The sequence below is a fragment of the Megalops cyprinoides genome, chromosome 2 (assembly GCF_013368585.1).
Source record: "Megalops cyprinoides isolate fMegCyp1 chromosome 2, fMegCyp1.pri, whole genome shotgun sequence".
NCBI lineage: Eukaryota > Metazoa > Chordata > Actinopteri > Elopiformes > Megalopidae > Megalops > Megalops cyprinoides.
In genome coordinates this window covers 54,789,499-54,848,418 of record NC_050584.1, presented here as the reverse complement: position 1 = coordinate 54,848,418, position 58,920 = coordinate 54,789,499, and the positions used below count along the sequence as shown (strand labels likewise).

General features: G+C 41.7%; 1 protein-coding gene across 2 annotated transcripts; it reads right to left on the bottom strand.

The window, feature by feature from the left end:
- Positions 1-395: 395 nt before the first annotated feature.
- On the bottom strand, positions 396-58,073 carry nek7 (NIMA-related kinase 7). 2 transcript variants are annotated; one of them, XM_036521221.1, is made up of 11 exons: positions 57,814-58,073; positions 39,579-39,630; positions 38,613-38,694; positions 33,624-33,764; positions 27,978-28,040; positions 25,647-25,757; positions 21,139-21,247; positions 19,540-19,647; positions 14,594-14,688; positions 5,174-5,287; positions 396-1,348 (listed from the first exon to the last, which is right to left on the bottom strand). In XM_036521221.1, exons 3-11 carry the CDS (start codon positions 38,664-38,666, stop codon positions 1,238-1,240), a joined length of 906 nt encoding a protein of 301 aa, XP_036377114.1. In that variant the 5' UTR covers positions 38,667-38,694; positions 39,579-39,630; positions 57,814-58,073; the 3' UTR covers positions 396-1,237. The 2 variants fall into 2 exon arrangements, with proteins under 2 accessions (XP_036377114.1, XP_036377115.1); XM_036521222.1 differs by lacking the exon at positions 39,579-39,630.
- Positions 58,074-58,920: the final 847 nt, after the last annotated feature.

Sequence of the window (58,920 nt, the reverse complement as noted above, 5' to 3'; positions counted from 1 at the left end):
GGGGAGAGGAATACTGTGTAGGTGAAAAGGCTTAAAGATAGATTGCTTGCTTTATCAGGGTTGGAACCCCTGGGTGCATGAACCAGGACCAAATAACAGGCTTCCTTTACTTAATAACTAAAGGTGAAAATGTTAGCGCCTGTCTATTCCTCCATTTTAAGTCAGAAGTTGGGGATATCCAGATTTTCTGCACCATATGAAACAGAAATAGTTTCCCATAAGTGTCTGACAGATTTTATCAGTAACAGGCATGCTGCCAACACATACATTCTTGGTATTGTTAGATTGCATTGTTATGCACAGAAAAAGGTAAACACATACAAGTAAATTTAGACACCTTCAGAAATAGGTATCTTGTTGTCAGGTGTATTATATTGAAAATAATTTCACACATCTTTCTTCAGTTTTCACCATCTGAGTTTTGGAAATGGTGAGACATGGTTTAAGAGCAAGATGGACTCATTTCAATGTATAAATCAAGATTCAGAGCAATTTCATTTAGAAGCTGAACTGGTCAAACTGTTTCCAACAACATCATTTGTATGTGACTTTTCAATAATTCCTGTTGCGTGGCTTACTGTCACAGATGGAGCAAATAAAATGATGTTTTCAAACTACAATCTACACCAGACCACAATTGTACATTCTTTCTGTGCCAATAAAAATGCAATCAAAGCAAAGTGATACTAAATACTTGATTTGTCTTTATTTCAGTATGTAAAGTGTAACAATGCCACTGCTGATCTGTATGTTTGTATGCTCCTGATATGGGTGTGTGTGTGCATGTGTTTCTATGTCTGTGTGTGGGTATATTAGCCAATATGATTAACATGGTGTGCCATCAATAAAGTGATATTGTATAAAGCATACTCGTAATAATGGGGAATAAAATGTTTTTAAAAACCACTCAAGCACTGAGGCACTTGTGCTCAGGCCAGGCTGTGTTCCTGCATGACTGGGCAATCAGGCTGCTAGAACTCAACACTAATGTCGTTCCAACTCCGGATAACTCCAAACATCTGAACAGACTGTGTCAGTTTAAAAAACGGCTGGAATTCATGTAAAACCCAACACACAGCTTGAAGAGCTGCACCATTTTCTTTTACTTCATTTAAGTAACATGGGGCTCACCGGAAGTGAGAAATCAATTATATCGTCAAACTACGTGGGAGATCTCCACCAGTCCTCCTCCTTTGGAGAGCAGAAAAATAGTCTCTCTCTCTCTTACTCTGTGGATTTAGCTGCCAAGTGTCATGGCATGCATCTGTTTGGCAATGTCATACACATAGGTGATATCAGGCCTCTTCTCTGGATCAGGGTTGATGCACATATCTACTAACTTCCTCAGCTGGAATAGAATGGAGAGAGGGAGGGAGAGAAAAGAAAAAAAGAGAGAAAAAAAGATCAGCATTGACATTGCATTAACTACAGCAAATTATACTCACACACCTACAAAAAACACACAAAATACTTTCCTAAAATCAGCTTGCTACTGAGGAGACTTAAAATAATGTTTGGTGGAACTTGATATGCTATGCACCAGTGTATAAATCGTACCATGATTTTTGAAAGACACCAGTTATAAAAAGAAAAAAATGTGTACTTCTGTGTTGTCACTCAAGGGATGTGTCCATGAAATGTTGTGTGCTGTGGATTACTACCCAGTGCATAGCTACAACTTATTGCAGTTCACAGATGCCTGGGGAAAAAAATCACATCACAAAGAACATAACAAATATTCTCCTAAAATGTGTTTCTCCTAGTTATATATCAGGTGAGCTACTGGCACTTCACACACTGAGCTGTCTATTTCTACACAGGTCCAGGTCCTCTGTGTTCCACAGGTCACGTGGCCCTTTTCCATTTGGATGCTGTTTCGCTACCAACTTGGAATTCTCGGAAGCTGGGTAGGGTTTCACGGAAATTTATAACATTGTATTTTTAAACTACACTATATTTTTCATATGTATGATTTTTGTTTCAAGGTGATAATGCATGCCACTATATTATTTGCTTTCTTTGGGGAGACTTTGGACCATAAATCTGAGTAATAACAAGGAAATTACCCTGTACATGAGTAAATCGGCACCACCGTGCCTCCTGCCCCCCACCTTTCTCGTGCATCCCCCGCACCCCTTTTACAAGTCACACTTAAACGTGACTGAGAGCCTGACTGGAGCATCGCTGCAGGTAGACCGGCTTAAAACCCACTACTGCTGGCATCATCATTAAAATCCCGCGCAGGGTCGCCATGGCAACCGCCTGCCGAGGCTTCGCCGCTGCGCACGGCTTCTCCTAATCAGCTGGCATGTGAAATGCAAATGCAGGCAAGCCTGAAAATTAGTCAAGAAGAATAGGGGATGAAGATGCAGATATGTGAAATATTCATGCGCTTCACGGACAGGGGAAGACTGGGCGGGGTGGGGTTGGGGGGGGGGGGGGGGGGGGGGATACGGGGAGATGGTAAATGACACAACAAAGATCAGCATCTGACATTTTTTGCCATCCTTCAGAGACAATGTTTACACCCAGACTGCGGCTGCGGGCCTCACAAACAGAGGGGGTATACTGGAAACCTTCTGGTGAGGTGCTGGAGAAGGATGCCACGTTAACAAAAGGAAGCATGATTAGCTTTTTAAAGGCGTATGATTGGAACTGTCCCATTATCATCGGGTTAGTAGGCCTTTTTTCAGAGGGTGTTTCATGTTTCAGAGGATTGCTTGTACATTCCCAAATGACTAATGTATAAATGCAGCCCCTGTGATAAGCACATACCATTTAGTTTTGCCTGCACTGAGCCATAATTTGGCTATAAATGTCTGACTTTACTCTAAATGTAAAAAAGAAAAAAATAGTTATATATTGCAGAGTGGCATTTTTAAATTCCAAGTGAAGCTTTCCACACTAACTGTGATAGTGACTGGGTACACCACACATGCTGCACAGCAGTAGCCCAAATAGATGGTTGGGAGCCACATTAGTCCCACCATTTGCTTTATGGCTCATGCAGTGTCCAGACACATATGCAGGCACTTAATGATGATCATGAGCTTTTTCTTCAGGTTTTTTTTTTAATAAATGTTACACAACTCATTCCTTAGGACATGATAACTCCATCTTGGTGTTATATGTGAAGTATGCCCGAATCATCACGACTCATCTTTCTGAAGAGCCACCTTGCTCCATGTCAACATGAAGAAGTAACAGGGTTGGTATCAAGAGATGCAAATGCCCTTGCCAAAATAAACACGTAAGAATTAATGTCTGTGTTACAACGCTTCAAATTTCAAGCGTGTGGACTTTGAGTTACACTAACACACATTACAATCAGGTTTCTGCAGAACTGAGGAAGCTGGGACTCATGTACCATGGGATTTTTGAAATCTGTGAATGGTGCGCTGCATCACCACCTTACAACTCTGCAAAGCTTTCTAAGCCATACAGCAGACCACTAGCAACTGACACTGCCCTACAACAAAATGCAGATACCATAACTCCATGACACACAAAGTCACTGTTTATATGAAGCTACTTGTCTGTTTTCTCCAACTTTTCATGTCTCCACTGTGATAGTCATCTGTGTAAGGATTAACTGAAGCACAATTACCTAAATGGCTGTATTTATCCTCACATCCACATCCTCATATCCAAAAATCCACACAGGAGTGTTTTTTTTTTACAAAGCAATAAAACTAATCTGGATTTTTTGTGGCTCGATACACAACTGCATCACAGTCAAAGTCTATATAAAACCCTATATAAAACCCAGAATGCATTTCGCCCTTTACCTCTTTTTGGCTTGAAGAGCCAACAGAGCTCATATATTCATATTTTCAAGGCACTACACTGTGAAATATGGCCATTGACATTGACCCATTTTAGTGATAATTATGAATGTTATATGATACACAACTTTCACTAACTCTTTATAGGTAACTCGTCAGTAAACTTGTAAATTTAAGTTATTTACAAACTGTTTCTACACTGAACGAAATTGATGCCATTGGCCAAATAAAAACTAACTCTTTGAGTTTGAGGCTTTGAGTTACATTTTCCATTATATAGTACAGACCTGTAGGCAGTTTTGTGTGATAGAACATGGTAGTCACATGGTATAGAGGTCATAAGGAAGTGCTGTCTGGCCTCATACTCATCGTTTGAAGCTACATTTCTACTTATATTTTAAAATTTGTGTTAGACGGTTTTGTTGAAAATTCTCTACTGGCCTGCAGCTTCACTTCTAAAGTGGCTCACAGTGGAAAGTAATCCGGGACCTCTGCTAAGCAACTTCAGAGACGCGCACTTTAAAAATGTATGATACAACTATTTTTGGCAACTGGAGGCTGGCATTATACTGAATGTGACCCAGGTCCCTGTGAAGCTTTACTAAATGGAGTGAAAACACAACAGAATTGCAAGCAAGCTGACAATTTAACCTTTGCCATATGACTAGCAAACCATGTATGACAGACATACATTGCCTTCTGCCTACATGCACTAAACACTTTCAACTGAGCATTCAAAGAATGTTTCTGGCAAACCCCTGCGTTAAGTACTGCTCTAATTTGGTGAGTGTATTTTTATGTTAAAATACAGCGGAATGTCTCACACACAAAAGAATCCATCCACGACTTTCTACTGTAAGGAAGTGTGTCAGTTTCAAGGCCACACAGACATGAATAAATGAGCACAGAGGAAAACAAAACACCAGATATAGTGGGGTCATTTATAACTTCATATTGTTTGTTTCTAGTCATGTCTATGCAGTGGAAAACTACAGCCAGTGACTGAAGACAAACTGTGACCAGAGATGTGACAGTCAGCCCCCAGCAATGGTCAGAGGCTTAACTCAGTAATTTAAAGAGAAATTTTATGGACCCCATTTATTAAAAACTGCTCTGTGATGACATGATAAATATATTCAAATTCTGCCATCATAAATGGCTGCTTCATCCAATTTAACATCTTTGAGGTTATGTGGGGGCAGAGTGGACCTAACATTATGGAAATCAATCATGTGGGCAGGCAGTACAAGAGCAATTTGGTAGAGAGGACCAGTGTGCTTAAGGTAGTGACCAGCCGCTCAGAAAGGCCTGTTGTATATGGATCTGCTGGCTGGCCTTACCACTCATCTGAGGATTACAGGCCGAGGGAAGCAAATGTCAAACAGTACCTCTTCAGAGTAGTGATCGGATGGGAGAGGTGGGTAGTCGCACTGCTCGATCTTCTTACACAGTGAGTACAGGTTCATTTTGTCTCCGTAGAAGGGGCTCTGGAGAGCAGCCATCTATAAACAGAGAAGAAGAAACACACGTAACAGGAAAGTCAATATTAACAGCATGTGGCGTTAGCAGTGGAGGCAACGGCTAACTGCAACTGGATTCAGTTACTACAGGCTTTGATTACAACTGAGAGTGAATAAAAGCAAGACGCCACCAAGTCTTCCCCATTGTATAAAACCAAACAAAATGTTTGTCTGCTCTCTAAAATCTGCCGAGGCTCGACACATACAGAAGAGTGAAGGGAATGAGAAGTTATCTGGGAACGGAATATACACACGGCCTGTTTGTCAGTGCATTTGCTCATGCTCTGGCAAAAAGCCTCCATCCTGATCCGGGGCTTAGCTCGCTTGCAGCCCGTGCTGAATCACAGCAAGCCTGACAGGCCCCTTACCTGGAGTCAGCTTAAACCATGTGTTCAAAGAGGAGCTTTGCCAAAGACAGCTTTGAGTATCTCCAGTTTTGTTCACACCTTAATCATAATGTTGTTTACTATACTCTACACTAGCGATCAAAAAAATAAGATAGACAAAACCTTACTAAAACCTGCTGAAACATTTTGTGAGCTCTTCCCTGGCAACAGTGACTGCCAGAAGAATGTATTCAGCACAATATACTTTCCTAAGACACAACATTGGGCTTTTTGGATTCCCCCCCCCCGCCCACATTTAAAATTTGCAAATGGGAAAAGCAAACAACAATTATACCTGTACTGAAAAGTACTCAAAAACACTTGTAAAACTAGAGCGATGTAGTGTCTCACTTCCCAGAGCCTGAGATGCAGTCTTGTCTCATTGATTTTCCTTTAAGGTGTGGACATTCAATGTTTTCTCATGCATCAGGTGACTTTCACGCAGAATGCGTGAAGGCATTGGCATGCAGAGGAAAGTCTCATGAACCATTTGAGTAAACGCCAGTGAAACATGCATTAACAGAGGCAGGCATTATGCCAGATGTCAGTTTCATTCCAGATGTTCCTCTTTCGCACACCATCTTTGTAATTTGTCAGTGTTAAATGAAGTGGCTGAAGTTCCCTAGCAACCCAGTCAATCAGTAACGCTGAAATCCAAAAACCATACGTTCACCAACTGATAACATGTGTCCACGCATTAGAGATTGGAATAATGAAATTATGCCTTGTTTGGTACTGACTGCCCATTTAAAATAATGGGAAGACATCTTGTTATGATGACAATAAAGGTGACAATAATAATAATGGATTACATTTACATAGTGCCTTTCAGCATGTCAGGTTTTTCCAATGGCTTTACAGAAGGGGGAGATTCGCCTCCACCACCACTAAGAGTGTGTTTGAACTAATGGAGGGAGAGGCTGTTGCCTATTCCAATTCATGATGTCCAATTTCACCTTAATACAAAAGTGTGTGCTTCCACTACAGTAACAAAAAAAGCCCCAAATGGAAACTTAAGGCTCAGGTTACTCATTGAAGACCGCATAGCTACAAAGTGCAGTACATAACTATGCTGATATCCTATGCCCATATAACTAATATTTAAGGAAAAAGACAAGGCAGCACAGTATAGAGGTGAGGGAGAAGAGACACAAGTGTTCAGTGAGATTTCTGCCTTACCACGGTTTTGACCGCAGTGATCACAGTACTTGTGGATATATTCAATCTTCATCAAACTACAGCTGACTGATTGTGCAAGCTGTGGAACTGACAACATAGCCGCCTTCAACCCTGTCTGGTGAGATGTCTGTCTCGTTGAAAGCCAGTAGATGCTAGAATCATCTTCTCCTTCCCTAAGGGCTAATTCTTAAGACAAAACAGGGTCTGTGACCAATACAGAGAGGAAGGGCAGTGCTTCCCCTATGCATTTCCCTGTTCTGTATCAAACATTGTATCAGTAAACCAGCTGTTACTGCATGGTAATAATACACCACCAGCTACTGCTCTCTATAACCTCCATTATTGCTACTGCAGTTATTCCACAGATAGAGCATCAGCTGAGTGGGGATATAGATTACAAAAACTTGTTTAAATCACTATATTAACCCAAGCTCCAACAAGTGCTGTGTTTGTAAATTATGCTATACATAGATGGTACCCCTGGAATATGAAGTTAGTCTATCAATGACCTCACTTCCCAGCATCTAAGAAAAATATACAAAGGTAACGGATAATTTTTTTTTTTTTTTTTTGAGGTTGGCTTTAACCAAAGACAATCAAGGTTTTTCAAAATTGATGTTAATTAAGCGCTCACTATGCAAAATCAGAACTTGAGCAACAAATCTGAAATGTGAAAACCGGACCAAAACAGCAAACTCACATTATCAGTCCCAATAAGTAATACTAATGGACACATCTGATAAAATATTCCGGCCAGCACTGAAATGTGCTCTGTGATGTGCTGCGCAAACAGCCTCCATAGTCATCAGCAGCATCATTAAAATGTGCGGGTACTGCTCAATGTCAACGTGATGAAGCTGAGGGAAAATGCGGCATTAATTTAATGTCAGCTCGCAATGCCTTTCTTGGGGAATGCGGAATGCAGATCCCAATTAGCTGCATGCATCTGGCCTAAGACGCTTGTCACAATGGTGCCGTCTTATGCTGATGGGACAAAAAAGGGGGACAGAACGAGAAAATACTATAGATGTCACCCGTCTGGGGACGACAAGAACAAAGCTTTCAAGCATTTCAAAAAAATGATGGTGACACATCGCTGTCTGTATTCAAATGATCATTTTAGCCATCAAGACACTACTAGCACTATTCGGTGGGGGGCGGGGGGGTCATTACGTATGCCATTTTAGCGGGTTAATTATTACGAAGCAGACAAGATGCGAGGCAAAAACAAGTGCGATATACCCCACACAGTCCTGCCTTGGAGCAGCCTCTTCAAAAGAGAAGAGAGCACCGTATTCAAAAGCCTTCTGACACAGAACCCATGCAAAGTCCTCAGATAATTGCACTGAATGTATGGAACAACCTCAATTATAGGAATAATTGTTTTTGGGCGCATACAAAATAAGGCGTTCTGTTATAAATAAATAAACGTCCATTAACATCCGAATACGGGAGGACTGTTTGTTAGTCGGTGAGAGTTAAGACTCTCACCAGCAGCATGCAAACACACATTCACACACAGACACACACACACACACACACACACACTCAAACCCAAGAACTCAATTAAAATGAACAGGGGGGAGGACCGCGAAGCGAGGCGAGCAGCCTGTGTGTCAGAGCGAGACGGAGTGGCGGCCTTGTTGTCAGGGCTCGGTCCGGGAGCGGCGGAGCCCCTGGAGCGGATCAGTGTTTCTCAGCGGCTGGCCTGGAGTCAGTCACCCTGCTCTACGTCTGCTAATAATGCTGATTCCGGAAGGAGCGCAGGGCAAGGAGCGGGCCAGCACCCACCACATCCCCCCCCCCCCCCCCCCCCCCACCTCACCCCTCCTAGTGCTGTTCACCAGGCCTCACAGGGAACGGAACAGCCTGAAATCTCAGCTGAGAGCACCACGCTGTCCCCAGCACCCCCCTCCCACCCTCAAACCCCCTGCTTTAGGTGCACTCTGTCCCAGCACAACTCCAGCGGGGGTCTGTCTTTAAGAGAAAGCATATTTGGAAGCATGCGGCAAGCTGAGGGAGAAGCACATCATTTGCCGATCCGTACGTGGGAGACGGGAAGACTCCCATTAGGACAATGTGCTTGCCACTTCATTCTGGGCGGCTTCTTTAAATAAAACAGGCATGGGTAACAGCTTGCTTTAAAAGGCATCTCAGGAATTATTATACAGCCTTGTCAAACCTACAAAAAAAAAATTCCTCCCCGTTCCCAACTCAGAGCTCATAATGAAATGCCAATCAGGGCGGCTGTACTGAGCAGGAACAGTGTAGGCTTTACCGGGTGGATAAATAAGTAAATGGAGAAAGAGAGAGAGAGAATACATAGCTATAACGTGCCTCTGAGAATGCTTTGTTGGACACAAATCGAATTGATTACAGATAAACCACAGATATTGTCACATTAAAGGAAAAAGAGAAAGCGGAGATGACGGCACCTCGGTGTGATCTTTCCTGACAGATTTAACTCTCTTTCGCAGAATCCTGGACATTTTCATTATTCCCCGATCAGTTACTGAGCTGCCGCTGGGTGTGACAGTAATTGTGTGTGTGAGGGATGCATTAGAGTCATTGCGCCTGACAGCGGAGGAGACAGACACTCATCACACTGTAAGAAAATGAAGACGGGAGGAAGCACAGCAGGCCTACAGGAATCCTGGCCAGAGAGGACCGGTATTATCCCCATTCTGGGAAGGAAACACAGCAACGATTTCTAAAATGATTTATAAAGCATATTTCTGCCTTGCAAGTTGAAATCTTGGTATTTACAGCAACATCTGGCTATGTTCAAACTTTCTCGTCTTCTTGCACATAGTTATTCAGAATAATTACAGTACACAGAACCACATACATACTTTAGCAAAATGTAAATATATCTGGTGTGTGGAAGCGTGTGTGTGTGTTCCCGCACTCGCAAGTACGGGGGTGGTGGCAGCGGGGGGGGGGGGGGGGGGGGGGGGGGGTTAAGCCGTGTATTTTCAGAAAGAGAGAGCTGCACGCACCCAGCAAAGGGTTAAACAAGGACCATTGTATTTTCATGCATCTTCTGTTTTGACAGATGAAAAATGTCAACTGTCCTGTTTTTATTTTGGAGTTTTTGCACTATTCATCTGGTTCATTAGTGCCTGGCGCTCCTGCCCCTGACAGCTGCTCGCCCTCCGCTCCCAGCAGCTGAATTTTTCAGGCTAATTTGATCCTCCACGCCGAGGCGATGGGCGAAATGATTGACTTGCTCCCTGACCTCTGGGGCCTGACTCCCCCCTCATTAATATTCCGGGGGCGTCCCCTGCAGCGGGAGCCTGCTGTCTGTGCGCGGGGCCGGCGGTGCCACGCTCTCCTCTGCAACGTACGCCACCAACCTACAACCCCGCGCCTGGCAACCACTGCTCCCGACAACGCAGCCCGCGTGTAGCTCCGGCTCTGCCCGTGTAAAGGTCCCGCGCAGCAGAAAGGAGGCTGCCATTAACTTAATTAATATTGATCTTTTCTCCTTTTTTTGTTGCTCTCTTCGCATGCCAATTAAAAAAAAAAAAAAAAAAAAAGCTGCTCGCCTCCAACTCCTATCCTTTCCTCTCCAGTGAACACAGGTCATTATCATGTGCAAAGAAGAAATTCAAATACTTATGTGAAAAACCATCATTATTTTATCCTGCATGCCTTCATGTTACACTTTAATGATATATTAATCAAGGAGAAGACTCCAGCGCAAGAGGGACCACAATTAAAAATACATCCCAATTCTGCGACTTAAGTCTCTGTTTGAGGACACGCACACAAAAAGGGACCGGCTTGTGAGGATACTTGAAGTACTTGGATTGTTATGAAGTTCAAACTTTTATGCTCTGGAGAAAGAAAAAGGGGGCAAAGCCAAGTGGGAAGTGGGGGAAAACTCCAAGACATATTAAGGGAACAATGGAAATTGTTAGCAATATGTTATGTTCATAAATTTCCTCCATAAATGCAGCATCTTTGATATTGTGCATCATTAGTCAAACCCTACAAAGCAGTCTAACAGAGTACAGAACCTTCCACAAAGATTGTAGCATTATCTCATTGAATTTGCATTATCTTAGAGAATATGTACTCTGTAGCTGTTGATGCAGAACAAAAATGTTTCTACAAGCTACCAAATTCAATCCCCAAAAGCACTGCATGTAAAAAAAGTCGAAGGGTTTGAATGTGATGTGTGAATTTAGTATGAGCAGTGAATGAAGCAGAGGTGTACTGCCATTTGCTAGAGCACATCTCCAACACACTGTTAATAATGCGTAGCATAGGACAGGGAGACAACAGGCAGATCACTTTACAATTCAATAGTTTAGCAGGTGCTGCAGGACATTGATGATGCCACGCAGACATAATTCATTTTTAAAATTAGAATTCTGACTTTACATGCTGTGAACACTGGTTGCAATAAAGCAGCTGCCAAACTCTTACAGGTCTATGAAGAGAACATAAAGCTACAAGAACCACCCTTAGATTTCTGCTGCTGGATTATGAGAATAAGCAAGCAAAGCAAACGGAGTGGAACTTCAGAAAAACATTGCATAAAAGTGAGTACAGAATGCTCCATTAACGTTGAGAGGAAAACTCGTCCACTGAAAACATGTGGCTGTAAAAAAGAGAGCATGACCACATACGCCTGTTCATTTTAATTGAGAACTTTTACGTGGAATCCGGGTTCTTCTTTGGGATGGAGGAAAAACCTGCGAGTGCTGGAAGGGGATGTCATGATTTACAACAATGTAAACCCAAACATCCACCGCCCCCCCCCAAATGCAGCTATTAGAATGACTTTAAAGGGACATCAAAGACCATAATATCCTTATGAATGGAAATGCATGAATCTGCTCACCGCCTGTCTTTAATATAGGCTGTAGACAGAGAGCTATGAGAAGAGGTCTCGTGAACTGCACATCACACTGGCTGCCATCTGGCCACTGCGTCATGACCCTTTGTGTCAGGGGTAATAAAACCAACACTTTTGGGAGTGAAAACACTTTGTGCTGCAGAAGAGCTGGCTATTACTACCTACTTGCATTTATAAATACCAGTGTTTTGAACTCCTAACTCACCAGTGTCCATTACTAAAAATTAAGAAGAGAGATACTAATGATTAAAAACATTCATTATTTCTGAGAATTTTTAAATCTCAATGAGCACCTTACATTATATCACTAGACCCAATTCACTGCACACAGCACGCTGAGGAGCAGGATGCTCTTTTGTATAACAGCTTCTAAAAACAAGATGTGAATCTCCAGATCTCCAAGATAACATTACATTACCTGCAATTAGCAGACGCTCTTATCGAGAGTGACTTCCATCACAACACAGTGTATGCAGTCAGTTTAAACGAGCAACAGTGTCAGACCAGGCTCACACCACTCCCAGAGCAGCGAGTGTGAACATAATGGATTTCCAAGATTTTGAAGGTATACTGATTCAGAACAATCAAATTATTAGTGCTGAAACAAACACAGAACCTGAAACAAGCAAACAAAAAATGTGACTATGTGAGAGGATGCTATGGTGCAAGGGTCTCTCTTGTGTTAAAAAATTACATTGTGTCTTCAGGAAAAAGTGACCACTCCCTAATCAGGTATGAAGGCTACTATTTTCTGTTTTACTATCAAGATCCCGGGGGGGGGGGGGGGGGGGGGGCAGCAATGGAAGCAATCCTCTGGAGAGAAAGACAAAGGCTGAAAGAATAAGACAGTAAGAAAGAGAGACAGAGCAAGAGAGCTCCTGGATTACCAGGAGAAAAAAAAAAACACAGGTAACCTTCACCTTTGCTCATTTTACCCCATAACCCCCACCACCACCACCACCTGAAAACCCCACGGTTCAGTTTCACTGGAGCTCCCCACGTTGAAATAAAGCTGTTTGGAGCCAAGACGCCTCACCATATTAACCCCCACTCCCCTTCTTTTGAGATGAGAGGGGGTCAATAATGTAAATGTGAGGTGTTGAAAGGCAGAGGATGAGTAACAGGCAGTCGGATCCTGCAGTATTGACTGAAGTGTGAAGAGGAAGAGGCAGTCTGCGCACTGAAGCCGCCGCAGGGGATAAAGCCGACATGTACAACCTCCTGTTATCATGCGCCAGAAGACACCGGGGTCAGACCAACTAATTAAGTTTAACTGAGGGGCCTCCATCAAACAGAATAAAAGATGCAGATACAAGGACACAATGTACGAGTATTGATATTGCTGAGGCCTTACGACCCCTCCATCCCCCAAATGGATCCGCTGAAATGCTCGTGCACTCCGATTCTCAAGAAGCAGCACTTTTGCAGGCAAGTTAACATTTACAGAAATGAAATCAATTCATAAATCGTGAATTAGACAAAATGATGCAAATTGATTCCAGGCAACGACACAGCATTTGGAAAAGGGGAAATACTTGTCATCTGTATGGACACAGAGAGGGAAAGCATCTAATTTACAGGATCTCTATCCTAGACCTCTATCATGTTCACATTAATGCCATGCAAATCTCTCTTTTTAACAAGTAGGAACATTGACTTGCTTTACATTAGTTCATGTTCAACGAGCCATAGTGAGAGGTCTGAAATCAAGATTAAACTTCACTTCCATCAGTCGCCACTTGAAATGAATCCAGGGCTGCTGGCAGGTCACATGACCTGCCAGACCCGGCCCCATCCCTCCACAGCTAAAAGGTGATTCTGAGTGTTAATTCACGGAAGACGTTCTGCTCATTTCCACAGACCTCAGAGATCACACAACCAGTCCCCGTTTATCTCCCAAACACATTTGCCCGACCTGTGCCCACTGCCGGACCAGTGCATTGTGGGAGACTAATTAGCACTGAGAACTATAGTCTCTGAGCAGCAATGAACTCGGATCATTGTTTTTCAGCCTGAGGCACTTTGGGAGGTGTAGTTACTGGTGAGATGCCCAAAAAGAAAAGAAGTTCACTCTGGGGAATTTAAAGGAAAGTGGGTGCTGGACTAACAATGTGTCTATTTTTGTGCTTGTTTTTGTGCTGATAGCTGGTGATCAGCTTTCCACGGGGGATTTGAATTGAGTTGAACATTGTGATATTACACAGCATGTTAGTCTTACTTCAATTACCTGAGCAGGGGAAGAAGAAACACAGCCCGACAAAAGCTCTGATTCTTCAAAGGGCACATGCATGTTCCACGAGTATCACAGTTCAATACCTTAAGTTTGAAGGTCGGGTGCCCCAAAAGAGTAATTCGTTTCAGTGAGTAAAATGTTAGACGGGTCAGCATCACACTGGGTTTAAATGCGCTTCTTCCCAGACTACAGATTATACTCCTTGCCAAAATACTGATAAGACATTGTTTTTCCTAGAAAGAAAATAGTTTACCTTCTTCGATTTCAAATTCACTTCTCGTTATAACCAAAAGGAAAACAGTAATCCTTTTCTTCCTTCCAAGTTAGATTTTACTGTGCTCTGGTAAGGTGCAACGTGAAATATATCATTTCTCAAATATCAAATATCATTTCTCACCAAAACTATGCCAGTTATCTGAAACACATGTAAATGTCAATTTAATTATCCTGCAACCTTCAAATATACTACAGGTTTCTCATACAGAATGCTTCACAAAAAAAAAAAAAGTAAAACGACAGTGTAATTTAACAATAAAAGCTGTCACTCTGTGGGGGTAGTATTGCATGCCATAAAGGGAACAAACATCAGTGCATCAGGTTGGTGGTGTTTTTCTTTCCTTTACCTCATAGAGCAAGCAGCCTAGCGACCAGATGTCAGATTTGAAGTTATATCCGTTTTCATGTATCCTCTCGGGAGACATGTAATAAGGGGTACCCACTGGAACAGAGAGGAAAACACAAGTTAGTCAATCTCTCCGCTACCCAAGGCATTCTTGAAATGTGAAATTCATCCATGGACGCTTCATTGGAACGGCGACGAGAGGGAGAAGAGTGGGAGGCAGTGAAGCTACCCAGTCATGCATTGGTCCTCTCATGTATTTGGTGTAGATATGACTACAAAAAAAATCACCAAAGAAAAGAGGTGTGATTCTGTGGTGCATACAGAAAGTGTCATACAGTAGGTGGAATGCACTGAGGTTCTCGACCTATATGGTGGAAGACACTAATTTTGTCAGACGTCAACGAAATGTATGCAGCAAAGTAAAGAGGAGTGTCAGCACAGCTAAAGGATTAATTAATCAAGCTAACCATTATGACTTCATACCCTTTTAAAGAAGTTTGAGTGAAACTGTGTGAGGTTAACACTTGAACAAAAAAACGTGTTCTGTGAGTACCAAAGAATTTAACATTTTCTTAAACTTGTTACTCAAATTGAATGACAAAACGCCACTGCATTTAGACTGAATGCCCTCTAAGGTCTGGTTTATCTAACCAGCACAGCTTTTAGTTTCTCACACAACATTTTTCATTCATTCAGTTAGAAGAAACATAAAAATACATATATATTTTATATAAATTTTATAATAATGTATATAAATGTAATAATAATGTATGTATTTTATATAAAATAAAATACATACATTATAACACACACACACACACACACACACACATACATACATACATACATACATACACACACACATACACACTCACACAAAATTATACGTAAATACAAAAAGGACATTTACTCTTTCTACTCTAGTTTAAAGACAAAACCCATTGTGGTCGGACTGGATAGAGACTTAAACCTCTTAAACGATAACAATAAATGACTTGTCCTTTAATTCAGTAAGCAGAGAAGAATGATCATGACATTCCTGCAACAATGTCACTTTCCGGAGCAAACCCAACGAGATGCAGTGGCATATTTCTGCCACACGAAGGTGTAGCGAGCTTCAAAAAAAAAAAAAAAAAAAGTACACTGTGATCATGTCATCATTAATGACTTCAATATATCTCTCACTAATGCTACCGGAGCACTGAACAAAAGAGGAGCAATAAGGGAATGATATAAGTATTAGTGTATTCTTTCTTGGAGGAAACCTGTGAGACATAAATTCTGGAACTGACATTCAAACCTTAATAGATTTCCCCATGATTCCCATAGCATATGCACTTTCAGGGAAACACAATACACTTGATTTACAGTAAGACTGCATAAGCAAAGCAAGAGAAAGCAAGACAAGCTAAAGTCAAGGCGGCAATGTAAATTAAAATGGTGAAGGACGTACTGCTAGTTATAAACTTAAAGCATAACACTGGCCCAACTGGCATTCCAAAGCTCCACCCCAACCCCTCCTCACACACACACACACACACACACACACACACACACACACACACACACACACACACACACACACACACACACACATGCGCATGCATACGAAAAAACCTAACAACTAAATATTAAATAAGGCCTTATAATAAGATGCAAGTATGTACAATTCACCAAAAGGTGGCATGAAAGTGAAGTATGGAATGAGAGGGGAGTGGAGATTCCCCCACTTCATGGCCCAAAGAGAAGTGCTGGTAATTGGCAGTGAGTAATGGGTAGCAGGCAGCTGCATTGAAGCCACAGGGACAGGTAAAAGACTCGGGTCTGAAGGCTCCTTCTTTACCCAAAGCAAAAGTAATTCCTATCAGCGGCTGATGGAAGCCTTCAGGTACATTGGGGGGCAGGCAGGAGCCTGAAAGATTGATGATAGGAAAAACACAGACAAATGCTCACAGTTTAGCCCGGCTACAAAACCTTACATTCAATACGTGTGAAAATCTAGGTGGAGGGGGGCAAAGGAGAGAGATACACTCCAAGACAAACAGAATCAGGACAGCAGGAGCAGCACCGAACGAATCAGGAACACCATTCAGACAAATACACCTCCCATACGTGTTGACGTAGTCCTTTGTGCCAAATGATACATTGTGAGTCAACAACAAGCTTTTTTACAAGGGACTCTGGTAATACTAATGGGTGGTACAAATATCTACTTAACCACTTTCCATTAAAGGTTTCTTTGTACACATATTTAAGAAATACTTACCAGTGCCACAAGAGTGCACAAACTACTTTTTATAATGCTTTTAATTGCACCATGGAAATCTTTCAAAAACTTGACTATGAGTTTTTAAATTATGGAGTGTGACCTATAATTCAAAACTAACAATTAAGTCGCTCATCAGTTGTACAGCTAAGGAGCTATTTTTAATTGGTCATCACGCTTGCGGTTTCCGCAAAAGCTGAGGTCTCCTGGTACTGTTCAAACAACGTCCCATAACATCCATTACTAGATGATTAAAAAGAATCATCTTCCCTTATGCTAATAGTTGCATAAAAAGCCAAAGCTACAGTAACACATTCCATCAGCATACCAAATTAAAACCACATTATTTATTCATGCCAATAAATTGAAAGTCATGTTGGGATTGATTTTCATTATTATTACTCGTTATGACAACGAAGCATTCTTAGAAATGGAAAATGTTGTCACAGCGATGGCTTTCTAATGCGATGCAACGCATTCTCTGTGGTGCACTAATTAAGAAAGAAAGATGTATAAAAGATGTGTAAAAAGCAAAATCCCACAACGAAGATCAGAAAGGCACCTTCATAGGTGCAAAGGATTAAAGGATGGACCTACAACCACCCCTTTTTTTTTTCCTGTACTCAGGAAGACCCTCAGCCATAATGGTAATCTCACCCCAGACTTTGTATGCAGCAAAGGTGCTGGAACAGAATTAGAAACATTCTGATTTTTTGGTGTTAATTGCAGAGACATGGGCCCTGGATTACAGGTGCTTTTTAAACTGTTTTAATCACCTCTTTCACTGATGTGTTTTTTTCCCCTGGTTTTCTTTTGTTCTTTTCCCCCAACCACCCCCCCCCCCACCCCACCCCTCCCTCCCTCTTAATTTAAAGGGGAAGAAGCCCCTGGCTCAAAATGCAAAGATAAGTAAGATTTTTATGTTTGTATCTGCAGGCGGCTGAGCCAGTGAAATACAGAGTTAAAAGGGTAAGACTCAGCTTCTGAGGCGGAGAATTGACAGGCGCGTAGCAGCGCTTCCTGGACCTCCATCCAGCGCACACCCCAGTGTTCTACTGCGGAGGTTTGTCTCATTACAGCCCAAACTGTCAACCCAGCTCCCCCCGCAGAGAGAGGCTTTGGTCTCCTCGCCCGAAGGGGAAGGCAGATGCAGGGTCTCTATGCCCCTGGGTGAATTTAACCTGCCATGTAGAAACTCATGAAATTCATACTCTGCCACAGTTCAGGCTTAGCAGGAGCAGACAGAGCCCTGGCTGAGGGGTACAGGACAGCCAGGCGCATCTTGTACCAAATCATACACACATGCAAACCGCTGCGAGATTCCCTAATGAACCCCGGTGAACGCTACGCTCCTTTCCATTTCATCAGAAAGGTTAGGATTAGAGAAATGCTGTTTCAAAACAGGCACTTTTTAATACTACCTCAAGTATGACCCCCCCTGAGGTACTTCCAATGCCATCATACAATTATGTAAGTGCAGTTTCATTCAGCATATATTGATAAGGTGCAGTTTAATCCCCCATTGTTCAGAATTCACTGAAAATTACCTGCCTGATATAAAAAAAAATACCTCACGCTTTATAGCAACCCTATTCACAGTGGGTGACAACTCTGATGTAGTACGGTAGTGTAGCTGAGCGGTAGCAACGTACGAACGCTTGATATATTATATGGTGATGCAATATTACAGAGCCATTCATTCCTGTGCACCTCCAATCCCCTGGCGATTACGTTGCCATTAAGATGTTATTAATGGAGCACCTGATTAAGCCTTCAAAAGAAACTCATTCCTGCCTCAGGTTATAAGCGCTGAGTGAACTGAATAACTGGGTCTGTGTTAACCACGTTTAACTCAGACTGCCTGTAGAGGGCACTGTGTTCTCAACTATTAATGCACCATCAAATTAATTTCCTTCTGTTCCTTTTTTTTTTTTTTTTTTTAATTTCCCTGCGTTGTACATTTCTCAAGCGTAATATTAACACATTGTCAAGAGCTGGCCACAATCAATACTCTTCTACTTTTTTCTGCATTTAGCATAGTGTGGCTACGTAAATGCTTACAAACCTGAAGCCTGACCTTCAAGCAGAATTTTTACAATACAAACACTCATAAAAGGAAGAAAAGGACAGGTTGTTAACAAATTGTAAAAATCTGAAATACTTTTTAAACAACAGGTCATCTCAAATATAAAAGGTGTTAGAATGGCACGCACATCGCGATTCACACAGAATCTTGCACGGGTGACGGATCGCAGGATTAAGACCTTGGAAAACCGCTCCGATGCCTCTCAAATTCAGGAAAAAAAAATTCTTTTATTTCTTTTGTAATTCCTTCTGTGATGAGTGGTGTCAGCCCAGCATGGGCCCTGGGTGCAGCCACTCATGAGCGTCCGCTCTGGCTTTTATGGGACTGCGGCGCAATAAGATTGGTAAAGCAGTAGCGGGGGCTAGACTTGTTATATCCAGACATCATCTGTGAGCGGGTCAGAGGTCAAGGCAACAGGAAAGCCCTAACTGCTCAATGAAATGGATACACCCAGCACCGCTTTGTAGGGTTTGCCCAGGGGCTGCAGGAGCTTTTTATAACGGACACATGGTTCTGCTCTGAGTGATATAATGAAACACATCCAGCTGGTGTAATTAAAGGACTTTCCGCGACATTTCTTCTTTAAAAGGCTTACCTAAAGAATGAGCCGCTGTGGTTTTGGAGCTGAAGAACCGGCCCAGGCCGAGGTCCCCCAGTTTTACTACCCCAGTGGCAGTAATGAACACATTAGCCGGTTTTATATCTGCAGAGAGAATAAAATGTTTTATATTCAAAGTGCACACCTCTCAGACACTTTAACTACAGGTAAACAGGCATGGTAATTCAATAGATGCATGTGATTATAATCTTAAAATTCTTCAAAAACTTATTAAAACAAATTAATAAAATAACACAGCTCATAAGAGGTCCTTCACAGTCTTGCTCTCTAGGAAGTGAAAATCTCTGAGACAAACACATTATTTTAAGGAATCTGTCAATGCATGTGTTATTGGAGGCATGCACTACCACAAAAACACCCCCATAGCTGCTTTGCATTCAACACCTTGAAATACAGAATATTCAAAAGGTGATGTCACTCAAGAGTATCAACATGAGGCTCTGAACTGCATTCTACTGGCGTGTTCTGACACATTTAAACCAATGAACAATGGCATGTGCAGCACGGAAAGTGAGAAACCTACAGCCAACAGCAGGGTCATGTATTAAAATGACAAAAAAGCCATTTCCTCACCACACTGTACCTGAGAAACACATTATTACCGCCTAAGAGCCCAATGTTGAATGAAGTCTCATTGGGAGCTGGATGAGTCAAGAGGGACCTGTACCGGGGCGCGGTCCTTCACCATTAGCAGACCTCATCCCAAGGCCCCATCAGGGAATGGGAGCCGACGTCTGGCAGCGTTGATTGTGGACCGGTGTTTCACGCCTTGTTAACACGGTTTACGTTGCCGCAGACGTTAAACTAGGGAGGACGCAGGGGTGACTTGGACAGGAAGTGATCCACACGTACACTCACTATTAATAAGCCGTGAGCGATCACAACCATGATCCTAAGTGAAAGGGATCCCTGCACTGGATGAGGGTGTTGCAGCGGCAGCAGCTGGATTTCGCTGAGGTGGCACACAGATGTCACCAGACATCGGGCTGGCAAGGAACACCCAGCACTACAGTCTATACCTCATGGAGCTGCCACATTCAGCCTGCCCTGAATGTGCATCGCTCTGCACACTCACTAACCTCTATCTGTAGACCATGGACATATATGTACACATATCAAAATACTATTAAATTACATTATTATTACACATGCATTGAATCAATAATTGCATATACATGTTTTATCATGCTCAATGTGATCTCTGAATCAGATTTCACAAATGCATACTGAATATTCATTAAACCAAGGAGTGAGAGAGGAAATGTATCTACTTCAGCAGCAAGAAATATGCAAATCAATATCTGGTAGAAACAGTATAAGGGACATAATCTGAAACATGAAGGGCAGCGTTTTTCAAGGCCCTGTGTTGTATGTAAAACACGATACAATCCCACCATGACATAACCACAACACTATGGCATGCAAATGTCCTCTCAATGACTGATTACATGAGAATCTCATGATACTGTGGGTTGGCGAGTGCCTGTTCAGGTAAACCAGTGTGTTTGAGCCAGTGGGGAAGAGGGATAAACCCATTGGAGCTCCAGTGTATTTGAGTCATTTGGGAAGGGGTACCTCTGTGCATGACGCGTCGGGAGTGCATATGTTCCAGAGCACTGCATAGCTGCACAAAGTACTTCCACACAGTCCTCTCAGGGATCAGCCTCCTCTGTTTCTTGAAGTGCTGTTGGGAAGAAAGCAACTCTGTGCTATGAGACACCCCCCTAACATGCCAAACACCCAAAAACCCAACACTTAACCATTAATAACAGCTTTTTTTTCATTTTTCATAAACCATTTTTTGTAACCTAATACTGACCTTTGCTGTAACAAACCCCCAGTTACAACTACCACTTTCCCACATACAGAACCTGTGCCCAGGGGAATCTTAACCACAAACTATGGAGCAAAATGCTTGCAGGGTTACTTCATGTCTCTATTGTATTTGCTTTCATTCTGCGCCGATACTGTCTGCCCCCACCCACCAACAGGGCCAGCCAATCAGGGCAGATTGAGAGATATCGAATTTCTTTAACAAGAAAAAAACAGTACAATACAGAAGAAATGTATTTACTCACTTTTTAATTTATTCTTGGATAAATATTTGACCTTGATACAAATATGAGCTACTTGTTTCTGATAATGAACTTTTGAACAAGCAGCTATTTACAGAATGGAGCAATTCTCTGAAATGGTTCATTAAACGATAAATGAAAGATTGAAAGAAGTATGATGTTTAATTTAAGTGCAAATATCTCCAGAAATGTTAGTTATCTTTTTTGGTTAAAATGTCTGAACAGTCCATTTTGAAGCAATATATAGCTTATGATACATTTTTGCATTAAAGTTAAAAGAAAGCCTTTCTAAAATCTGCCTACTTGTAACATTAGCCCTCAGTGCAATGACGTTTGAAATCAAGATGTCATTTGAGCACTTAAATACTAATTAGTTAAGGCGGATTTACAGGTGCTTTCTAATCCTTGAGATCACCTCACCAAGAAAGCTACAGTAACCAGGAGTGATGCCAGTTTGCAGATTGAAGATCTGAGGATTACACACTGCTGTGTGCTCATTCACTGAGTGAAGATGGATGCGCACACCAGCGACAAATTCAACCACATTTGTTTGAACTCTGACACTGAACTCTGACTTGCACTATGACAAAATGTAAAGCCACTTGTGAATCGGGCCGATTTCAGCATTTTTCTAGCTAAACGAAACAAACTGAAACTCGAAGTCAGGTAAAGATGGCTTTTTGACTGCTACAGTATAAGGCCATCAAACTTTAATGTCTCACTGTTTAAAGACTACTACTGGCTATAACCTAGACACCAGCAACTTAGTAAAGTAAAAATTGCACAGGAAATATGTGAAGGTATATCGTACAGAGTGTGAGAAACTGTTTTGCTGCTAGGTTTAGGATTTCACCTTGGACAGCACTCCCTTCAGTTAAGCTTGGCTAGGTATTACACAGCTCAAAGGGAAATCTTAATGTCCATTTTGCAGATATATTTTAGTAACTGACGTTGAGCGGGTGGCTCTTGTGGAAAATGCTGAAAAAGATTTCCAGCAGCACAACTGAAGATGATGCATTTCTAGCAGGGAGAAGACATGATGCCCTGCTGAGAGCACAGATGTTGTCACATTACCGGAAAAGGGGCCGTGGCCTCGCCTCGAGAGGTGTTCTTTCACACCTTGAGAAGAACATCGACGCCCCAATCAAAGTGTGACGTCAAGATTCTTACATTACATTCATTTATTTCTTATTCTTTGAGATCCCGTTTGAACCACCCTCTGAAACTTTTACATCTAAAACCATTTATACCCATATACCAAAAAATAAAGACATACTAATTCGGCAGTTTTCTTACATCGATAAACCCAAACTGTGTACAAAATGAAAATGTACTATTTTCATCAGAGCTTGTTTTTAACTATGACAAGTAAAGAGAATGTGCATTGCAGTGCACTTAAATCAAGTCAGAAACAATTCAGATAATGACTAACTAATCGCAAAAACAGTTGAGTGTGTGCAAGTCACTGTTACTGCAGTGTATGAGCAGCCCAGGTGTACAAGACACAGCTTCATCCCAGTGTAGAAGACACAGCTTCAACCCTGCTTCCCTCTAAGCAAACGTCTCTTTCACTTTAATCTGATGCAGACCCCTCACTTCATGACCTTTAGCTGAATCCGTTCTCATTTTGAAAATGCTTCAATGGAAAGCACATGAATTCTCAGAAGGAGAAAAAAAAACACATTTTGTGGTCATTTTTGAATGCACACATCTGGCATATAGCTCTTCAAACATAAACGCGCTTACTGCATTTATAAGTCGTACACTTACTCACTGGGATCTGGCTTAGTTTCCTGCATTTTCAAAGTCAGAGAAAAATACAGTAAGAGTAATCAAAGGCCATGTAGGCCACAGAAAAACAGATCTCTCTCAGCAGGATGATTCAGTATAACATGACTTCATGTTAAAAGAATGCTTAATAATAGATTATAAAAAATGTGCTTCACTGTGCACATTTAGACAGTGAGTCTAAGGCTGCATAACCTTTGTGATTGTGGACGATCATTAACTAGGTATCATCATCAACAACCGTTTGACTATTACATTTACCTGTATTATGAGAGCAAGATATGGCATAAATATGAAGTAAATATGGATGAAAAGCATCTAATTCATCGCATTGAGGAGACGTGGTCCGTTTCCTGATTATACTGGGCTACTTGAGATAAAATTGCGCTCTTTTAATCTAAAGATGATAATTACTGCATCATGGCTACATAGCAAGATAAAATATGTCTTTGCACAGGTAAATGGGGAAATCGATCCACACATTCTCCATGACGCCTTATTATACTATTGTGCTACGCCGCACTTTGTCCATTTTAACCCCCTTTCATGGGAATAATTCAAGCGATTCTGAATGTAATATTCAGCTGAAGAAACCTTGGCCCACATCCAAACAAAGCCTGTGGATCTATTCTTCCCCAACCCTCCATTAGCATATCAGAGGGTTGTTTGATGTCAATGGGGTGCATATCGCCCCTCTATGCCTTTAAAAGCAAACAGTGCACATGCAATATTCTGTAAGTGCATGCAAATGAAGGACCATTTGATTTAATTTGAATTCTGAAATGGTCAGAAATCAAAAAGAATAAAAATGTTAAATTCATGCATTTACGCTGCTGTTTTACATATGCCACACTGTACGGTCATATTTATTTCATATTGTGGAGCTTAATCCTTATTTGTACGGTTAGAATGACATGGTTTAATGAAAAACAAATAAATTAATGAGAGCGGCTGGCTCACCTAAGCTCCTTAGCGCTCACCAGAGCAGACAGATAAGTAATTCACAGGTTGAATATTCACTGTGTCCACACTGGCGTGTTGAACATGCTATTGTTTGTTATGATGCCTCAAGTCTACAATGGGAATTCTACAACAACTAATTCTTTCTGCTTTTTACTAAGCAGTGCCAGCAAACCACCTGGCTGCAGAATGGTAGCGAAACAACTTGGAGAGTCTCACTGTGCAAGGCACCCCTCATGTAAACCTACCTTTTTATTTCTACATACAAACCAAACATTTCATACTTTCATGCATTCAATCCAGGGCCAACATATAAGTCTTAAAGTTTCATGAAAAGCATATGTACAGCATGTATTAGCATTTTGCCCTGTTCAGCCTTGAGCTCAAAAGAATACGTATTCTAACTGAGCAGTCTTTACCAATTTAATTTAATTTTTTTTTCTTTTTTTTCGTGCCCTCACGAATTTCAACAGATCTACACCAGGTATACTTACATGATTGAACTTCGTCAATATTTCATCAAACCTGATTACCATTCCAGTTGTTACAGATTTCTGGAGGCGGTAGGTAGGCGAGTATGAAACTGCTTAGAAAAGCAAACTTAGTATGTATCACACCGCACTGGTGAAAGCTACAGTAAATTATACTTTGTTAAACCAAGGGGTTAAATACAGAAAAAATATCTTTCTCTATAATGTTGTTTTCAGAATTAAATTAACATTTGATTAAGCGTTTATTGTACAATTGCTGAAAAATCTTCCCACTACTTTCGCAATCCTTGATATCATAAATTCTTCCCTGTGGAGAAATATTTTAGTCTGAGAGACTAGTCGATGTTGTAAACCTGTTGAGTTAAGATCCTTATTAGATATTAGGTTAAATGGTTGAAGTCAGCATATATCACTTGAAGTATGAGAGAGTCAGTTAATAAATCCTAAATATCTTATGACTGAGACAGATAACTCTCTTAATTAGCAACAAAATGACAGGAAGGTGGGCATCCCTATGGGTTAGTTAAAACAACATAAAATCGATTGTCACTGTTGATTGCAATGCAGTTTAGAATTGTTTTTATGAACAGATCCCTACAGAGAAATCATACTGTCCTACTAGACTACATGCAAAGGTATATATTAGAGTGTGTCATGCAGCATTGAGCTTGCATATTCACACAGTTACTGTCACCTTGTGTGACTGCTTCTGTAATTAATCTGAAAATATCTGCTACTGGCACAAAACTGAACAGAAATTGATTCTTACCTTAATCATCCGTGAGAGGTCCCCAGCATCGGCAAGCTCCAGAACTATATTTAGCTCATTCTCTTCAATGAAGGATGCATGGTATTTGATTACATTGGGGTGGTTCAGTTGCTGCAGAACAATACAGGAAGTATCACTGACTGTTTAAATATTAACATGGTCTTGGTCAACAAAACTCAGGACTGAAAATCAGAGGAACTGCTTGTTTCAGAGTAAGACCAGCACTAATGTGTTGTGCCCCATTCCAAAGCAAAAGAGCTTAATCTGTCAACCAAGGATATCCCGAAGTCACAAATTTTAACAATTTAATCATAACATATGATGCAGGTTTTGTATTAACTTATGAATGGAAAAAGGTCAAAATCTGTACAGTAATATCTCTGTAATATGAAAGCTTTGCTTTTTCTGTGGCAGTCTAACGTAAAATGGGCAGTCATACATGTTGGCTTATTTTTTTCCTGTTGGCTGGTTAATGAGTTACAACACCCAGCACAGCAAACACAAAAACGTATATCAATCGAAATGAGACGAGAGAAGCCTCCACGTCAGATGTCATAAGCCAAGGAGAAAGAGCCAGGCTTTCACATCAGGCATGACATGTTGGGAGCATTATTAAAGAAATTTTCATGCTCAAGCCTGATATGAAAAGCCATGCATACATTAAACTCCCGTGAAAATGTATTTTTGGCTCACAAGTACAGAGTGACAACAGACATTTTTTAAAATGTTACACAAACCCACATTCACACTGCTAAACAAGGGCATAAATGGTAATATGGTGGATTGTGCCTTAAATCAGGCCACTGCTTTTCCAAAGAGCACGGCAACTACACACTGACTTTGCCATATTCTTGGTATAATAGTTTCTGGTTTTAGGAATACGCCGTTCAAACACACTTGAGTAAAACTGCAGACTGAACATTTATTTTCTCTGTAAAATTCAATGATAAATTCACCTCATCGGGCAACGATGCAGAGGAATAAAAAAAATTCATCAAGACATTGGTTAACTGCATAGTCATATTCATGCAGCAAGACAATGTGGTGAGAAATGAACAAAGACATTCCTGCCTGACTCAAAAGGCTGATTAATAAAGACTGCAGTTCCACATTTTCAGGGATCCCAGTGTTAATGCTCAAAAATAGATGCGGGGGTAACTAAAGGGAGGGGGGATAGCCCAGCAGAAAACAACGGCTCCCAATACGGCAAATAAAAATAAAGAGGCCCACAGACCCTGATGTGATTCTACCACGTCTGTGTCTCTCATTATTTTGATTTCAGCCCTTTTTTTGCCATGTTCGCTGGAGTAGAACACATGATTTCCTCTTTCACACAGCAGCTTGTTAGTTGTTTGAGGTGGGCTGGTACGATGACCAAATTCATTAGCAGTCAGCTAGAAGTCATTGTTGGAGAGAAAGAAGGGGGGGGGGCGGGGGGGCAGACTGCAGTGACATGACTAGTGCATCGGCCTTCTGACCCTGATGAGGGAGCTTGCCTCATTGTTGAGAACGAAGCAGACCGGCTAAGTGTTGCTAAGGCGTGTGACAGCACACCCGCCCACACTGTGACCTGCTCCTGGGGGCGGCGGTCTCCAGGGCCCCGCAATCCTCACCTTCTTGTGCACCGCCGCCCAGACACAATACCCGCACGCGAGGAGGGGAAAAAAAAAAAAAAAAAACACACCCACCAATTAGCCAGTCTCGGAGGGGACACCTCAGTGAGAACTGAAGGCTGGTTTTATTGGTGAAGGCACAGGCAGGACAATCAAGAGCTCAGGAACCACTGAGCAGTGATCTGGGTCAAAGCAATTAACATGACAATCTGAGCATGCTGTATACCCGGGAAAGAGAAATGCATCTGATGAAGACGGTGAGGCGCTACAAAAGGAAACCTCTGATCAAGGAGACGCTGTGATTTATTGAACCTGTCACTAATTTGTTAGTTAGAGTTTGTGAGCGTGTGTGCCTGTTTAAGGCAGTTTGATAAATGAAAACGGTTGATTTAAAAAAAAAATAAAAAGGAAGGATGAGGGTGAGAAAACATCAAAAGACACATAAGGGAGTCTGCTAAATTTCCACTGCGATGCACTGTGCCCCCCTACTAAATATTACTGAGACAGATAAAAACTATAGTTTTTGGCATTAAAAAAAGAGTCAATCTCAGCCTCAAGGAATGACACATAGAAGCTAGTGATCTGCACTCGCCTCACAAGAAACGGTTCGTCTGGTACAGATCAATTGTTTTTCTCTTGTATTAGGTCTCTGCTGAGGCACCTTTAGAAAACATAATACAACACATGATGCCGCTTTCTCACTCCTCTGGTTTTTTACCTTAAGGAGATCTATCTCTTTGATGCAATCTTGCCGAGCTTTGGCATCCATCAAGTCGAATATCTGTCAAGAGATCAAAGGGGGAGTGGTGTTATGGCATTTCAGATAGCACAGCAGCATCCAAAGCGTCGTCATGAGAGAGAGAGAAGGGGAGGGGGGTGGCTGAGCGGCACACCTTGATGGGGCAGGAGAGCACATCATCGCCACCGTGCAATTCTGCAAGTCACAGGGCTCAGCAAACCTCTCCGACTCTCTACCTGGACCCGACCATACTCACCAGCATCATCAACATTAGTGTTAGCATTAGCAATGACACCGAGACACTTAGGACAGCTCCTGCTCGCTGATAGAGCATCGGGAGACAAATTTCAAATCATTTAATTTTAAAAAGATCTAAACATAATTCACCAATTAAAACCTTATTTCCGTAGTGCACTGCAGCTGATTCTGCAAAGTACTTCTGAACATTAATGCATTCGAAGGATTGCTTACAAACACAGAAGAAAACAGGATAAAGAAAAAATTCAAAGAGTGGAAGGGAATAATTATTCCTAGGAAGCTGCTGGACTAGTGCTGTGCCACTACTGGTGATGTGGACTGTGAGAGGAACATGTGGAACCTGTCACAGGCAGACGTACGTTACAAGGGTGAGTTCTTCAGCATTAAGATGTTAGCCAGAGACTGGCGACAGTTAAGGCCAGCTCCTCTGTCAAATAATTCAATATGAATTCATATTTGGACATTTTTCTTATTTTGCAGGACTCAAACAGGGGGTTTGTTCATCAATGGCACATAATATTACAGTAATCAATACGCACAATAGTCTTAATGTCATTGACACTTTAATGAATCATCTGCTCTGCATTTTGCGTTCTGAGAAAAGGGAAGGGAAGGCAAAAACAGTGAAGCATTCATTTTTCTGCTGTTTCTGAGTTTCTGCTGGCTTCCCCTCTACTGCTTAGGCCCTGCACCTTTTCAAGGATTTGGCAGTCCTTGTGTCAGAAGCATTAACACTGAGTTGTATCTTTGTAGAGACATTTGAAGAGAACTGTCTGCTGTAGACACCTGCCTCAACACCTGGTACCCAGTAATGTTCCTCTCCCATTGCACTGTAGGAGATCTCAATAAACCAACAAAGCTGTTCCAACTCAAGCTGACGCACGCGCAATCAAACTAGAAGTGACAATTTTATAAAACAAACCATCCCTCTCGTTCTCACAGGTTCATTAAGCCATAAGGTGCACCTAATCCTGAAACCCAGAGAGTGGAACAGAAAATAAGAAACAAGAAAACACTGGCAACCCGGTATGTAAAAACCTAATAAAGTCTAGACGTTTTTTAGGTAATATGCTTCCGTTTTGTGTCTCTGTTGAAAACTATTAATTTACCACAATCCTGTCTTCAGCTCCCGTTTTCACTGCTTTTATCAACCCTATCCTTTACAGAATGAACAACACACGGAGTAACTACATACACATCCCCCAATGCCCAATATTTCTGCTTTACATCATATGTTTTGAGGACACTGGTGGTTTTACATCAAAAGCCTTCCTACAGTTTCATCATCTCTCAGTCTATTTACTGCATACACCTTCAAACTCACAAACTTGCTGTAGGCACAGAGAACACAGAGCTGATCGATACTTTCTGCCACTGAAATATGTAGTCAGTGACATGGTTTATTTTCACAAGTTCACATGGAATTACACAACATATATATATGTGTGTGTGTGTGTGTGTGTGTGTGTAAACAGTAAGATGTTATTGTTTTAATTTACATTTAAACATTTAAAGTAAGAACCTTTACACCACCCTATACACCCTACCCAACACTACCAGTTTATGGTGAGTCTTTGACAGGTACCATTGTGTGTGTGTGTGTGTGTGTTTTACATTCATATGTCCTGGCTTCAACTACAAAGCACAGTAAGGACCTTCACATTATACGGTGGAGTTTCCCTTTAACGATATTATCCAGTTAAAAAAAAAAGTTGACTGTCACCCTTCACTGACATCCATGAGGTTTCATGTCTCTATGTAAAACACCAAAAAAGAATCTTTGTTTATGAGAAGGTTTAATGGCACTTTTACATTTGGCAGTCTATCACCTTCTGATACACCACCTCACTACTAAACAAGATGTTAAAAATTTGTTCCTTTTCACACTGGTTAAAAGCTGCACTAGACAAACATTACATTATCTTCCTCAGAATCCCTTTTAAGGTCACAGCTACTGATAAAATGCAAATTTATGGAGGGAAGTCTGAAATCAACAAATGAGTGCAGGTTACTTCCTGCCCAGACTGCAGTTACAACACACCCTCTAAGGATAGACCCAACAACTGAATGCCTCTAATTTCCTCAGTTTTCACATTAACCCCTGTAGTTCAACTGCAAACTGAGTGCAAACAGATGTGCAATTGATTATTCTAGGCAGGCCTATATGTGAAAATGTGCTTCAGAGATGTAGCTGGTATCCTTTGAGGTGTGAACCCTTCATCCCAAAGATGAGGACACACTTCTTCCCTGCAAAACGCACCTTATAACAACAGAAAAACAAACCAAGTACTGCTCAAACTGGGGAGACTTGCTTCAGTCAAAATGAAAGGCCCTATAAATTGATTTATTTAAATTATTAATGAAAGGATCATGGTCTTGTCTTCTATATTTTTGAAATATATAAAGGACCCTTTAAAACACAGACGTCTTCACATTGATGCAACTGATCTCAGCCAGTAAGTGTAATAATGTCCAAAAACATCAGCCAACCAGCCAACCTTGTCAGAAAGCTGGACTATTATTGTGAAATTTAGATTCAGCCATTATACAGACCCCTGTTTATGACACTTGGGGGTGCAGCAGACTAACACATGATAAATTCTGCTACATAGTGTTAAATTTGTAGATTTAAACTAGGAGAAATTCCTTCCTTCCAGCAGGGCCACAAGGGCTTCAAAATGACAGGAGAGACCACATGATCTTTTGCTTCATACAGGCACACTTACAACTTTTGGGTCAAAGCCACCAGTGAATAAACATTTTCACAGGTTATTTTGTAAATACAGACATTACTGCAAAATTTGACAATCAATATATATTAACCTCATACTGTTGTCACATCTTGCACCACTTCGGTGGTCAGTGAATATATACTCAGGCATGGACCTACTTTCATTTTACATTTTACATCCTTGCACAACTCGCCCATGGACATCTCTAGCCAAGTCAGTAACCTGTGCACACTCACAGCTAAGCCAGGTTAATAAGCTACACCATATTATTCAGTATTCAGTTGGTGTTCTGAGCAGGAATAATTTAGACACAGACACAGACACATTTAGACAATTTAGACACAGCATGTACCACTCCTAAAAGAGGTGTGAAAAGACATATGTAATCCAATTTGAATGCAAGTGTGTTTGCAGCCTTTGAGTGCCTATGAGGGGGAACAAGAGAATCAGAGAAAAACATGCATGGCTCCTCATAATATAAGTCCCATTTTTGTTTGACCTCATTTATGGTATGAGTCATATTTCAGCTGGCTAATGAAAAAAATGTAAGTATGGTTTAATCTGCTTTCTCATTTAGTTAAATAACTGAATAGCCTAGTCAGAATGATGTAACAGAGCTATGTGCTTTTTCATCTGCTGCTGGACTAAAGTGGCAAATATACAGTGTTATAAAATGCATATCTGGCTATAATGACAATCTGTAAGTACAGAACATTTATTACAAGGCATATGGATAATCTGTATTATAATTTAACTCCTAAGGATAACTAAGAGTTGACTGCCATTTCAGACACAGCTGTACTGTGATACATTTAAGGAACACAGCATGACTGGGTATCTAGCCATTTAAACATATGATTGAGAGGGAGGTAGTGTGTTTTCAGGGGGCCATGACACCCAGACAAGTCTACTACAGTGATTATTCCTGAGGCGCGTGCCCCATTTCCATGTGTGCTGCTCATGGTGTCACCAATCTTGCTGCCATCCTACCAAGATATTTGAATGGTTTCAAATTTTATATAAAATAATAAAGCTGTCTGTAGGCTTAAAGTGAGAAAATTGCACCTTTCACTACATTACAATAAAAGAATACACCACCACTGTAGGTTCATTACTTCATCTGTAGTGTTTCCACAATCACAAAATTGATCCAGTCGCTTGGCCATTGCCAGAGCCTACCAATTCATTATGTGACTTCCTTAAAGATACACAGGATCTAGATTCACAAGGTAGTGAGATACTGTTTGTGGATGGCCTTTGTGCAGCTGCCACAGTTCTACGCGGGCAACTGTGATTTACGACTGGCTGATTTGGACAACCAAACCTGCATCTACGGGTTTCATCACACATGTTTTCTGCAGCGATAACACGGCCCAAAATGGTGATGTACAGAATCCTGTGAAAAACAAGGACAGCACTGCCTGAAAGTTCATGGTGCAAGTTAAAGCTTGATATTTGCCTGCCGTTAATGGCGTCTACCTGGAAACGGCACCTCTGTGTCAGGGCCATCATTAATGGTAATGAACCCCCCGCGATGACAGGCGCAGCCTCCGAGAGCTTAGGGTAAAGGATTATTCTGAGCGCCCCGGCGCGGCACTCGGCTGAGGCAAGCGCTGGCAACTTCTAATCTGCTGCGTGCCAATTATTTCTTACACACATGCCTGGTTTTTACAAATCCATGGGAAACGGAGCCGCTGTTTGTGTTTGCCGAGAATCTCCAAACATTTTCAAAAGGCAAAGGGTGGGATTACGAGAGGAGAGAGACTCGACGGCCAGATACCGAGAATGAGAACAGCATCGTTTTCCGGTGTGTGCCGTTTGAATCAAGACCATCGGCGGAAAAATGTTTACTCAAAATTCTGCACGGCAAAGGCAGAGATCGTGTTTGCGATCACAAAGCGTGTGTGGGTGTGGTGGCGGGGTGGGAGGGGGGAGTAGTTAGGGTGTTGGAGGCGATTCCATTACATTAAATGAAGTATCTTGCAATATTCATTTCATAAACCATAACAAAGCATGCATCTTTTAGGGGGTTTAGTTGTGTTATTAGTTGTGTGCGTAACTTAAGTGTGCCAAATTTTTTGTGTTCAATTAAATCTAGCATCATGTAATACAAGCTGGTAATAAATGCAAGGTTATTCCTACCCTTAAATAAAAAAGAAATGGCAAAAGCAATCTCCTTTTTTAACCCTTTGCATTAACAGGATGCAGTCTGATCAAATAAAATTTCCTGATGAATTTCAATATTGCCAATGGAATTACTTGAAAGATATGGACTGGTGATAATTGACTTTCATACATCTTTGGCTACAAATGAGAAAGGGTTGCACATGCAGATGACAAAGCTGACACATGAGCTGCAGAAAGAAGTAATAAATTCAAACAAATAGATGAATACAGTAAATAAACAGTACAACTAACTAAAGGATTAACGTCAAATACCTTTTGTGCGCTTTTCCTGACCTCTATTGCTACATACAATTACAAGAGACACTTATAATCTGAAAATGAAGAGTCATTTATTATTAATGACTAATATGAACTGACTACACTTGGGACTTGTTAAATCTGTATCAATTACATCTGCCACTACTCTATGTATTAGCAAAATGTAGAACCCATTTGCCTTTTCTCTTACCTGAACTTTTTTCAAAGCTACTGATGTGTTGTCTAGCAAGTATCTGGCCCGGTAGACCTCGCTGAACTGTCCTCTTCCGATCTTCTTTTCAATTTGAAAATTGGCTAAGGAATTGTGACCCATATCTGGCTGTAGAGGCTTCTGCAATCACAAAGAAGGACAAAAAGAAAACACTTCTGTATAAAATGCCGAATACATTTTCATTTTTTGAACGATTTTCCCTTTTAAAATAAAGCATTGGTCGAACATTTATTTAGAACATTTGATGTCATTTCATGTATAGCCAGCTATAATGTTCTCCTCTGCTCACTGAGCTTCCCTTGTGGATACATGGGTGGCACTGGTTGAATCATCATGAAGAGTGCTGGTGAAATTAGCTTTATTGGTGCAGAGTGGATAAAAAATATTATAATAATAGCTTTTGTTTCCACTGTGTGTTGCAACATATCAAAAGAGCATATAATATCAGTACCTTTGAAGTTACTTATGTCAAACCAGTTAGTGGTGACAACCTCCCCCCCCCCCCCCCCCCCCACACGCCACAGTCCTTTCAAAATGACTCCCATGGCACGCTGCCACATGAGATCTAAAATTAAAAGCTAAGCAATATCCTGAATTAGCCCCTTGGATATGATTTATGGAAAAAAAGATTTAAAAAATATCATGTGACCTTTTAGAGGTTTTTGTAAACTTTAATCGCTCAGAACCACAGAAACAAAAGGTGACAGATATCAGAATGCCACATGTCAGGGGTGACTTTGCAAAAATGGCCACGGGACTCCCTTGAAGGCAGTTAACTCTGGAAGGAATAAAAAAAAAAATAGCATCCTTGCAAAAATCCAAGAACAGTGTTAGATCTATTCTGTTCTATTATAGTCACAGTTAAACAAAGCCAGTGTGAAAACAGACCCAAGGGAACGTGTGAGGCCCACACATAGCCAGCACCGATCCCATTTGAACCCATACTACTTTCCTACTGAAATTAAAATAAGTCCCCTTCCACATCGTCACCCCATTCAGGAAGCATATCCTGTATTGACAGAATCTGTACACATGGTATGGATCTGCTCATATCAATGCAGATGATACAAGCCCAACTATTTTACAATTTGAACATGACAGGATGCTGAGCTAGGAAGAGACAATGACGGTAAGTTATATCCAAACAGAATCACGCAGTGCGGATTACAGCCACAACAGCATCATCTGGGGGAGCCGTTACATGTGATTTAAGTGTTTGGGAAAGGAGGGGGGGTGAAGATCAGAGGGCAGGCAATTTAAGTATTTCATTGATTTCAATTTGACAGCTGCACAGAAAGTGAGGAAAAGAACTGTATCATTCATTTAACACGACAGAGGAGTGTGTTGTGCTGTTGGGGACCAAGACTGATGATTCCCTATTCCCAAGCCTCCATATGACTGGTTGGGCCGCGCGTTGAGAAATGTTTTGCTTACAACTGCAAATCCCCCTTCCTATTCGAATACAATAATTCAATAAGCAGATGTGCTCCAATTTGCAGGTGTTGAGAGATGCAAATTTAACTTGATTAAAGACAATTTATTTTCACTGCATGTTGTTATTCGTAACAGGCATGAAATGAAGTTGTCCTTTTTGACAGGAGGCACACATCCATCTACCAGAGACCCGTCTCATTCTCACACTTCTCCCATCACTAACAATGTCATTTTCAGGCATTTTGATTAGCAGCGGAGGGGGCGGCGGCGGCGGCAGAGAGGCCCGCAGACTGGAAGCAGACGGGGCGAGGCGGTCAGCGGCGCATCCGGCGCAGCCAAACGGGGGACTCCGCTGAATTAAGACCCAGGAATTACTTTCACTCACCGAACGGTAAGTTGACAAATGTTAGCATGAGCCTCTAAAGCAGTGTGACAACCGCATGCTGAGAGCAAAGTCTCACTAATGTGTTCTGGCATGCAGGTTTGTAATCACACATTTACATATGCAATGACCTACATTTGCATGTCAGATCGCACACTGTCTTGCTTTATTAACGGCGGGCACCTCCCTGCGCTGGGCGGCCTCGGTGGCGGGAGAAGGCCAGAGGGTGGTGGTTTTTTTGGCAGCCGAGGGATGAGCTGCCAGGGAGGATTAAGCTGATGTGGCCTGAGCATTAGACACTTCATTAGAGGTAATCTGTTTAACAGTGGGCAGTGTATGTAAACTTCACAGCCCATTTGCGGCACCTTTTCGCCCCATGGCCTCCCTTCAAAGGGCAGCAGGGCTGACTGACAGCTTGTCTCATCCGCTGCTTTGTCCTGTCATACAATTTAGAGTGGAGAGCTGACATGGGGAGCAACATAGCAGCACATCCTTAACTACCACTGGGTCACTCGCCAACACAACACAATTTGTACAGATTGCAGCTTGTGGAAAACGCCAAGCTTGTTTTTTCTCGGCAGGAGAGAAACACAAAAATAACTCTCCGGAGCGGAGACAGGTGGAACACAGAGGAAACTCTGACCTAATGGACATTTAGAAAATTTGGGGAGGGGAGGAGGATTGTCACAGAGAGCTCTTACTTTCAAAACCACACTGTTTAATGTTTTGAAAGTTGAAGAATAGCCGCTGAGAAGTGGGGAAATTCAGACGAGATGTTGAGCAACACTACTGGAAAAACTAACTTCAAAATGAGCTTTTCTTCAGTGAAAGCCTCTTCTCGAGTAGCCGCAGAGTGTTTTATGCAAAGCATTCTGGGAATGGCTGGAAGGGACAGCATGTCAGAGAGGGGGACACAAGGGAAGACAGGCCAGCCACTGATGACCTGGTTGTAAATGGAAATATGAGCACAACAGAATGGTTGACACAGACATGGACTGAGAGCAGCATGCAGGATTAGGTGTGATATGATAGCACAACATGGCCAGTGGCTGGCAGGCCAGAGACAACACAGGCATATAAGGGCACACTGGGCAGGAGATATGTTGTCTTTCTACCGATGAACACAAACCAAACCCTGTTCAGTATAAACTGGCTATGCGTGGATCCTTCTCCTATCACAGATATAGAATACAAGGCGATTTTAGTTTGCAATTACAGCAAACGGAGCATTCGTTGAGTGCATCCTTATTTCCCCTGAGGCAGAAGCCTATCTTTTTGAGTGCGGACGTAGGTTTAGAGTGGACACTGTACAGATCCACAAGCCATTATGGATCTGTTATTCTGACCGTGCAATAATCGGCATCACAACATGATAAAGTGGTCCCTCAGTTGTGATTTGTTTTTACTTGCTTCAAAAATTACATCACACTACCTGCACTCGAATCAAGATGCATTTGGGTAAATGTGCTCTTGAAGAAATTAAAGTGAGAATTCACAATTTGGCATTAAAATCAGAATGTGGAGACAACCACAGGTTTACGTGTGAACACAACCCTACAACTTCCCCAATGGCTAACTAGTGCAAGGTAAGAGGAGAGTTATCTGACATCTTTATTTTGACCAGAAGGCAAGACACTTTCTACAAATAAACTGTATTAGTTTTTATTACTCAGTATAAGCTATCTAGGGACGTCAGTCATGACATTTAGCATTAAAAACTAACATCAGACAAGGTCTGCTTTTTCCCCTCAAGAAAGAGACAGTGGTCCTGAACTGGAAAATACAAGAGCAGGAGAATTATTAGCTAGCATAGCCTGCTAATTATGAAGCCTCATTATCTTGGTGACCTGAAAATGAGTGTGTTGATAGGCACACACTGAGACAGCCCAAATGAAAAAACTCCACTCTATCAGCAATCAACAATGAAACACCATACATCTTTCTGCACAATGTTCTGATACCTTTAAAATAGAATTTACAGTTCATCTGTGTATTTCTGCACATTTTTCCATCAAACCCGTATTTTAATTTTTAACCTCTTAAACTAATAAAAAAACTAATGAGTAGGAACCAAAACTGACAGCACAATTATCTGTGATTTGCATCCTACTAGGACAATTCATAATTCATCCCTTTATAATTTTATCTTGACAGTTGTTTCTAGTACTAATGACTGCAACTACACAACAACAGTAAATGAGCAAGCCACAAAACCCTCAACAAACAGACAATACTATAACTATAACTATGCACAATTTCATACAACACCACTGTTTGTGCTGGGGTAACTGATATTGGGGGGTGGTTTCAATTAAAAAGGCGAACCAAAAATACGTAATGACTCTTCACCATGTGAATTTATGTCTTTAAATTTTTTTCTGTGAGAATTTCTCACAGCTAAGCCAGCCCCAATCCGTTCCTCTCTGCAACTAGAAGGTGAAATTAGCTTGGAACTGATGAGAGAGAGAAAAAAAGCGAACGGAAAGCTGTTCAGTGAGATTTTCAGCTGATGAGCCTCAGTGCACGACACGTTCCTCTCCCGCTGTTAAGCCCATTACAAGATAACCATGCATCGAGATAATCAGCAACGGTGTCAAGCACCAGGCTCAGAGAATACACTTTGAATACATTTCAAGGATGCAGAAGGATGCTGTGAATTCATAACTCATCCAGCGGAGGCTTTGCTGTCTGCTTTTCCTCGCCCCTTCCATGGCACTACAGGTGAACAAACCCTGAGCAGAAAACACAGGATCGCTGCAGCATCAGGAGCGCTTCTCCCTAGTGCTGAATCCAATTATCACCTCTTGCTCCACAGCTGGGAGGAACTGTATGGAAAATAGGAAATAGAGCATATACGGTGTTGTGCTCATCCGGAGCCCACAGACAGTCCCTGTGGGTGGACTGACGGAGAGAACTGTCAGAGTAGGAGTGGAGGAGCTATGGGAAGGAGACAGAGCAGCAGAAGGCAGGAAGTGGAGTAGCTCGGGGGGGTGGGGAAGGGAGAATGGAAGGCAAGCTAAATTCAGAGGGTTAAAACATCACGGCAGTAGCGATTTCTTGCTGATGTTGACACCCCCACACACGCACACACACCCCCCCAACCCCCTTTGAAATGGTAGGAGGATGCTGTCTTGTGGGCTTGGTTCACATACCTGAGGCTGAAACACAGGAACTACAGCCTGTTGGCCTTGCGGTTGGGCATCCATGGCGACGGGAGCTCAGTCACTTGCAACCCTGTAGAGACACAGAGCGGTTTCCAAAGTTCAAGTGAAAAGGTGGATATCTCGACTGTCGCCCTACGATCACCGTATTTTTTGCGATTGAAGGTGTGGGGACGTGACAGGGCGTTGTGTCAATCGTCTCCGACACCAATCACCTCACTGGCAGTCACGCGCCGCTCACATGATCACAGACCAGTTTCACATTACCCGCAGTGCTGATCCCGCAGACTTCATTCTCATTGTGTTAATGGGACAGGTCCTGACAGCGTTTCACAGATCGGGTGAACCGAACAGCCCAAGAGCAACTCCTACGTCTCTAGTGAGGTTTAATTCAAAATACACTGCAGAGAGGACAACAAGCTAAAATCTTGCTACGATTTCTGTAAATCTGCAAATTCTGAAAATGTTGGATGCTGATCTGCATCCATATCCGATATTCATGGAAGCATGTTTAAAGGCAAACGAGTATTACCCTTTAAGGTATCAGACATGTATTTTTCATGAAATGGAGTCATGAAGCAAGAAAAAAGAAATATGTTCAAGAATATATCCCGATCAGATCAGTCAAACCACGTTTTTTTTTTCTTCTGCAAGTCATTATCTGGGGTGGAGGATTACTGAATATTACAAGGACTGCTGAAGAAAAATACAATGCAAATAAAAAATATGTTTTCAGGGTAGTGCTTGCCTTACAATGTTGTCAGAATTTGGTAGCCTCAAGGGGTAGAGAATACAGAACAAACGTACAACAACAGATATTTACAAGGATGGTTTTCATATGCTCCAGCTTCTGTTCTTTGGCATCATATGAATTGTGCAGTATTTCAGTCTGCATTTGTCTAAATAATCCTTTTGAATTAATTATTATTCCATTTTGGATAGCTGTCATATGCTTACCTTGTGCTTATGAACATGGGGTTTCAAAACAATGGCAGCTTTTTGGTGTTTCCTGGGGAGAAATATTGAAATAGATTGGTTTATGTGAGGCTTATGCAAGTTAATAAGTGGTCGCAGGGCCGTGTCTTTCAAAATAAAAGTAGTTGAAGTTGCTTCAAAAACTTCAACGCTATTTTCTAATGAACAGCTGTGTTTTCTCAAACAGTTCTCATCTATTCTGTTCAGGAATATACTAAACTAAATATAAATTTCATTCACTTTCTTACCTTATTTCTATATTTTCATCCTCATGCAGCTACATTCATCTTGCTCTTCTGCAAAATCTCCCATGGGAACTAAATGGGAGTTGATACATTACCCCTTGACATGTTAATTTGGCCATCTTCCTATTCCTATTCCTATTCTCAATGAGTACTACTGACTCTGAGCAAAGTACAAAATAATTACTATATGTTACTATACTACTGTATACTACTATACTACTGTATAAAACACAAATACAAATTCAATATGCAATGCACTGATATGTATAGGATTGTGCAATGTATATGCCAATCCCAGAATGTCCATCACATTATCTCCTCAGTTGGACAATTTGGGAAAAAGATGAGACTAATAAAATGCACCTTGTCATTTGCTCAAAAGAAAATGCTCAAATCCACACACACACACACACACACGCACACGCACACACGCACACACGCACACACAGACACACACAAACTATATGTCTGCAATATGTGTGTATGAGAGACTGAGCAAGAAAGAGAGAGAATAAATTAGTTGATGTCTATGACAGCAGGCAAATACAAAATGCAGGTCATTTTATGTCTAGCAACGGTAAGCCTATACGTGTGCAGGCATCAGAATTTTAATGACTCTGTCAGGTGCTGTACTGGTACTGTCACACCACTGCCACGCGCACATGCTCAGGCGCCTTCAGCGGCCTGTTTTGCTGCAGGGATGTGAAATTCAGATTCATAAAAGGCTATTTACTTGCCGTTCACTACAAATGATTCTCAACTGTCTGTCTCCGTTGAATCGTCAGGGAAGAAGAGGAAGAAGCACTTCTCAAGTCAATTAAAATCCCTGGCGAAGGGAAGACGACGGCACTTCAGAGCTGTCACCGCCGCGAAATAATCGGCCTTATTTGGTAAAAGGTTAATATCGCTAATTAAACTCAAATCCAGTATTGAAAGTACGCACTTGAGTGGCACTGCTCTTTGGCTCCGTTCTTTTTTTTTTTTTTTTGTTATTTGCGCTTATATGTTTTTCCTCTGTGCTGTTATCTCTCTGAATATACTTTGAAGACAAAAAAAGTTCTATGAAACAAGTACAATATTTCTCCAGGGATTCTGCGAATTGGGCATCTTTTTGAAATTTACATTGCGATGTAGTTTATCAACATTTAAATATAGCCTAAATACCATTAAAAAGAGCACACTAAAAATATCCATGTTGTGAATTACTAAGAAGCTAAGTGTCCACATTTTAAGTAATTGATTTCTTTAGAATCCAATGCACAAACCAATGAAAGTATCAAAATCTATCAATTAATTAAGTCATGTTAAAAAGGGTATCATGTAGACCCAGATTAAACAGCAGATGGACACCTAACACACCTGTTCAGATGCATTTAAGATGCCTTCACTAATTTAGAGTAAATGGAGGCCAGCACTGAGTCAAACCTAATAAAGACTGGTGACATTTTCAGGCAATTACATCAGACAGAATTAACAAAACTCGCCTCTTTCAGCCAACAACCACCGCCACCCCCCCCCCCCCACCCCCACCCCCCCAAAAAAAAACAGACAGCCAAGCTTTGTGGTGGCATTTGAGCATTGGGGTAAGTGCCCTCACAGTTATTTACACATCAGTTTCAAACATTTTAGATTAGGGCTGGCATCATCAGCTCCCTTCTTGACCTATCTCTGTGTCAAAATAACTCCAGGGCATTGGCTTAAACATCTACAACTCATCAAGTTTCTTTACACCCACATTAACAGAATCAATTAAGGATGCCAGGACAAATCAATGCCGGGGTGCCAAACAATGGAAAAGAACAATTACCACTAGCACAGGACCCAGTTTCATTGTAATCACAGTTTGCGCCCTTCACTGATCAGGGCCTAACGGACACAAACGCCCCACTGAAAGCCAGCCTCTGTGGTGGTAGCCGCTGTTCCACAACACATCTGCACTGGGCACAAACCGCAGTACGCTGCAGTTCATAAACACATTACTTGTTTCTCAGTTGGCTGCCTTGTGAGGTAACCTGCCCTGCGGACAGACAAGCCCTTAAAACCAACACTACCCATAGGTAGGCTACAGCTTACAAAATGGGCATTATGCTGCCGTGCTACTGCCTGTCAAGAGGACAGAGAAACAGAGAAGGACAAGGCTGTTGACATCCTATTGTTCTCTCGTTGGGACTGGGGCCATCCAAGGACTTCCCTCAGTCAGGTCGACCGTACAAATCTGCACGTGATCTGATGGGGTTCCAGCCTGTGCAGCTGGAACATGTCCAACCCCACCACAATCAAATTCACCAGTGAGGTGCTTTATCGTGAGGGCTTTATCACACAGCTCCCATGTTGTTTTTGACCAAAAGCATTTGAACAGTATGTGAGTACAGGCTCTAAAAACGGATTTCACAATAAATGAGCTTTCAATGATAATTTCAGGCCTCTTCCTACAAAACAGTACACAATATACAAAATGCGTTTAGTTTCTGTATTTATTCATCTTTCATGTGTCTCTATCAATGGCGACATACAGAACGTGTAGCCTATACAATTATGGGCAGGAGCTTTCATGACATCATATTTTATGGAACTTTACATAAGCGCAAGATGAATGTAGCCACATGAGGATTTTATATTTTCTGAAATGTAAGTGTCAGATCACATTTTGGTGATAAAGACAATTGCACCATCAACAATTAACAGTTTCACAATTAGCCTCATGACTAAACCAGACAAGACCACCAATCACTTAGTGTAAACAAAGCCACTTTCTGACTGTATCCATTCTGATCCTGGATGCTGCTGAGCCGAGAATTACGCGCAATACTAATTAGGGCTCCTTTTTTTTTTTTACTGGAAACGAGACAAAGCCGTCAGTGTGTTTTAATTTTAGACGTATATTATATTCTCATTGGCCTCTGGTCCTCTGTGACTGCAGAGTAATTCCATCAAAGCACGGCGGCAGCCCGTTGCTGCGTTCACAGCGGCAACCCCAGCGGAGCAGAGCTTCACCCACCAAACTCTCACCTCGGGCAAGACTCATTAACATAATGTGCTACTTACTGACTGATGGTCCAGGGGCAGGCAGCTCCCCTGCTTCCGTCTCCGAGGAAGACAAATACAGGAGTGGCACTATCTTTACTTTAATTCCAACTTCCTGTCTTCTGCATTATTCATTTCAGAAACCCAATAGGGGAGGGTGGGGGGATGGGGGGTGGGGAGTGGATCAAGGAGTGAGATCCAAGAGGAGAGGTTTGTGTTAACTGCCCAGAAGAGTCTCGGAGCAAGTCATCTCCTGCCGACTTCACGCCAACCACAACGGCATTTGAGAATAATAAATATCGACACCAAAAAAAAAAGAAAATTGTCCTTACGTTCAAACTTTTGGATTGGGTGTAAAAATCTTACAGTCTCAGCAATGGTATAGAACTCTGCAAATCAAAAGCACCTTTGAGTTGCTCCAGAATAGAGCAGAAGCGTGCCTGTGATTACGAGAAACAGAGAATCCTTAAGAGTTTCTCATGAAAGAACGAACACCATCTGATCATCCCAGCCTAATCTTCTTTGAATAGCAAAGACCTACTGATGGATGGGTAGGAAATGTATTTTAATCACTATTAAAATAGTCTTCTGGCATGCACCACCAAAATCACAAAGGAATGGCAATTTTTCATTGTGATACAACCACTGACTTTGAGGAGCTTCAATAAAATCTGCTATCTATGAAATTTCATTGTTTACACCATAGAGGCATTACAGTGTCCTTGAACAGAATTAAATTAATGAGGAATGTTGAGTGAAATTAATTACTTTCTAAAACCCTGCATTAAATTGTACTTTTTTTACTGAATCAAACCACTTGGACAAAGGCCTACATCAAGGACAACACCTACAAAACATGACTGGTACACCAGCCGGTACATACTTAAATAAAAAAGAAGAAATTTCAGTTAATGGTCAATTAATGTAAATAGTGAATATGGTAAAGGTTTGTACTGACCAATGGACTGACCATTTCTCATACTGCAATCCTGTGTGGAACCTCAGGCAAGCAAATAAAGGGAACACAGATAATGGGGCCAGATATTATGAAGTCAATCATTAGAACAGATAAAGTTAGTAAAGCTAATACGCTTGATTTACTGACCATTGGCACATTTGTTTCACCTTATCATTACTCTGACGTGTGTTGGACTGCATGGTAACATACTAATCCAAGACACCAGCCAGCCAGATGACACAACAGAATAGACCCTTCCAGTTTAGAGTACATAAAGGCTACATGTAATGTGCGCAACTTCCTTTAAAGTGTGTTCCCATATAAGCTCTATTTTTAGTCATTACTGACAGCTACGTCCGCTATCACCACCACTTTTTACTAGTTTTGAAGCCATATCCCAAGCTATGTGTCCTCTGTTACACTGAACTAACAGCTAGTCCAGGTCTTTGACCTCAGGGCTTCAAGACCAGTCACAAATGAAATCCTTTCTCTCCATCAAATGACGATAACTTTCTTTACCTTTGTTATGTTTGTGAACTTAGCAAACATAACTGCTGATACACAACTAGTGAATCAAACAATTATGCCTAAATAAAAGAAAAGAGAACATTAAGCCTTCATTAATAGGCTTAATGTTTTGAAGACATTTCCTGCCAATGGTTTCCAGAAACCTCTAATCGAGTTAATTCCTAGCTATTCTGCTCTATTCAGAGCAGTATATACTGCTCTCGTTGTCACCTTTTAGGACATTCACTTGGTCTGGCACAGTTAACCAAACTAATTTACATTATACAAAGTCAGCACAAAAGACTTTACCAAGCCCATAGTAAAAGTATGGTAAACAGAAAGATCTAGCAATGCAGATGTGCAACATTGCTGAATATGTTTTGCATCCATGCAATGGCAAGATTTTCTCTTCTTGTTCCACATTCACAACCCACCGAAAGCAATAAATTCCAAACCATCAGATGTGTATCGCACTCCGATTAATGAGACTCTGAACAAAATCTCAAGGAGGAAGCTAAAATATGAAGAGTCCAACAGTATGAAATAAACCAGCCCGAAGGCCCCTATGTAAACAGTATCCATGCAACAGTATCCAGAGTACCCTTATAACTGAAGAATTCTTAATGCAGAGCCATATTTCGAGGCCATCACCCCGACAGGACCACACTTTGGCGGTCTTCAGGGCCTGGTCTCAGCCATCAGCTACCAGTTATTCATCCCAAACCGACCATTTGTCAACACATAAACACGTAAAGAAATTCCTGCAGCACTGTTGGAAAGGGCATGTGAGAGGGATGCCTTTTTCTTTGCTGAAACTGCAGGAGAATTTTTCAAGGCAAATGAAACGAGCAGAACTGAGGGAAAGCCTGCTACTGCAGTGTGCTACTTTGCATATGGCTGAATATCAGCATGAATTCACTGACAACACAAACAACAAGCATTATACAAACAGTACTAAATAACGAATATACAATGCAATTTGCTTGGCCACAAAATGTATTAATTTGATTGTTGTGGTCATGCATTAAAGCAGCGGTCTGTAGACCTACATACTTGCTGCTGTCTCAGCACAACTCTGTTTGATGCTTTTGCAAGGCCGGAGGTGAGTCCTTTCAGCTCTCCATCTCCCACCCAACTCATCCACAGCATCAAAGCATACTGAAACCTTCACTTCTCATTGACTACCACCTCTAATTAGAATTCACCCTTACTCATGCCAGCCCAAATTAAACCATAAAGCGATGACAAAGTAAAGTGGCAAAACGACTTTCAAATTCATGAAGAAACTGGACTCGTGCCACAACCAATGGACTCATACCAACGCAAAGGTGAGGTGTGCATCAGGTAAGCCATTTTCATCCAACTGGCAAACCAGATAAATTGTCTGAATACCCCTTCTGGCGTCATCTGACAATGGATCAACCATGTTGAAAAGTGATATTATCCATACCCAGTGGTGATGGCACACATTCACACCCAAAATAAACACACAGCTGCAGTGCAGTAATTCCCTGCACCATCACCTTATTAACCGAGTATTTTCATTCAGAACTTTTGTTAGTGTTGCATCATTATCATTTACACTAGTGGGTGCACTCATAATCAAACTAGCCTTTCAATTTCAGTGCATGACACAAGCTTCACAACAGGCATAAAAACAACTGAATTAACAGCAGGTATGCACAGAAAGGTTCAAAAAGGTTTCCCCCCCCCAGTGCATTTTCAGGGATTTCGCCATTTTCCAAGAGGATAAAAAAAAAAAAAAAAAAACAGTGAGCTGCAACCGAGTAGGATTCGGAGCGGCAATCCATATTTCAAATTGGACTATTTATAGCCTCCTTTACATTTTTCACTTTCATCTTTTATAGGGTAATGATTATTTCGCACCAGAAGTAAATAGCGCGGCACAAATCACCGGCTGCATGTGAGGGCCGCGTGGGTGATTTATACCTCCGCAAAGTAGCACACCCTGCACCGCGAGGCGCTGCTTTTGTGCCGCCGCGCGCCTTCTCGCACCTCTCCGCGCCACTTCAGTCCTCTTCCCCCCTCCGGTCCTCTCCTCTCCCGTCTCTCCCCGCCTCGTCCTGAAAAGGCGGCGTGCTCCCAAGCGCGCCCTAAGGGTCCTCGTACTCTGCTCATCTGCTCTTGAGCGGCGGGCTTAGTGCCTCATCACTCAGCCATCCCACACAAAAAGTCTACTATTAAGCAAATACTCTAGTACTTGCAGCTGTCACCATTTTTCCACCCGTCTCCTCCTTTGAGAGGACTCTGCTCAGAGGAGCTGGCATGCTGATAAAGGACCGGGCCATCCTTATTATCTGTTGTGCGCCACATTTGAAGGCCCTGCATGGCATAGTTCTTTTTTTATCCCCCTACCCGCTATAATGCAGCGTTTCTCCTCAGAGGGCTTTTGTTTTGCTGCTGTTAATTCTGCAGGTGCTTTACAGGAAAAGGCACCAACGCGACTGGTTCATTAATCTTCAATGGGACCATCTCGTATGACACCGTTTGATATACAGGTCTTTCCACTGAGAAGGTATCCAAGAGAGACGCAATAATCCATTAAATTATCTCGCAACAAGAGCTCCCACTTGTCTACGTAAAGGCAACTCTGATTACATTACGGGGCACAATGAGACGGCAATGACAACAGATTGACAGAGATCATACATGTGCAGCAAATGAATCTTTTTAATATGCTTCGGTCTGTTTTTTTATTTCCTCTGGACAGAACTGGCACGTCAATTACTTATAAGCTTTCGGAGGAACAATGGAACCAGAATAGACAAAATTAACATTTTTCAGGTTATTTAAACAAAAATCCTGATGAGAAAAAACACTGGGTGGCCACAACTTCATCTGTTAAAATGTCTAAATCCAGCTTTTGAAGTTCACATTTGGACACCACTAATGAACCTGTGCTGTTTGGTTGGGTGTGTGCTCCGGTGTAGGCCCTGGACTTTGCCGACTGTTGCAGAATCTCTGGAAACTGGGGTGTAGTGCAAGGAGAGCACTTTCATCAGCTGCCCTCACAAGCATGGAGTGTTGACAGAGTCCAACCACTCCTAAACAGGAAGTCCGAACACTAACCAGAGAGACCGTTACCCGCCCGTACATTTCATCATGCGCATATACGATACGTATTACTGTAGTTCTCGTGGAAACCTCTAATAAGCAGCAGATTAAGTTGGTGGAAAAAGGCCTCCCATGTCCGCAGTGGAAAATGTGAAAGCTTGAACCCGCAGGTTGAAGCCAGTACTTACAATGGTCAAGTGCTTAAACAGCTACACATGAGGCGCGCCGCATTTGAAAAGCAGCTATGCTTTTTTTTTTCTCTCCCTCTGATTTTTGTTGCCATAATAAATCTGCCAGCCTAGAGGGAAATCAAGTGACTGCCTGTTCAAAATAAAAACTGCTTTGGTTGATTGTACTGCCACCCCATAAAGGCTTATCAATCCCACAGTTTCTCCACAACCTGCTATTCATAGATACAGCTCTGAAATCATAGATATTGGTGAATTGTGCCTATACCCGATTAAAAAGTATGTGTAAGTTCAGTCTTCATTTAAAATGATTATATCAAGAGCTTTTCCATGAATCCACATGCCTCCCCCCGATCAACATTTCTCTTCCCAGTTGAAAGTGGATGTTTCCTCTATCAGCCTCTAGGCCCTAACAGTTGCTTTAGGCGGTGTGTGGATTGTGAACACTGGCTTGAGTTTGTCCACCGTGGTACTTGCTACACGCAGTCTAATGAAGATCTGGTTTGTTAGCAATGTCACTGACCACCAGTTTGCTTTATCACCTCTAGCCACAAAGTGGGATGACACAACACGCAACCAGGCCCAGACCAGGCTACTCTTTATATTTACTTACTAAAGGACAAGCCCATGGCGGCACTCATGTTAATAACAGCCTACAGAAAAAGTGGATTTTTCCTTGTCTTTTTGGCAGGGGTCTTGGAAAGAGAGGAACACTGTGACAAACAATTCCATAAAACTTAGTGGTAATACTTGTTTTTAATTTGTGCATCCTTCAAAAATTTAACAAACATAAAAATAATATACTGTATGTCTCTGTTCATACCATTTTTTCAGCATAGATATAATAAAAACTATACAATCCATGACATTTTAAACGAATTGTTTTTCTTATAGATTTTATTTTGTTTGAGAAGGGTCAATAAAACAAGCAACTGTACAGTATACAAGAGCAGCATGCCACCACAATTTGTACCCTCAGAAAACTCAAAACATATTTGGGCATTTTAAGCACACTCAGTTTGCGTCACACTTATAATCTTACAAACATTCATTTTATTACCTATGAAATTAAAAAGCTAGCATGCAATTGATTTATGACAACAGTGTTTTATAACTTCAATAAATATAAAGGTAGAAAAAACTTCCAGTTAGGAGGTCAGAAGAAATGCACTGTCCATGAACGGAAATAACTGGTGCAGCGCTGTATTTAGGCTGTAAGGAGCCGGGAACGGACGTGCTGAGAGCTGACCGTGGACACGTCTGTGGGCGACGCTCTGCCGTGCTCCAAGTGGGCCATTTATTTTTCCAGTCTCATTACATCCAGCGAGCGTGACTGCAACCTCCCCCGTGTCGTCTGAGCGCTCCCGCAGTGACTAACTGATGAACGCGGGATCACAGTTCTCCCTGAAGGGTTACATCTCCCTCTCCTCCTCATGCCTGCAGGGACTTCCCTTTAAACTCCTAGGAGGAATCAATGCTCCACACCCCGCCACACAAATCAGCGCTCAGCATCACCATGCCTCTGCCTTTTACCTACAGTCATCTGCCAGAGCTCCTACATTCCTCCCCCCCATGAATTTCATGTTTTCGCTTATTTTTTAGCTTGTAGTTTTAAGCCACAATGCCAATTTATTAACAATGGCCAGCAGGAATGTTGCTATTACTTCTGAGCTTCTACTATGTTAATGATATTAGATCATGGCACCATGATATTAGACAATACTTTCTTAGTACATGCAACTCTCTGACCCAAAGAAATTTCCCAGCCTCGGTTTCAAATGCAAAGACATATAGGGCTGTCTGCAATCTATGTAAATGTGCATGAATCCATGATACAGTAACATTTACTGCCCTTTGGGTAGGCATAATAAAAAGAAAACCTTCATTATATTCAAGCAAGCAACAATTAGCCACAGGCTCCCAGGAGCACACGAGAGATTTGCATACAGAACCGAGAATGGCAAGCACGGTCTCCAGAGAAACGCAGGCCGTTGTTGTGCCAACATGTCACCAATCAAATTGCATTTAAACTGACAGTTACGCAAAGGATTCTGTTTGGAGACACACTGACACACACAGTGTGAGAGCGCTGCTGCTGCTGCTGCTGCCGCTGCGACTGGTCAGTTCCAGTGGGCGTGTCCTCAAGGTCAGATGGCGCCGAGTGCCAACCACAGCTCTGACAAGGGGCTTACAGAGCGACAGCACTCACACACGGGACGCTCTGAGCCAGCCTGTCCATCAACCCTTAAGGGCTGTCCAATCACAGCATACGCCGCGACGCAGGAATCCATGTTCAAAGCAGTCTCCGAAGGCAATTAGAGGAAACGAGACTCACATAATCCACAGACATTACGTGCAAAGTTGCTTAAAAGGACATTAGCCTGTTTTGGACAACCAGTCCCCCCCACAGTTCTTCATTTGTCACAAAGGGACCGTTTTTTATCCTATTTCTGAAACTGACAAACTCCTTATGTTAAAGAAAACCTTTATTACTAATGAATGAACTTTCCAGTGAAAATAACTACATGTGAGTACGTATTAATCAGTATTAGTTTGAAAAACTGGTAATAGGCGGACAGGTAAATGCAGACAAATGTAGCTCAGACATTAGAGAGAGCTTAGTAAGTAAAACTTCCATCTTTTAAATATTAACTAGGCTTCCTGTGATTCTGTTGTTTTCTTTTGCTGGTTTCAACAAGAAAAACTGTAAATTCCTGCATTTCTCAACACAGGATGACCTGGAGACAGACGAGCGCTACCGTGACTGAGAGAATCCCTGTTCAAAGAAACGAGCCTCCTTTCATCTTGAGTTTTTATAGAGACACCGCCCATGCCATCTGCACGACTTACAAGCCTCACCAATGCAATAAACAAGGTTTACACTGCCCCGCATGTACGGTGAGCAGCATTCCAGGACAGCACACTGTAAAATATGCACTGTTAAACTATCAGTGACACTGGCCCTGGCCCAACACACTCCGTATGGTGACATGGGCCTACCAAAAAACTCCCAAACTATCACAACCCAAAGACCTTAGAGAACAGCTAAACCCCCTGCTGGCTTCCAAGCCTGGCTTCAGACATCTGTAAAATATTTTTATTCACTGCCCACAACCACACTGGTAAAGGTCTCCCGGTCCAACTTGGCAGGACTTCTGAAACAACATGGTGCTTCCTGCAGCTTCCAACGGGCTGTTTGTTTCCCATTGATAGAGAACACTGAGCGCCTCATAGTGGGAGACCAAAGCCAGGAGACTTCTGTGGCTCCTTCCAGACTTGGCCAGGCCACAGGCCAAATGGACTAAAATCCCGAACTGATGTTCCTGCACGAGGCTCACAAATGTTACAATTCCTGGCGCACGAGGAGAAAATATACAGACAGCCTTTCAAAACATGCGCACGCACCAATATTCTCTCTCTCTCTCTGGATTCTCTGTGAAACATTAAGACTCATCTGCAGTCAAGTCTTAGCATATAACCTCTGATAGCGTTCCATTTGGAGAGACGTGAATTTATTGAGTGCAAATGCATTTTGCACTTTTGTCTCATTAAATGACAAATTTATACTGTCATTGTCATTGTTGTTGTGTTTTCGGTGGCATATGCATCTTGTAATTATTCCATGAAAGTGAATTTATATCCTGGGGGATTTACAGTTTGTTTACATGTAATCAAAAGGAATGAAAGGATAAGAAGACTACAAAAATCACATAAAAGAAAAATTCCATTTGTGAAAGATCCTTCCAGCACAGTGCACATTGTGCCAACATCGATTAAAAAAACAGTGAAAACAAATGATATGCCTTAACAGTTGGCCTATATCACGCGGACAAATGACTTATCACATACGTGTGGGTACACATGCAAACAGACACACGTGTAACACAGTGTAACACGCTGTCAAGTTCCCCAAGGTGATTTACCAAGACTATAATGTGCTGATCACAATCGCAAAGCTCACCCAGATGACGCCCCGAGCCCCTGTGCTGTCCTTCTGAGCTGCTGCTGCCCTCTCATGCCTTGCCTCTCTGCCACTACTATCGGAAAGGTCCACCTGGCCTCCCCGCCCTCCCCACCTCCAACATCTCTCTCACACTCACCTCTGGCCCTAGGCTACCAGGCCATGCTGCCCTCATCCCCTTCACAAATCCAGGCCCAGTACAAAATGTCATCTACCACATGTCTCCTTCTGATCTGAGTCCTCACTACTCCCAGCTGGGCTGCCACCTCCACCGCTCTTCCTTCCCCTCTCCGGCCCCATGGCAGGGACCCATTCCCTTTCACAAACCACCTCTCCATGAGTCAATAAACCCTCCATCCCCCATTGGAACAGCAGAGTCTCCTTCCATCACCATCTGAAGACTGATCTCTTCAGGCTGCTACTGGGCTCCGCCACCACGGATGTGTCCTGAAACTGCGTGAATGGACTTGGCAGACACCACTCTTTTCACAGTACCCACTGAAAACTGACAGCTGACTGACACTGGCTGATGCAGACTGTATCATTAGCTAACCCAGTGTGGAACTGAAAGATACTGTTGAGTAGCTGTGACATGTGTTGCAATTTCTTCTAATTTGACTTTCTTGAGTTTCTTCTGAACCCGTTTGAATTGTTTCAATTGAATATATAACATTTAACACTGTAGGAGTTCTGTTAAAGAATAATGATGCTTGTATAGGGTTTTAAAAAAATGACTGCAATTTTCTCCTGACATCCCCATCATTTATCACCAGTACGCTGTTTGTTCCTTATCATGAACACTAACTGCAACTACAGCTAAAGCATTGCTATGACCAGCTTCCTTCATTATACCATCTTTGTGCAATCCAGAGGTATTCTTGCTCATGTTACAAAATGGACAACAGGAGACATTCTATAGATTTCCAGAAAGCCATGAAGGATCAAATGTTGCAGCTGTGTCACTAAAAAGTAAAAACTATTAAACGAGTAGGTCCTGACTGGCTCAGACAGCAAGGTATTCGCTTTGAGTAAAGACAGAGCCACACGGCCCAGGTTCAAAACCAGCCCTGTCATTTGCCAACAAATCCCACAGCACCCGAACAAACTGGTTTCATTCCGCTGTGGACAGGGTTGGGTAGGTCAGCTAGGGTTTCCTCATCTCACCACTCCAAGGCATCCTGCGATTCGTCAAGCGCTTGCATGGATGATGTCAGCGGAGCAGCGTCTTTCCTCCAATGACTGCTCACTCCACTACAGGGAACCATGATTTGTAGTGCAAAAGACAGCAGTTGGCTGCAAGCAAGTGTATTTTAGGGATTCATCTCTCCCCTGAACTTGAGGTTGTTGTTGTGAGTGAAGCACAGTGTAAAACTGTCGATTCCAACAAGGGGTTGCAGAAAGGGCAAACAAAAAAAGGATAAAAAACAACCAAAGAAAAGTGTGAATAACAACAGAAGGGCTCCATTACATCAGGTTCACTTGTCTTGATGTTGTGATCCTCAGGACCTGACCGGTCAATGGAATAAGGTAGTTGGAAGTGAATGAGAAATGACAGGACCCATTCTGCATGGATCCTACGTAAAGGATCATGAACATTAATCAAGCACCCCTGAATCAACCAAAGGCATGAGAATCACGCAGGGTACCAACAATGTGTATACTCAGGGTGGGGGTACCATTTACACTCCCCCCCAAAAGCAAACAGATGCACAAAACACAACAGCTCCTTCACTTGGCATTCACTTCACCAAGGCCTTGGGTTAACACAATTTGTTTTTGAGGGGAAAAAACAACAAATGTGTAGATGAAGAAGAAAGATCAGGAGCTGGTGGACCTGATTTAGGGAAAATTCTACTTCAGCTATGAACATAAACAAGTTATGGAAACAGAATTATGAAGTCCAATGCTCGGCAAGGGACTGAAGAACATTTGGTAATCAAGTTACTAGCCTATATCTGCTTCTGTCTACTACTCAAAAATAAAAGGCAGCAAGCATGAACTAATTTTAAAACCAAAGCCGATGTCCTCATGCAGACTCATTGAGAGGACTGAACAGGACAGTGCATACTGATGTTACACTGTACTTCTTGAATGATGTTAAAATGCAAATTTCTCCTAAAGAATTGCTAGTCTGCTGAGCCTCTACAAGTTGGCTTGATGTAATAGAGGCTTAAATGGTGGAAGTTCCAACATTGTAGATGATCTTCCCCCAGGCTCAACGGACCATCACACCATAGCATGATCAATGAACGAACGTTTCATAAAACTGCACTTTGACATGAAATGAAACGCTTCTTAGAAAGACACGGATTCCAGCACATAAGTGACCCTATTAATTCAAAGGCGCCTAATGTGGATATAGAACATATTTCTCAAATAAAGGAAGATCGCAGCTTTCTAAAAGATTCCAGGGCTCTTTTTTTATCCCCAAATCATGGCTGTGCAAAGGGAGCAAAAACAGTCACACAAACTGTTACGTTCAGATTACAACATGGCTGTCAAATATGACAGGATGGGTGTGAATACTATGCAGCAGTATAAGACTAACCTTGTTGTTGCATCATTCCTTTTAAAGGCTCAGCCAAGTTGTTCACTGTGATGTAGAAAACAGAATTGAAAGTAGGTCTAGAATGGCTCTAGGCATTTCCTAGATCAGAAGCATTTTGTAAAGCTTTTTTCCCCCCATTTCTTTCCAAAACCCCAGAGTGGAATGACGATAGATATGGTCAGATGATGAGTGTCTCACCCCTCCTCTAATTCAATGTAGTAGCAGCCCTAAGACAGGAACAGGAAGTTCACTGTAAGGCAATAAGAATGTGAATAAATACCAAAGAGTCCAATCATGCATTACACCATCAGCCTGAGGACTTTTTTATAGAGAAAATATAATTCTACAACAGTTGATGTGTCCAGTGTAGGGGTAAATTCCAAATGGCCATTGCATGGGTTTACTAAATGAGGGTCTAAACTTGATGAAATCAGTTAACAAGACTAAAACTAGCACCTTTGCATTCATGGAGGGCTTCCTAATAAATGAGAAAACGAGAGAACTTAAAATGTCTCTTCAGAGGTTGTCATTAAAAAAACTGCAATGATAATCACAAATTTCCACTTCCTCAGAAGTAGCTACACATTTTTTGTGTAAATTCTGACTAAATTTTGACTTCATTTAAATGACATTTTGTCACTTGATAGACACTTGTATCCAATGAGACTCACGGTTTCCATCAACTTCATGAACATCATCTACTGGATTTTTGTCCATTGACAGAAAATTATTAATCTCAGCTGTCAATTTGACAGACAAAAATAACTACACATGATTTATGGAGAAGAATACCAGCAGGTGCTCTGCCCCTTATAAGATTTCATACTGGTCAAGTTCAAGCTTTCCTTTTTGTTTACTATGTCACAGCAGCTGCTTAGTCACAGAACAGCACTCCCTGCTAAAGTTGCCTCAAAGTCTACGTCCAAAATCAAAGACTATGTATCAACAGCAAACTATATCTATCGTTACTACTAAGTACCAAGTCCACAACACAGGTCAACAGGTTACAAAAATTGTGCAGAGATATAAAGGACAATGACTATCAGCTAACAACGGCCTTGTGTGATTCTATGTCAAACAGCCTGTGATAAACTGAACACATTAAGCGTAGCAGAAAATATTTGACAGCACAAAATTTGCTTTTAATGTCCTGTTAAAACTCTGGAAGTGATGTTTAAAATGGATTTTGTAAGTTGCTTTTGTAAGTAAAATGAATGAATTCATTCATTGTTGTTGAATTATATTTACATGCATTTCAGAGCCGCCGTGCGCACAATCACTCTTGGAAGTCAATTCAATTAATGTTAGGGCTGCAGCGTAACAAATATTCATCACTGGGAATGTCAATTTAGCTGAAATTGCCAAGGGTCTGAAATACATATCTGTATCATGATGTGTTTCTAGTGATACTTTATTTTATACTAGTGAAAAAATGATTTGCTGACATGAAAATGAGGACAGATAAAATGCAGCAATGACAGAAAATTGTCAATGCTGTCTGTCTTTGTGACAAATGAAAATTAATCCCGGCAAAACATTGAGGCTTACAAAGCAAGGACACAAAAGTGCATCTAATAAAGTCACTAGAGCAACAGTATATACAAAAATATGACACACCCCATCTGAACATGTGTCAAACCATAAAAACATTGTAATAACCAGTCCCATTGTGAATATATAAATGCCACCATAAATTTCAAAAAGTGCACATTTGCCCACACTGAAGCAGCCAGACTGTTTCCTCAGTCATTTCCTGCTTGCTGGAGATGACCTTGTGGTCTCCAGAGTGGGGCCCTTGAGACAAGTGAGGCTGAGGCAGGGGGCTCATAGGGACAGAGCTGCAGGGAGAACCAGTGAATATTTCACATGCTGCCCATCATCCGCACATTCAGTTAGTCTTCAAAAATGATAAAATAATGCCTGCCAAAATGTTGCATGAATGAAGCAGTGGAATTGTGTAACAATTAGGGCTAAGACAGTGATCTAACTTTCTCTTATGAATCATTCTGCACTCCTAGGGGCAACTGATATATAACGTAATGGAAAAATATCTCCTGTAACAAAAGACACAACAACTTGCACGTTTCAACGTATGACGTGTGTCTTTAAGCAGTGTTAAGAAGCCACAGCCCAAATGTTCAGAATCTTTCGGGTAAAACCTGACTACCTCCCCGTGTGTGTCACAGCTGTGACACTACCAGTACCTAAATCTTGCTGGAGTGTTGCTTTTCATTCTGACAGGCAACTGATCAAAAGACAACATCAGCCCCTACAGGCTCCTGATGGATGTACCTGACACAATCTACTGAATTTATGGCTTTAAAAAACACGATTTCTTCTGCTAACACTTGTTTCCATGAGTGACCTCAGGCGCTGAAGCTTTAAATCAGAAGTTCAGAGGCCATCCCTGAAGTATGCAGCGCAACACAGGGAAAAAACACTTCCTTCACAATCTTCTGCCAGAACGTGTCACACATGACCCGTTTCATTGGTGAGATAGAATCACATTCAGCACCCCGTGCAGGCCGTCTTAAGCTTTCTGCTGACAAGGCCACTGCATCATTTTATGTCAATTTAGCAGCTACAGTGAGGTGTAACAGAATGCAAACCAGATTCCCCAGAGGCCTTCGCTGACGGTAACAGGCGAAATTTCGTTCTTTTCAGCTTGATGCACAGCTGGCGTGAGTTTCAAGAACTGGACAGACATTTAAGGAGCATATAACAACTTTTCATTCAATCAGTTATCATATTTTGCCAGTTAACTATTGTTGACAGTTTTACTAACTTTCAAAACTGGATAACTAACATGTCTTTATCAAAAAATACACTCGTTAAAACCTCAGCATTTAAACGACTTTAAACGGTTCATTTCCGTTTTCCTAAGTCAGACATATACCGCATCATAATATATTTTCTAAATATGTTTACCAAACAGAAGTTACCAAATATCTGAACGCCTTCTGTAACGGACCAACGAGTTACCGAGTAGCAGCTGGATTTCTTTTCAAAGTATTAACTATTCTGCTAGCTATCTATGTTGTACACCAGAGACTTGCTCGCTCTATAAGAAATGATTAGCTGCCAAGTGGCGACGCATGGCTGACTAGCAAGTATGCTAACGTTGACTATCTAGCTAACTCACACGACCCAGTCTAACTTGGCAAGGTCTGAACTGAGTAGGCTTGACGGCTAGCCAGCTGGCTAACTAGCACATCAGCGCTGAATTTTTCTGACCATTTCAAGTAGTTAAGTTAGCTACCTAGCTAGCTCCGAGCAAGCTAGCTACATGCAGCGTTTTCAACGACGACAGACAACAGATCAAAGTCGTATTCAGTTACTCGCCATAGCAGTTTAAGCCTGGTAACATGCTAAAGGCTGGCATGTATACAACTAGCTACCTGGTTAGCTAACTTTTACGTAAAAGCCAGGTGACAACATCGTTAGCAATCGCTCCCCCCTTGTCAGTTTCTCATGGTTACGCTAATGCCATAGTCTGGAAACCACGTCTGGAAACTTCAAAAAAGTTTGTTTTTCTTCTCAAAGTGTAACATTCCCAAATAAGACAAAAGGGTGGTCCTTACATGGATACAGTTCAATAACCTTTGTGAAAAAAACTTTTGATTGTTTATGGCAGACAAAAACAACATAATGAAATACTTTAAATTCAACATGTGACGCGGTATTTACAGTTTCCTTAGGTCTCGGTCTTACCAGGAAGTGATAGCCTTAGCTGTGCCTTCGCAGTCAAGGACTTCTGAGATGATGGCGGTTGTCTTTGCCCGGGCGACTTTTTTTAATCCAAGGCCAGGTTTAACTTCGTTTAAGGGCTGCTACTTGCGTGGCACTGTAGCATTCGGGCAAAACTCTCAAGTCTATACCTTTACAGTATTACTGGAAAGTGCGATCGCTATGCTTTATTAAAAGACTTGTAGCTCAGCTGTTCACCATTCCCGGCCAGCGCCAGAGGTATAAACATCCCAGCATTCCCGGAGGAAAGGGGCGGGGCGCAGGTCACAGACTGGGCTGCAACCTCAAGTGTAGCGGAAATTTTCGAGACTTTTTTTGTACGGCGAACCGCTGCCAATGAATGACTTGCAGTTTATAAAGATCAATTGCTGCGGGTTTGCAAGACCAAAGTTTGTATTTTCAGCGCAATAACACACTTTGTATTAAAAAAGATGATAATAATAATAATAATAATAACTTCGAGAGGAAACAGACATTTGCATTAAAACATCTGGACGAAAGGTTAATTTTTAGAGATAATACAGTGTTTACTTTGCTATGAGATGTATGACACACGGGAAAATGAACAATAATTCAGAGAAATCTGCAACATCAGTTTGAATGCCACACTGCTGTTTAACTAGGCTAGAGACTGTGGCTCTTGGTGGAGTGGCACCATACTCTCCTTGAGAAGTGACCTGTCCACCCTTGGCCATGATGCATCATAGCCTCACAACAATGCAAAAACAGTTTACTTGAGTTAGGCAGTTAGGTCGCAATAACTTTTGCATGTGCTATTTAAAAGTTATTTGAATCTATATTATATCTATTTAGAATTTAAATCACTGATTAACTTTTATTTGAGTAGTTTCGAATAGCATTTGCTCCAGGGAACACACTTGTTTGACATTTTCATTTAAAGCGAAGGGTCATGTTCCTGTCACAACACTCATCAGTGAAATGCTTTGCTGACATTACCCAAAACAGTACTGGTAAATGTGCAAATAAAGTTTATTTCCTGACATGCAACTGAGTTGGATTACAGTGAATTTAGTCACTGTGGTGTAATTACTTTTGTTACATAGCAATAAC

Bases quoted from the DNA above. Each gene is read 5' to 3' on its own strand.
- nek7 (XM_036521221.1), bottom strand. From the start codon at position 38,666: ATGGATGCCCAACCGCAAGGCCAACAGGCTGTAGTTCCTGTGTTTCAG. The intron at 25,758-27,977 runs GTAAAAAACCAG...ATTGTTCTGCAG, and splicing joins AAGAGATAGATCTCCTTAAG to CAACTGAACCACCCCAATGT. The intron at 19,648-21,138 runs GTACCCCTTCCC...TTCTCTCTGCAG, and splicing joins CCGACGCGTCATGCACAGAG to ATATAAAACCGGCTAATGTG.